The sequence below is a fragment of the Pelophylax lessonae genome, assembly GCF_965119305.1.
Source record: "Pelophylax lessonae genome assembly, chromosome: 4".
NCBI lineage: Eukaryota > Metazoa > Chordata > Amphibia > Anura > Ranidae > Pelophylax > Pelophylax lessonae.
Genome location: NC_138771.1, coordinates 185,235,954 through 185,308,042, shown reverse-complemented (window position 1 = coordinate 185,308,042; position 72,089 = coordinate 185,235,954).

Below are 72,089 nucleotides of genomic sequence, written 5' to 3'. Positions count from 1 at the left end.
TTAGCCATGGCGGTACTTCCTGAGGTGTATTATTTAGTTTGGCCTTACAAGCTGGGTTAGTGTCCCCCCCCCCGATTCTTTTGTGAAGACTGGAGAGAAGAAATTATTTAACACTTCCGCCTTTTCTCTGTCCTCTGTGGCCATATTTCCTTTGTCATCTTTTATGGGGCCAATGTTTTCTGGCCTCACTTTCTTACTGTTTATATACTGAAAGAATTTCTTGGGGTTCTTTTTACTCTCTTCCGCTATATGTCTCTCGTGTTCTATTTTAGCCGCCCTGATTTCGTCTTTACATTTCTTATTATTTCTTCACTCTTTGTAACACTTGAATGCAGCCAATGACCCCTCAGTCTTGTATTTTTTGAAGGCCTTTTCTTTAGCACTAATATGCATTTTTATGTTGGAGTTTAGCCACCCAGGGTTTAGTTTAGCTCTTTTAAATTTATTTCCCTTTGGAATGCACTGTCCAATCCTCTTGTTAAGTATGCTCTTGAAGCACTCCCATTTTTCCTCCGTGTTCTTTGTTCCCAGGTGTAACGCTCCTGCGTTTTATGTATGATGTGGATTTTCAGCTGCAGAAATATTCCACTTCAGTAGTCATGTAGAGAAACGCTGAGACACCAATCCCAACTCCCAATGACTCATCATGTGTGGATGATCTCAATTCAGCAAGTAAATACACACACTCAGTAAGATGTTTCCTAGAGTGACTTATGTATATAGTAACACAGTGATGATAGGCTGAAGAGACAGATTGGGTAGAGATGGTAGATGACAGACACTTGAAAGGAAATGTTCTTGAAAGTAAGGTAGTAGCAGATGGGATGCAGATAGGTTTAGCAATCATGTATGGTAGCAGATGACAGAGTAGCAGGTGGACATACAAGAGAGACCAACCCAGTTAGAACAGGTGGTAGCAGGTTCAAGAGCCGGCAATCTTAGATAATGCAGATGTAGTAATAGTCCTTAGTATGCAGAGCTAGATAGTGTAAGCTTTAGTATGAAGGTTATAGAGGTTTCCCCTGTGGGGTACTTATCACTAATAGCAATGTAGCAGAGGAGAGGTTCGGCAAGAGCGGATGATCCGGTAGCGGGATACAGGGATCAGCGCAGCGTGGTTCTGACAGCGAGGTATGCTTGCAAGCATGAGAGCTTCAAGACAGGTTAGCATCCAAGCACAAAGCAGTGTAGTCGTGAGAAGGGTGAAGGTGAAAACAGCATGCCAGGGTTGATCGGGTGGCGAGACACAGGATCCGAAAACAGAGGTTCAGGTAGTGAGATACAGGAACGTGTAGATTTGACATGCTGAACTCAGAGATCAGGACGCTCCAACCATGACGGTTGAACGAACACATGTGAGTGAGAGCCGGCGATCTAAATAGCCATCCAGTCCGGCGCTCAGTGATGACAGCATCAGTCTTAAAGGTGTATGCGCACCTTACCAAAAGAGAATGGTGGGGCGCATACACTAATGAAAGAGTAATTAGGGTACCCAAAGGTACCAGAACATTACAGTACCCCCCCCCCCTTAAGGCCGGCTCCTGAAGGCCTCTGGAGCTGGTTTGTCTGGGTACTTCGCATGAAAATTGCGGATTAATCTAGAGGCATGTATGTCAGAGGTGTTTAGCCAGGTGTCATCTTGGGGCCCATAGTTCTTCCATCGAACCAAGTACTGAAGTCTTCCTCTGTGGATACGAGAATCCAGAATCTCTTTTATCTCATATTCTTCTCCACCTTCAACTTGTACAGGAGGAGGAGGTGGGATAGTAGGCCTTATTCCTTGGTCAGGAACATGGGGCTTCAGTAGCGACACATGGAAAATGGGATGTATTTTGAGGTCTATTGGCAATGTAAGCTGTACTGCAGCTTTTCCAATAAGTTTCTTGATTGGGAAAGGTCCCAAGAACAGAGGTCCAAGCTTTTTGCTAGGGATTTTCAGTCTTAAATTTTTTGTTGAGAGCCAAACGAGGTCCCCAATAGCGTACTGAGGAGAAGGTCTTCTGCGAAGATCATAGTACTTCTTTTGTTGACTATGAGCGTGTGCAATGGTAGTATTAAGCAAACCCAGAGAATCCTTTATTTGGGTAAGATAGTTTGAAGCTACTGGGTTATTTGAAGGAAGGATGCGTGGTGGAAGAATAGAGGGATGAAACCCATAGTTCAAGTAGAACGGACTCTGCTTGGTCGTACTGTGGGTTGCGTTGTTGTAGGCAAATTCTGCCAGAGGGAGAAGATCCACCCAATCATCCTGTTGGTAAGAAGTGTAACAACGTAAATATTGCTCGATGCATCGGTTGACTCTTTCAGTCTGTCCGTTGGTCTGCGGATGGTAAGGAGAAGTGAGCTTCCGCTCGATCCGTAGTATGTGACATAGTTCTTGCCAGAACTTGGAAATAAATTGTGATCCACGGTCAGACAGAAGAGTTTTTGGGATACCATGTAACTTAAAGACATGTTTCATCAGGAGTTCTGCCGTTTGTTTGGACGAAGGTAGTCTGCGAATAGCAATGAAATGTGCCATTTTTGTCAGATGGTCCACTGACACTAAGATGGTATTAAATCCTTTGGAAGGAGGCAATTCCACTATAAAGTCCAAGGACACAACTTCCCATGGAGTTTGGGGTATTGGTAGACTGCATAGTAGACCGGATGGTCTCGTAGTGTCAATTTTGGACCTGGCACAGACATTGCATGAAGAGACGAATTTTTGTATAGATGTTTTCATGTCAGGCCACCAGAATTGCCTGGTAATCAGATTAAGAGTCTTTGTCATACCCATATGCCCTGCCATAGGCACATCATGCGATAATTCCAAGATCTTGGTGCGTATGGTAGGTGGTATGTAAAGTTTGTCGCTGTAGTAGAGGAAGCCTTCTGCATCAGTATTTAGTTGTGGTGGGGGTGAATCCAAACTTATACCATGCAAAACCTCTTCCTTCAAGGAACGGACAACTCCAATAATGCGTTTGTGAGGTATTATAGGAACGGAAGGGATTTCGAAGTAGTTTTCTTCAGTTAGTCGTGATAGTGCATCCGCCTTTTTGTTCTTATCTGCAGGTGTGTAGGTCACTAGGAAGTTAAACCTTAGAAAGAATAGTGACCATCGTACCTGTCGGTGCGAGAGAGTTTTGTTAGTCTGAAGATATTGGAGATTTTTATGGTCCGTGTATATAAGTATTGGTAATTGGGTGCCTTCGAGTAGATGTCGCCAATTCTCCAGAGCCAATTTTATAGCAAGCAGTTCCTTTTCACCCACGGGGTAATTTATCTCTGGACTGCTTAGGGATTTAGAAAAAAAGGCGACTGGATGAAGTGGTGAAGTGTGAGTTGGTCATTGGGAGAGTATTGCTCCTACTGCCATGTTTGACGCATCTACTTCCAGAATGTATTGGAGGGATGGGTCTGGATGGCGTAGTATGGGAGCAGAAGTAAACCTTGTCTTTAACAGGTGAAAAGCTTTATTTGCTTCATCTGACCATTTGAATGGTTTTTTAATGCTAGTGAGCTGTGTGAGGGGTCTCACAATGGCAGAGAAGTTTCTAATGAACTTCCTGTAGAAATTCGAAAATCCAAGGAATCGCTGTAGCGCCTTGCGTGTGGTTGGTGTAGGCCAATCCTGAATGCAGGATATCTTACTCATGTCCATCTCGATTCCTGTTTTGGATATGATGTAGCCTAGAAACAGTACCTCTTCTTTATGAAACAAGCATTTTTTCAGTTTCACATAAAGGTTGTGTGCAAGCAATCTCGATAATACTAGTCTTACATGTCTTATGTGTTCAGACAGGGATCGTGAATATATAAGTATATCGTCCAGATATACCACAACACAGACATCTAGTAAGTCTCTGAAAATATCGTTTATAAATCGTTGAAAAACTGCAGGGGCGTTGCATAGCCCGAATGGCATTACAAGATATTCGAACAATCCGTATCTGGTTCTGAATGCAGTCTTCCACTCGTGTCCATCACGGATTCGAATGAGATTGTATGCTCCTTTCAGGTCCAATTTTGAAAAATAGGTAGCTCCACGCACCTGCTCAATGAGCTCAGGGATAAGCGGTAGAGGATAGCGATCTTTTATTATAATAGCATTCAATTGCCTATAGTCGACGATAGGCCTGAGACTTTAGTCCTTACTGCGGACAAAAAAGAGTCCTGCTGCTGTGGAAGAAGTGGAAGGTCTAATAAAACCTTTTTCCAATTTCTCATCCAAATAGTCTTTGAGATGGGAAAGTTCATCCTGTGAAAGAGGATAAACATGACCGAACGGCAATTTGCTATTTGGGAGTAGATCAATGCTACAATCATAGTCTCGATGGGGAGGTAGTGCTTGAGCATTTTTCTCAAGAAAAACCTCAGAGAGATCCTGATAACATAGTGGTGCAATCTCATCTGTCACCACAGACAGGATCTTCCCGAAAGACGGGAGGTTACACGTACCCTCGCAATAGCAAGAGAGGAAGGTCAGGGTCCGTTCCTTCCAATCTATGGTTGGTTGATGTGTGTACAACCAGGGAAGTCCCAAAACAATGGGAAAGTGGGGTGAAGGTATTAGATCGAAGGTAGTGGTCTCCATATGAGACCCGTTAGTAGTGACTAGGAGTGCCTGTGTCTGATCAGTGATCGGACCAGAGGATAAAGGAACACCATTAATAAGACTCACTGAGACAGGTTTAAGTTTAGAAATAATAGGAACTTTATTTAAAGCAGCAAAACGTATGTCTATATAATTTCCACAAGATCCTGTGTCAATCATGGCCTTAGTAGTAATCCTGTTCTGGTCCCACTGTAATGTTAAGCAAACAGAAAGGTAAGGGTTAGTGATTGAAGTTGTCAATCCCCCTAGTAGGACATGTGAACACTCACCCTTCTTTTTGTAGACTAGGGGAAAGACGTTTATCTTGTGATCCGGGGATGCACAGTACAAGCAGAGATTACCAGATCGTCTTCTGGCTCTTTCCATAGTTGATAGAGGTGGGCGTATGGTTCCTACCTCCATAGGAACGGGGTCAACGGCCGAAATCCGAGAAGAACTGGATAATGGCATTCCCATTTTCTCAGCTTTTCTTTCTCGTAGTCTTCTATCTATGGTGATACTGAGTTGTATCAATGCATCCAGGGTTTTTGGCAGATCCGCTCGGGCGAGCTCATCTTTAACGGCCTCTGATAGGCCAAGCCTAAATTGGGATTTCAGAGATGCATCATTCCATTCTGAATCAAGGGTCCATCTCTTGAATTCTGCGACAAAGTCTTCTACAGGTCTCCCACCTTGTTTCAAGGATCTTAATTGAAGATCGGCAGTACTCTGCCTATTGGGATCATCATATAGGCTAGTGAGTTCTGCTAGGAACAAGGCATAGGAGTTGAGAAGCTGGTCGCTTTTCTCAAAAAGAGAGTCTGCCCAGGCCTGAGGATCGCCTGTTAGGTAAGAAATAATAGTACAAACCTTAATGTGATCAGTAAGGTAGGTACGGGGTTTTAGCAAGAAAAGTAACTCACATGCGTTTTTAAATTCGCGAAATTTTTTGTGATCGCCTGTAAATACCAAAGGAGGATTTATTTTGGGTTCAGGGGACTGAGCAGTGGTAAGTTGTGTCAGTCTAATTACCTGCTGCGACAGAGCCTGATTGTCTTCTTTTAATTCAGCAAGTGCGTGTATTAACGCAGTTACTTGCTGTTTTAATTGTGTCATCTGAGTGGTTATTTCTGCTGAATCCATTTGTGGTTTGTTCAATCTGTAACGCTCCTGCGTTTTATGTATGATGTGGATTTTCAGCTGCAGAAATATTCCACTTCAGTAGTCATGTAGAGAAACGCTGAGGCACCAATCCCAACTCCCAATGACTCATCATGTGTGGATGATCTCAATTCAGCAAGTAAATACACACACTCAGTAAGATGTTTCCTAGAGTGACGTATGTATATAGTAACACAGTGATGATAGGCTGAAGAGACAGATTGGGTAGAGATGGTAGATGACAGACACTTGAAAGGAAATGTTCTTGAAAGTAAGGTAGTAGCAGATGGGATGCAGATAGGTTTAGCAATCATGTATGGTAGCAGATGACAGAGTAGCAGGTGGACATACAAGAGAGACCAACCCAGTGCAAGAACAGGTGGTAGCAGGTTCAAGAGCCAGCAATCTTAGATAATGCAGATGTAGTAATAGTCCTTAGTATGCAGAGCTAGATAGTGTAAGCTTTAGTATGAAGGTTATAGAGGTTTCCCCTGTGGGGTACTTATCACTAATAGCAATGTAGCAGAGGAGAGGTTCGGCAAGAGCGGATGATCCGGTAGCGGGATACAGGGATCAGCGCAGCGTGGTTCCGACAGCGAGGTATGCTTGCAAGCATGAGAGCTTCAAGACAGGTTAGCATCAAGGCACAAAGCAGTGTAGTCGTGAGAAGGTGAAAACAGCATGCCAGGGTTGATCGGGTGGCGAGACACAGGATCCGAAAACAGAGGTTCAGGTAGCAGGATACAGGAACTTGTAGATTTGACATGCTGAACTCAGAGATCAGGACGCTCCAACCATGACGGTTGAACGAACACATGTGAGTGAGAGCCGGCGATCTAAATAGCCATCCAGTCCGGCGCTCAGTGATGACAGCATCAGTCTTAAAGGTGTATGCGCACCTTACCAAAAGAGAATGGTGGGGCGCATACACTTATGAAAGAGTAATTAGGGTACCCAAAGGTACCAGAACATTACACCAGGGTTCTATCCCATTTGATATTTTCTAGCAGCGAGCGCAGTTTTGGGAAAGTGGCTCTTTTGAAATTCAGTGTTTTTATATTACCCTTATGTTTCCTATTACTATGATTAATGCTGAAACTAATTGACCTATGGTCACTGTTTCCTAAGTTGCCCCGTATTTCTATATCCGTAAGCAGGTCTGTATTGTTGGTAATCAGTAGGTCAAGTCCCGCATTGTTTCTTGTCGGTGCGTTCATCATCTGACTCATGAAATTGTCATGCAAAACATTTAGGTACTGCAGAGCCTTGGCTGAATGCGCGGTTCCTTCTGCCCAGTTTATATCTGGATAATTAAAGTCCCCCTTTATAATAAAATTTCACATCCTTGCTGCCAATCCTATCTGTAAAAGGAGGTCCGCCTCCCCCTCCTCCCTCTGGTTGGGGGGCCTATAGCATACGCCCAAAATTACCTTCCCCACAGTGCCTTTCCTTTGAAGTTCTACCCATAGGGATTCTACCTCGTCCATAGCTCCATTATTAATATCATCCCTCATATTTACCTGTACACTGTTCTTAATATACAGACGTATCTCTCCCCCTTTTTACCTTCTCTATCTCTGCGATAAAGGGAGTACCCCTGAATGGTCGCCATCCAGACATGAGAGCTGTCAAACCAAGTCTCTGTTATACCCACAGAATTGAAGTCCTCCTCAAACATCCACAGCTCCAGCTCTCCCATCTTGTTGGCCAGGCTTCTGGTATTGGTAAATAAACCTCTTAATTTTGACCGGTTGCATATATCCTTATTTGAAGTTTTTAGGCTGCTCTTGAGATTTTTCCCCATACCCACCCTGGGTTTAGGAGCTCTGAACACCCTACCTCTAATGTCCTCATTTGTGCCCTCTGAATCTTGCTTTCCACTGGCTAATTCTACATCTGTACCCTCCCCCCCATCACCTAGTTTAAAAGCCCCTCTAACTCTATGACCATCTTCTCACCCAGTACGGCTGCACCCTCCCCATTTAGGTGCAATCCATCCCTACCAAAGAGCCGGTGGCCGACTGAGAAGTCGGCCCAGTTCTCCAGGAACCCGAAACTCTCCTTACTACACCAGCTCCTCAGCCACTTGTTAACTTCCCTAATCTCCCGCTGCCTCTCTGGTGTGGCTCGAGGTACAGGTAGTATTTCTGAAAATACAACCTTGGAGGTCCTATTCCTCAACTTAGCTCCTAAGTCCCTGAAATCGTTTAGGACTCTCCATCTTCCTCTGCCTATGTCACTGGTACCCACGTGTACCATGACAGCTGGGTCTTCCCCAGCCCCACCCAATAATCTGACCACCCGATCTGTGATGTGCCGATACTCACTTTTGTGTGTACTCACTTTTGTTGCAAGCGGTTTAGACATTAATGGCTGTGTGTTGAGTTATTTTGAGGGGACAGCAAATTTACACTGTTGTACAAGTTGTACACTCACTACTTTACATTGTAGCAAAGTGTCATTTCTTTAGTGTTGTCACATGAAAAGATATATTAAAATATTGATAAAAATATGAAGGGTGTACTTACTTTTGTGAGATACTGTATATATACTTTTAAATCAATGCGTTTATTCACCCCACTTTATAGTATACAAAACATACAAACGCTAAAATTCAAATCTAAAATAACTTCCATACTGCTCAGACAAAATAAACTGTAAATACCCTTAAAAATGCTATATAATATAATATTGTAACGCTCCTGCGTTTTATGTATGATGTGGATTTACAGCTGCAGAAATATTCCACTTCAGTAGTCATGTAGAGAAACGCTGAGACACCAATCCCAACTCCCAAAGACTCATCATGTGTGGATGATCTCAATTCAGCAAGTAAATACACACACTCAATAAGATGTTCCTAGAGTGACTTATGTATATAGTAACACAGTGATGATAGGCTGAAGAGACAGGTTGGGTAGAGATGGTAGATGACAGACACTTGAAAGGAAATGTTCTTGAAAGTAAGATAGTAGCAGATGGAATGCAGATAGGTTAGCAATCATGTATGGTAGCAGATGATAGAGTAGCAGGTGAACATACAGGAGAGACCAACCCAGTACAAGAGCAGATGGTAGTAGGCTCAAGAGCTAGCAATCTTAGATAATGCAGATGTAATAATAGTCCTTAGTATGCAGAGCTAGATAGTGTAAGCTTTAGTATGAAGGTTATAGAGGTTTCCCCTGTGGGGTACTTATCACTAGTAGCAATGTAGCAGAGGAGAGGTTCGGCAAGAGCGGATGATCCGGTAGCGGGATACAGGGATCAGCGCAGCGTGGTTCCAACAGCGAGGTATGCTTGCAAGCATGAGAGCTTCAAGACAGGTTAGCATCAAGGCAGAAAGCAGGTTGAACGAACACATGTGAGTGAGAGCTGGTGATTTAAATAGCTGTTCAGTCCGGCGCTCAGTGATGACAGCATCAGTCTTAAAGGTAAACACACCTATATGTGCTTCATCTATCTAGGTAGATGGAAAGCACCCGGAAATGATGTGATAGGAGGCACTGAGAGTGCCAGAACCTTACAAATATATAATCAAAATGTATTCCTAACAGATCACAAAGCAGCCCACTCCTGTGGGTATGTGTATTCATATGAATCCATTCATTATACGATCTAGCAATAGAATGGTCTCCATAACAGTCATAATGTCCAGTTAAATACTAATGGATGAGATTAATGGAGAAAGATCTGCTATCCTGATCGGTTTTGCCAGTTCTCCCAGCTGCATCAGAGATAAGGCTTATTTTCTGATAAGAGCTTAGAGGGTATTTTATGATTTGTGCATTATTAAAACACTTTTACTAAGCTGCATTTTAAACAGGTTTTAAAGCCTTATGCCTCGTACATACGCATCGATTATTGGCCGGGAATTTTCAGCCAACGTCCGATCGGCCGATTTTCGGCTTGTTAGTATAATGCTTCCGACAACCGACTCCGACTTTTCGGCCGAAAAAAATCTGGTGTGCAGGATATAAAATTCTTGTTGGCCGTCAACACAACGGCCGATTTTCCGTCAGTCAGTACAGATTTCGGCAGGCAAAAATTTGATGAGCAAGACTGGGCATGCTCAGAGAAGAAAAAACACACGGAAAGTAAACCTGCACATGACATCACTTCTGAAGTAGATTTTTGTTGGCCGAGAAAATTCGTGTGCAGTCTAGGCGCATTATAATCAACCAAACACAACTCTGGACAAAAGTCGGACGCTCGGTCGGCCGATAATCGTTGCATGTTTTAGTCAGAAACAAAAAAAAATCATCCCAAGGGACATTACTCCCAGTCAGTAGGATGTGCCTATTGTGCTTCTGTCTCCTCTATTTTCTGAAAGCATCCTTCATAGATCCCCTCTACCCCTGCCATCTTCCTGAGTGACTGGGTTTAATACAGCCAATGGAGCTATGACACTCATCAAAAGTGCTCAACTATGCCCATCCCTTTCCACCAGCTCCTCCATTTCTAGAAACTATACTAAAGTATAAGTACGCAGTGTCTGACAGTAATTGTAGTTCAGTCATTCACAGATCTCTGTGCATGAATAACCTGGCTCTGTGGGTGGAGTTTCGCACAGCAGTGCAAAATTCTAAAGTGACCGTGATAAAGGAGAGGGTGGTTTAGGGTTAGGTGTGAGTCCACTTTCAGTCACTTTCCATGTTACACCATAAATATTGGTGTGATCTATAACATGGTCTGAAAGGCCCAGTATGGGTCTTGCCTTGTGTGTAGCAGGACGGTTCAATGCTGGATTATCTCAAAGGATTGTAACTGAAGTCAATGAAATATGATATATGAATAGAGGAGGCAGACTTTTTGATCATCCACTTGTCCTCCATTCATTGTTCATGTTGCATTCATTGAAGCTATAGTACAGCTTCATAGAAAAATCCCAATGAGTATATATTAATTAGTTTGTGTAAAAGTTATAGAGTCTACAAATGATAGTAAAATTACTAGATTTTTTTTATACTAGTAATGGCAGTGATTAGCTACTTACAGTGGGACTGTGATAGTGCGGCAGGCAATCTGACACTAACTGACGCTTGGGGGAACTGACTGACACAGACATCACCAGTAACACTAATACAGTGATCTGTGCTAATATTATACACTGTCACTGTACTAATGACACTGATTGGAAGGGGTTAACACTCAGGAGTAGTCAAGGGCTTACCTGTGTGCCTAACAATGTTTACTTTGTGCTATTTTCACCAAGCAATGTACTGGTTTTTACTCCCTGTGTTGCTGGGAGAAATGAGACATCACTGCTGTCTGTAGAGAGCCTTGCATTGTTTATCAACACAGGGCTCTCTTCTGTCATTCGCTCAGCCAATCAGCTGGTTCCAGCCATACAAAATCATGTACAGGTACATTATTTACCACAGCAGGGCCGCCCTGCCGCAGTATAAGTGTAATGGGCGGTCCTGAAGTCGTTAAAGTTTCTGCATAAATAAACTCCATTACTCAGCCCTATTGTTAATTTAGGAAGAGAGTAGCATTCATTTATAACCATCTCATGTTGCCATTCCTATCCAACTGATCCCTGAGAATTGTACTGAGAATTGGAGAATTGTACTTTCCTTGTTCTGCTATACTGGACTCTGGAGCTGTGAGAAACTTCATGCAAGCAATGATATTGAAATGAGAAAAAAATCTTGACTATTTAGTAAGGATTCCAAAATGACACTTATCAGCAAGAAACCTTCAGTGATATTCATCACTCAAATTGCCTATTATTCTGGGCATCTCTTGGTTTTCTACTCATTGTCTCTCCATTAACTGGGGGACATGGACAATAATCTTTGCTTCCAATCATTATAAAGAACAGTGTAAAGATTGTTGCCAACTGAGTTCTCATCTACTTAAGAAACCATAATTTAAAGTGTTAAAACCCAGGACCCTGCATGCACTATATCTGGTCTCCCACAGTACACATAACATGGAAATGCAATTATTTTTAGTAAATATAAACTGCTAAATACCTTTTCTCATCAAACAGTATATAGCAGTCTTGTGACTTCTATCAGCGTCCAGCTGAGCACTAGTTTAAGCTTGTAGGAGGAGTTTCTTTCTCCTCTGACTGTTCTTTGAGTCTCCATGACCCTCTGTCTGAACAATGCTGCTTGGCCCTGTGCCAATCTTATGCACCCCCCCCCCCCAAAGAAAATACACACCAAACTGAGCATGTGCAGAGTGCCCCCCAAGGTTCTGTACTATCAGGAGGTAGATTTGGGACTGTGGAAGAAGGGGAGAATCAGAGAAGCCAGAATCAAACAACCTTTTTCACAATGTGCAGGATTACCCCTTAGGTTCCACAGTGAGTATAACAAGCATGCTTTACTGCATATACTGAATAACTGAAATCATGATTTTGCTCTTTCCAGTTTTAATAAATCAACCCCTGTGTTTTTACCTTCTCCATTAGAACATCCCCCACCGTATTACCTTTTGTATCATTTGACCCCCCCTCTTTTTTTGTAAGCTCTAACGAGCAAGGCCCTCTGATTGTACCAAATTGTACTGTAACTAATGTCTGCCTTCATTTTTGTAAAGTGCTGAGCAAACTGTTGGCACTATAAAAACCATGTATAATAATAATAATATACAGACTGATTTTACTGTTGTGGGTTCAGTAAATCTTCAAGAAAGTATCTATTCCACAATATGACAATCTGCCTCAACAATACAGTGAATTTCAAGATGTCTTTGAATATAAATCTGTGGAGAACAATCCTGATGAATTACCTTCTCATCGCCCCTGGGATTGACCCATGAAGTTGCTTCCAGGTTAAAAAATACCTTTTGGCTGCATTTACCTTTTGTCTGAGCCCAAAAAAAAAGGTGACTATAGAGTTTCTGGATGTAGAGTTTTATCAGACACTCAACCATCCCCTACTCGGACAGCCCTGCTCTTTGTAGAAAAAGAAAGACAGCATCTTACAACTATGCATGGAGAAGAAGGAATGAAATAAAATCCCTATTAACTACTTCCCTACCGGCACATTGTAAAATGATGCTGGCAGGGATGCTCCTCCCTCCGTACAGACGTCATATGACGTCCGACCGTTCTCACAGCTCTCCCACGCCCCTGGGGGCACACAGCATGGCGATCGGGGATGAAGCTTGTCTCTCGGGACACAGCCCATCCCCGATCAGTGTAAAGAGCCAATAAAAAATGGCCCTTTACCATGTGACCGGCTGTGTCCAATCACAGGCGGCCACATGCACTGTCCTTGTGCACGCCGTGTGTGCGCCCCCAGGGGCATTCAGAGCTGCAATTGGGGATGGAGTGTGTCGCTCTGACACACTCCACCCCCAATCAGGGTAAAGAGCTAATGAATATGACTCTTTACCACGTGACAGGCTGTGTCCAATCACAGCCAGTCACAGAATGTCAACAAACCATGGTAACTAGCTGTTACTGGGTTCTCCTTCTCACACACCAATCCTGTGTGAGGAGGAGATTGCGGTAACAGCTATTTACAGATTACAGTGCACACCAAACACACTGATTGCCCCCCCCCCAATAAAGAGGACCTGTCACTAGCCCATCAAAGTACCTCTCACTAGTCCATCAACGTACCTGTCACCAGCCAATCAGAGTCCCTGAGTACCTGTCACAATCCCTCAGAGTACCCGAGTACCTGTCACCAGCCCATTCGGGTACTCTGATGGGCTTGTGTACAGGTACTCGGGTACTCTGATAGGCTGGTGACAGGTACTCAGATACTATGATGACAGGTACTCGGGTACTCCGATGGCAGGTACTTGGGTACTCCGATGACAGGTCCTCCACCTGTCATCTGAGTACCCAAGTACCTGTCACCAGAGTGCCCGAGTGCCTGGCATCTGAGTACCCGAGTATCTGTCATTGGAGTACCTAAGTACCTGTCATCAGAGTACCCGTCATTGGAGTACCCGAGTACCTGTCATGGGAGTACCAAGTAACTGTCACCAGCCCCTTAGAGTCCCTGAGTACCTCTCTGTAGTCCATCAGAGTACCAGAGTACCTGTCTCAAACCCAGAGTGTCCGAGTACCTGTCTCCAGCCCAGAGTACCTGAGTACCTGTCTCCAGTCCAGAGTGCCTGAGTACCTATCTACAGCCCATCAGATTACCTGAGTACCTGTCTCTAGCCCATCAGAGTACCCAAGTATCTTTTTGCAGCCCATCAGAGTACCCAAGTACATATCATCAGCGTACCCAAGTATCTCTCACTAGCCCATCAGAGTACCTGAGTGCCTTTTATCAGAGTACCTGAGTACCTGTCACCAGCCCATCAGAGTACCCAAGTACCTGTCATCAGAGTACCTGAGTACTTGTCTCCAGCCCTTCAGAGTACCTGAGTACCTGTCTGCAGCTCATCAGAGTACCTGTCTCCAGCCCACCAGGGTACCCGAGTACCTATCTGCAGCCCATCAAATTACCCAAGTACCTGTCTCTAGCCCATCAGCGTACCCAAGTACCTCTCTGTAGCCCATAAGAGTACCCGAGTACCCATCTGCAGCCCAGAGAACCCGAGCACCTATCTGCAGACCATCAGAGTACCCGAGTACCTGTCTCCAGCCCATATTACCCCAGTTCTTGTCTCCAGCTTAGAGTACCCGAGTACCTGTCTTCAGCCCAGACTACCCAAGTACCTGTCTCTAGCCCATCAGAGTACCCAAGTACCTCTCTGCCGCCCATCAGAGTACCCTAGTACCTTTCTGAAGCCGATCAGTGTACCTAAGTATCTGTCTGCAGCCCATCAGAGTACCTGAGTACCTATCTGCAGCTCATCAGAGTACCTGAGTACCTATCTGCAGCCCATGCCTCATAGATTAGGTGTTTGCTTTCCAAAATGGGGTCATTTTGTGGGTGTTTCCATTGTCCTGGTTCTCCAAGGCCTTCAAAAGTGTGATAGGTTGTAATGAAATTACAACCTGAAGGTACTACTTGGATGTTGTGCCTGCGTATGTGGCCAGGCTGTGGAAAAGTCTCACACATGTGGTATCACCATACTCAGTCAGGACGAGTAGCAGAATGTATTTTGGGGTGTAATTTTTGCTATGTACATGCTATGTGTTAGAAATATTCTATAAGTTGACAACTTTGGGTAAAAAAAATAAAAATAAAAAGTTTTTATTTTCTTTCCACATTTTCCAAAATCTTGTGGAAAAAAATGACATGTTCAAAGGACTCATTATGCCTCATAGAATATACGTCGGGGTGTTTGCTTTCCAAAATTGGGTCATTTTGTGGGTAATTCCATTGTCCTGATGCTCCAGGGCCTTCAAAATTGTGATAGGTCATTAGGAAATTATATCTGCAATTTATGCTCCTAGAACGCCTGACGGTGCTCCTTGCATGTCGGGCCTCTGTGTGTGATGTATAAGGAGAAAAAGCCGCACTCCGAGTTGCAGATGAACGATGAATAAAATCTGTTTATTGGTATAAAAAAAGTAATAAAAACATTTCAAAGTGTATCCATAATAGCCAGAGACATGGGAAAAATGCACCGCTTGCCTGCACCTGTTTTGGATGTCTTTGGGATTGCTCTATCACCGGAGCGGTTCTCTTTTCTCCTGATTTGTGATCGGGCCTCTGTGTGTGGCCAGGCTGTGAAAAGTCTCACACATGGGGTATTGCCATACTCAGTAGCAGAATGTATTTTGGGTTGTAATTGCAAGTATACATATGCTGTGTGTGAGAAATAACTTGTTATTATGACAATTTTGTGTAAAATAAAATGTATTTCTTTATTTTCCCAAGAATTGTGGGAAAAAAATTACAACTTTAAAAAACTTACCATGCCTCTTACTAAATACCCTGGAATGTCTACTTTCCAAAAAGTGGTCATTTGGGGAGTATTTGTACTTTCCTGACATTTCAAGGCCTCAAGAAATTAGATAGCCTGTCGGTACAAAAACAGAATGTTCTATTTGTGTGGAAAAAAATATGATAAAAAATGTGATTGGGTACAGCGTTGCATGACTGAGTAATTATCATTCAAAGTGTGAGAGCGCTGAAAGCTGAAAATTGGTCTGGGCAGGAAGGGGGTGAAAGTGCCCTGTATGGAAGTGGTTAAGAACTGTTTTCCACTACTTTTTATTCCTGAACTGGTAGAAAGACTCCACTAGGATTTTCACCAAATTATCTGCATTTTTCTAGGTGATGAATAGAAGACTGCTTTCTGAGCCGAATTTGGACATTTCGAGTCCTTGGCCTTATGAGCTTGGGCTTATAAAACATATCTCTTCATGTATCAGACACATTTGTTTTACAATTTTATGTAATTGAAACCTATGTTACAAGAAATTTGTTTTTAGACTATGATATCTAAAGTAAGTTTTTTTTTTTTTTTTTCAGAAAGCTTTATTGAAAGATTTACATATACAAAATATATTTAAGTTTTATACTTTCACCTCATATCTTATACATCCTCTTGAGGAAGTGGCAGTTTATTTGCCACAGAAGGTGTTGACGATGTTATATGTACAGTTCATGTTAAAGAAAAAAATCCTCCAGCATTTCTTTTACCAATGGGCATCTCTGCAGATACCGTTCCCTATTTTTTGATGGCCAATAATCTCTCATTCTAAAATATTGTTGTGCACAGTATTTAAACACATTCACTACGGCATTTTGAACAGGCCCCATTTGAAAATCAAGAAATTAACACTAGAGTGCATTTATTTTGCTGTAGAGGTCCCCAAAATTTTGAAAAGTACCTATGAACACAGTATTTAAACACTTTGACTAGCTCTCACTATGTCCAGGACACACACCTACCATTTTAATTAAAAATAAGCTGAAATGATTTGGCTCCCATAGACTTTAACGAGGTTTGGGCACTACATTTGAGTTTTGCAAACAAAACTTTTGCGCAGTTTGCCTATCACTAGTTGTGGTGTTTCATTAACCAGAAAATGTTTATCTGTAATATGGTTTGCATTAACCTTCCAATTCACATTGGAACTGAAACCATGAGTAACAAATCAAAGGTGGCCATATGTGCTATTGTGAAAAATCAGTTTTGTCATGGTAAAGTAAACACATTTTTCTCTAGATCTTGTCTATTCACTTTGAATGTTTGATTGGAGCCTTGATGATAGAGCATTACACTGTTTACATTTCTTTGAATAATTCTCTCAGGCCTCCGAGAATGTAGGAGCCCAAAATAAAAATGTAATGTTTTTACACATGTAAAAACTTTGCAACATGGTTATTTCATTTTTTCCCCAGTCAATTTATTTATTTCTTTATTTTTAATGAAAATATATGGGAATAAATGATAAATCCAAACTTCATCTCTACTCCTTATTCATTAATGCATATCACCAATATATGCTTCAGCAGTGCACCATATAGTTTATACAATTAATTCTGAGATTGGTATACAAATCGAAAGTTTGGGCATTCCAGGTAAAAATTTGTATTAATGAGCATAAAGAAGCCAAGGAAAGATGGAAAAATCTCCAAAAGGCATCAAATTACAAATTAGACATTCTTATAATATGTCAACAAAAGTTAGATTTTATTTCCATCATTCACACTTTCAAAATTACAGAAAACAAAAAAATGGGGTCTGCAAAAGTTTGGGCACCCTGCAGAATTTATAGCATGCACTGCCCCCTTTGCAAGGCTGAGACCTGCCAGTTTCATGGATTGTTCTCAATCATCGTCTGGGGAGACCAGGTGATGTCAATCTCAAAGGTTTTAAATTCCCAGACTCATCTGACCTTGCCTCAACAATCAGCACCATGGGATCTTCTAAGCAGTTGTCTAGAAAACTGAAACTGAAAATAGTTGACGCTCACAAAGCTGGAGAAGGCTATAAGAAGATAGCAAAGCGTTTTCAGATGTCAATATCCTCTGTTCGGAATGTAATTAAGAAATGGCAGTCATCAGGAACAGTGTAAGTTAAAGCAAGATCTGGAAGAAAAATATCAGACAGAACAGCTCGCAGGATTGTGAAAAAAAAAAACAATTCAAAACCCACGTTTGACTGCACAATCCCTCCAGAAAGATCTGGCAGACATTGGAGTTGTGGTACACTATTCCACTATAAAGAGATACTTGTACAAATATGGTCTTCATGGAAGAGTCATCGGATGAAAACCTCTTCTACGTCCTCACCACAAAAATCAGCGTTTGAACTTTGCAAATGAACATATAGACAAGCCTGATGCATTTTGGAAACAAGTTCTGTGGACCGATGAGGTTAAAATTTAATTTTTTGGCCAGAATGAGCAAAGGTACGTTTGGAGAAGAAGGGACACAGAATTTAATGAAAAGAACCTCTGTCCAACTGTTAAGCATGGGGGTGGATCAATCATGCTTTGGGTTTGTATTGCAGCCAGTGGCACAGGGAACATCTCACGAGTAGAAGGAAAAATTGATTCAATACAATTTCAGCAAATGTTGGATGGTAACTTGATGCCATCTGTGAAAAAGCTGAAGTTAAAGAGAGGATGGCTTCTACAAATGGATAATGATCCTAAACACACCTCAATATCCACGGGGGATTACATCGAGAGGCGTAAACTGAAAGTTTTGCCATGGCCTTCACAATCTCCTGACCTCAACATAATTGAAAATCTATGGATAGACCTTAAAAGAGCAGTGCGTGACAGACAGTCCAGAAATCTCAAAGAACTGGAAGACTTTTGTAAGGAAGAATGGGCAAAGATACCTCAAACAAGAATTGAAAGACTCTTGGCTGGCTCCAAAAAACGTTTACAAGCTGTGATACTTGCCAAAGGGGGCAGTACAAGATATTAACTCTGCAGGGTGCTCAAACTTTTGCAGACACCATTTTTTTGTTTTCTGTTATTTTGAAAGTGTAAATGATGGAAAAAAATCTAACTTTTGTTGACATATTATAAGAATGTCTAATCTGTAATTTGATGCCTTTTGGAGATTTTTCCATCTTTCCTTGGCTTCTTTATGCTCATTAATACACATTTTTACCTGGGGGCCCAAACTTTCAATCCCCACTGTATAGACAAGCCTGATGCATTTTGGAAACAAGTTCTGTGGACCGATGAGTTTAAAATTGAACTTTTTGGCTGGAATGAGCAAAGGTACGTTTGGAGAACAAGGGACACAGAATTTAATGAAAAGAACCTCTGTCCAACTGTTAAGCATGGGGGTGGATCAATCATGCTTTGGGGTTGTATTGCAGCCAGTGGTACAGGGAACATCTCGCAAGTAGAAGGAAAAATTGATTCAATAAAATTTCAGCAAATTTTGGATGGTAACTTGATGCCATCTGTGAAAAAGCTGAAGTTGAAGAGAGAATGGCTTCTACAAATGGATAATGATCCTAAACACACCTCGAAATCCACGAGGGATTACATCAAGAGGCGTAAACTGAAGGTTTTGCCATTGCCTTCACAATCTCCTGACCTCAACATAATTGAAAATCTATGGATAGACCTTAAAAGAGCAGTGTGTGACAGACAGCCCAGAAATCTCAAAGAACTGGAAGACTTTTGTAAGGAAGAATGGGCAAAGATACTTTAAACAAGAATTGAAAGACTCTTGGCTGGCTACAAAAAGCGTTTACAAGCTGTGATACTTGCCAAAGATTTGGTGAATCTAACTTTTGTTGACATATTATAAGAATGTCTAATCTGTAATTTGATGCCTTTTGGAAATGTTCCCATATTTCCTTGGCTTCTTTATGCACATTAATACAAATTTTTACCTGGGGTGCCCAAACTTTCGATCCCCACTGTAGTTATAAAGAGAAGAAACCAAGATAACCAGTATACAGAAATGCTCACTAATCATACCAGATACATTGCAGTCATGAGCTCAGATGAAAACAATTAATTTTTATTCGTGTTTATGTGTGGTTTTAATAATTAAACGTCAAGGGTTTAAGGACTACCCAGTTAGGACAAATAACATTTCTCACACATCCCACCTAGCAACATGCCAATGGGTGCAGCTATCCAGACCTTCAAATCAAATTATATTTAATAGCGTTAAATTGTGTTTAATAGTATTACTAGCATTCTCTTTGCAATCTAGTAAATCAAAACCACTGTGTAATGCAAGTCAGCAGCACTAATGTTAATTGCAGTATATCTAAACAAAAAATGTATTATACATTTATTTATAGTTTTTATGGAGTAGGAAATGGCTAGAGCCACTCTTATTATTATTATTACTATATTTATTTTGCTGTCTGTGTCTTGTTGGGACCTTTATCTATACTCCCTGTCCTTGAGACACAACAGAAAGAAAAAGGAATATCTCCAAATTGAGAAGAATTTCCCTCATAGCTGTCACCAGAAGAGAGGTCCTGTTGCCATATGGAGTTTAGGCGTAATCTACCTTAACGTGTTGTGAGAATGAGGAGTTATGCATAAATCTCCTATAATAATTGTAAATAGATGGATGTAAATATTTAGTTTTCAACTGATATTGAGTTTTGGATTTTACATTTAGTTGAGAGATGATTGTCACTTATATGAAGTGGTGTGACTTCCAGTTGGCACTCAGTCTAAGGAACCTGTTTAACCAGTCCATTTAAAATGCAGGCCTGAACTACCAGGGGGGAACTGCTGTTTACATATAAACAACTACGGATAGTATCCTGTGATTACATCTTTGAAAGTGAGACTTTCTGGAGCCAGGACACATCTTGCATATCTTAAGTAGCCATTTCAGAGCTACTCCACAGTGAGGAGTAAACGCACCCCCCCCACACACAGAGAGGAGTGGTTAGAAAGAGGCGTAACTATGGGAGGGGGAAATGGTCCTATCCTGAAGGAGATACGCCCACAGGAAGTGACAAAGCAAGATAGCTGAACCAATGAGTATTGCCCTATACAAGGCTATGGGAGATCAGGCTATATTAGGTTCGGGGAGATAGGGTGACTTCCTGTTTGGCATGGGAGAGCGTGAGCCATCACTAGAGGTAATAATGGAGTAAGGATTAAGGGTACATTGTATATTTTACTTGTGTCGGTCATAGTGTGTGTATATGAGTCTATACTCTAGGCATTGTATTTGTTCAATTAAACTAGGAAAATTATACATTTTGTAGTATGTACAATAGTTATATTGTTGTAAATTATGTAGAATTGGCAAACCGTATACAAATAAATAATTGTTGTGTTAAAGTTTTCACACAGTCATAGAACTCTCATTATTAACCCAAATATTGTCTGAGATTAACTCTCATATATATTTTTGGTAACAGGTCCCCACTGGAAAAACCATACATTTTTGCTTTTTTATTTATTGTTACGATGGCAATAGATTCCAAGACTGTAAATTTCCCCAGAAAGGGTCCAAGCACTTTTTTTTTTTTAAATAACATTTATTAAAAAAGTCTTTCTTGCTCTCTGTAATATATTAAACATCAACCATAGAAGATAACTTGCTGCTCCTTACACTGTTATAAAAAAGGATGGATATTGTCAGTAATTTGTTATTTTATTTTTAAATAAAACTGAACTTTCCTCCTATTATACCTACACAAAACTCTTGCTTAGAACATGCCTCTCTAGAAAAGATCTTTTAGAACATTGAATGACACTGAACTGTTCACACAGATAACCAATGTGGTTAACTTAATGCAGCTAACTGTGAGCAGGAAAAACATTTTTTTTTTTTTGCAAATATGGTTTTTATTAACATCCGGAAAATGGGTACAGCAATAGCCAGAGAAAAAAAAAGAACAGAAAGAATACTGTAAATATTAACAACAAAGGCAAACATTTTTTAAGTAGTAAAAATACATTTAATTTATCTTGTATGTGATTAATAGTAATATTGGAATCTGAGCAGTACTGCAAAGAACACTCAAAGTTGAAGTTTAGTAAAAAATATAAAATTGTGTTTTCTTATATAGCTGCAGTCACCTCACTTATCCATATTGAAGTATGTCCTATGTCGTGCAGCTGGATCCCACAGAAATCTACTATGCACGGATTCCCAGTCCTCTTCCTGGTGCAGAAATGAAGGGCACTAACTGGTGCAGAACCTGGTGCACTAAAGGAGTTTATAGCTTCGGGTCTTTTGTCAGATGCAGTAAAATAGGCCCGATAGGGACCCTCCCCTTCCTCCCCTCTCATTCATTGAGAAAGCATAATGTACAGTGTAACACAACATCTGAATGTGGGAAAGAATCCTGTCATTCATCTAACTCTCCCCCGTTCATAGATATGTCACATGCAGTGTAAACAATATACAGGTTTTTCTTAATGGATGCCAGTGGATGAGGGGTGAGCCCCCATCTGACCTTTTTCATTGCAGCCTGCAAAAGAAGCACCGTAAGCTCCATAAGCTCAGAACCAAGAAGATTTCTATAGGATCCAGCTGTCTACACAAGCTGGGACAAACTGCATTACAGGTAAGTGATTTGACTGAAGCCATAGTAGACAATTACATTTTTGTCTAAACATCATCATTCACATATGCAGAGCACAGTAACACACAGCAATCATATTTCAGTTTACTGAAATGATATCAGTAAAATATGAATTAGGATTATGCTGTGGATTACTACACAGTGCTCATTAATCCCTTATATCATTTAAAGCATAACTGTAACATTTACTTAACTTTTAAGCCTACTCCTAATTAACCCAATAGAGTTAATATGGACCTTAAATGCAGACTGTGCACAGTACCAATGCCCACAGATTGCCTGATACAGTGTCAAATTGCATAACTCCAAATCCCCTGTGGTCCTTACTGCCTGCGTCTCGGTAGCCTTTGACCCGATCTGCTTACTTGTATAGCAGTGTCTCTGCTACCTTTTAGTTTGTCCCCTTACCTGTGTAGCAGTGTTTCTAAAGCCTCTCACCTCATGCCTTACTTGTGTAGCAAGGTTCATGTAGCTTTTCACCCCATGCCTTTACCTGTGTAGCAGTGTCTCTGCATCTTCTCATCCCACCTCTTAACTGCGCAGCAGTGTCTCTGCAGCATCGCACCCTACTCCCTTACCTATATTGTGTCATCTCCGCAGCCTCTCACCTTGTTCCCTTACCTTACCTGTGTAGCAATGTCTCTGCAGCTCTCATTGTGTCTTCTTAACTGTATACCGGTATGTCTGCAGCAGAGGCATAACTATAACCTTCAGGGCCCACGTGCAAAAAAACCATGAAGGACCCTTCCCTCCAATCCCGGTGGCAGAACATCAGGCCCGGTTGCAAGTGCAACCTTTGTGACCCCGGTGTCAGACATTTTTTCATTTTTACAATTTTATTTTTTATTATTCTTTCCAATTTTTTTAGGAGCCTCATTGGGGGAGCTTTGGTGAAATATTAGGTGTCTAAACAGACCTCTGTTGTTTCACCTTTGAGACAAAGAAAGGAGATTTTGGACACATCCCTCAATCTCCATTTCTGCAGCCTCAACTGCACAGAATGAATGGACAGGAATGGCTCTGTCCAGAGATTCCCGTTCATTCACAAACTTAAGCATAGTACACACAGTTTAGTATTCATAACCACTTGCCGACTGCCTAACATAGATCTACGTCGGCAGTCAGCCCCTCACAGGCAAAGTGACGTAGGCCTATGTCGCTAGCCTGTGAGGCTCTTAGGAGCGAGCGCGCACCGCCGGAGGCGCGCTCCCGTTCCCGCTCGCTCACGAACCCCCCCACGCGTGTGCCCGGCGAATCCGATGTCCGCCGGGCACTCGCGATCGTCCATTAGAGCAGGAGAATAGCAGGCGGCTAATGTAAACACAGTCGCCTGTCATTCTCCCCTGTGTAAGAATTGAGATCATACGGTTCTACTATGTAGGACCATTGATCTCTGTTCTTACACAAGTAGCCACATCCAATCACAGTTACAATCACGCCCCTAGGGACACACTTAACCCCTCCCTCTCCAATAAAGTTAACCCCTTCCCTCCCAGTGTCATTTTTACAGTAACAGTGCATATGTATAGCACTGATTACTGTAGTAATGTCACTGGTAACCCCAAAAGTGTCAAAAATGTCAGTCAAGGGTCCGATCTGTCTGCCGCAATGTTGCAGTCCCGCACAAAAAATCGCAGATCGCCGCCATTACTCGTTAAAAAAAAACAACAAAAATGACAAAAATCTTTCCCTTTCCCTTTTGCTTTTTGCGATTTTTGTTTACCAAACATATGTAGCAGAAAACAAATTGGCCTAAAATGTTAAAAAATTAGATTTTTACATTTTTTGGGGGGAATTTCATATAAAAAAATGTGAAAAATATTGTTATTTTTGCAAAATTGACGCTCTTTTTTTGTTTAAATCGCATGATCAAAAAGTCGCACAGGTGATCAAATACCACCAAAAGAAAGCGCTCTGTTTGTGGGGAAAAAAAGGACGTGAAATTTGTTTAGGTACAGCGTCGCACGACCGCGCAATTGTCCGTTAAAGCAACGCAGTGCCAAATCGCAAAATAGGCCCTGGTCAGGAAGGGGGTAAAATCTTCCGGGGCTTAAGTGGTTAAGTTATGAATGGACAGAGTCAGTGATCGGTAACAATACCTGACTTTTTACATTCAGAAAAGGGAGGGGCGGGTAAATTACATATTTACCGGTCCCTTCCCCTCTCTCCATCCTGACACATCTTACGCAACAGCAGGAGAAGGGAGGAGGGAAGCCAGCAGCACTGGGGGGCTAACTACAAGGTGGGGCCAGGAGAGCACACAGGGGCTCAGGGGCAGCAGGACCTGGACAGGAGGGGCAGCAGGGGCTGCATATAGAGTAACCAATCCCCTATATTTTCCTCCTGCAGCTGCTGAATGCCTGCGGGAGGGAGAGGAGGGGAAGCAGGCTTTCAGCAGCTGCAGGAGAAAAATGGAGGGGATCGGTTTCTCTATATGCCACCCCTCCTGTGCAGGTGTAAAACAAGGAGGGGACTCTGGGTTCCCCGAAGGTTGGGTTGCAATTTAGCCACCCTGCAACCCCTGTAGTTACACCCCTGTGACCCCTGCAACCCCTGTAGTTACACCCCTGCTCTGCAGCCTCTTACCTAGCTCCTTAGCTTTGTAATAGTGTCTCTGCAGCCCCTCACCCTGTCCCCTTACCTGTGTATCACTGTCTCTGCTGCAATTTCCCCTTTACCTGTATAGTGGTGTCTCTGCACCTTCCCATCTCACCTTTTAACTGTGTATCATTGTCTATGCAGCCTCTCACCCAATCCCTTTAACTGTGCAGCATTGTCTCTGCAGTGCCTTACTGCTACCCTTTCATAGTGACATAGTTGGTATGGTTAAATAAAAACACCAGTATATCCAGTTCAACGTGTGTGTGTGTGTATTCCTAGTAATATTCCTAGTACTTCTCTCCCTGCTACCCTTGTCTCCTGTCCCTGTCCTGACCTTGTCCTGCTCTTTTGTGCTCCCTCAAGTTGTATATAGTTAGTTAGGTTATTATTTGGGATTTGCACTGACACATGTATTTGCCACTTACTTTGTTTGTGGTTTACTGGGATTGGCAGTGGAAGTGTGTCATTTGCCTTAATGAACTTGTTTTAACCTTATTTAGTCTGGTTCCTGATTCCTTAAGGTACAGCCAACTGATCTGAACTTCCTTGCTGGATGCCTGCATGTAGTATCCCTGACATCTCTTGAGTAAATACCCTTTTTAATGCATGCTAATATTTTGCTGATCTTGCTTGCTGCAGCTTGGCATTAGTCTGTCATTAACTAGGAGCCCCAGATCTATTTCTACTCTTTATTCCACCAGAGATTAGCTGCGTAGCTTGCATTCTTATTTTTAGCCCCGAATGCATTATTTTACTTTACATTGAACCTCATTTGTCGTGTGGTTGCCACCCCTCTATTTTATCGAGGTCTTCCTGTAAAGTTGCCTGTTGTGAAGGTATTGTTCTGCTTAGCTTTGGATCATCAGCAAACACTGAGATTGAACTTTTTATCCCAACCTCTATACCATCTATGAACAAGTTAAACAGTATTGTCGCTAGGACAGAGCTCTGGGGTACCCCACATATAACTTCAGACCTTCCAGAAAATATGCTATTTGTCAACACCCTCTGGATGTGCCCCTATATCCAGTTTTCTTTTTTGTTTACAAAAGATTTCATTAGAAAGTCATAAAACATAACATAATCCATACAGTACAGAAATAATGAAAATAATATGTGTACCATAATGGGGCATAAAACAAATAAGAGTAAACATTATATGCATACATTGCAAAAAACGACAATTGTTGCGACATAACTAGTGGGTCTAGAGCATCTTCAAGAACAGGAATAACAGAAAATAACATGTATACCTTAAGAGCATTTGAACAATGAGTTCTGAAGCGTTTGGCTGAATATGATCAGATAATATTGCCCGAAACACTTCAGAATTCATCCTGCTGCTTTTGTCAGCATTCACATCATCAATAAATACAAGAGAACCGGTTATATTGGCAGCCATACATGCCCACGCCATGACACTACCACCACCATGCTTCACTGATGAGGTGGTATGCTTTGGATCATGAGCAGTTCCTTTCCTTCTCCATACTCTTCTCTTCCCGTCACTCTGGTACATGTTGATCTTGGTCTCATCTGTCCATAGGATGTTGTTCCAGAACTGTGAAGGTTTTTTTAGATGTTGTTTGGCAAACTCTAATCTGGCCTTCCTGTTTTTGAGGCTCATCAATGGTTTACATCTTGTGGTGAACCCTCTGTATTAACTCTGGTGAAGTCTTCTGTTGATTGTTGACTTTGACACACATACACCTACCTCCTGGAGAGTGTTCTTGATCTGGCTAACTGTTGTGAAGGGTGTTTTTTTCTTCACCAGGGAAATAATTCTTTGGTCATCCACCACAGTTGTTTTCTGTGGTCTTCCGGGTTTTTTGGTGTTGCTGAGCTCACCAGTGCGTTCTTTCTTTTTAAGGATGTTCCAAACAGTTGATTTGGCCACACCTAATGTTTTTGCTATCTCTCTGATTGTTTTTTTGTTTTTTTTTTTCAGCCTAATGATAGTTTGCTTCACTGATAGTGACACCTCTTTGGATCTCATATTAGGAGTTGACAACAACAGATTCCAAATGCAAATAGCACACTTGAAATTAACTCTGGACCTTTTATCTGTTCCTTGTAAATGGGATAATGAGGGAATAACACACACCTGGCTGAGCAGCCAATTGTCCCATTACTTTTGGTCCCTTAAAAAGTGGGAGGCACATATACAAACTGTTGTAATTCCTACTCCTTTCACCTGATTTGGATGTAAATACCCTTAAATTAAAGCTGAAAGTCTGCAGTTAAAGCACATATTTTGTTTCATTTCAAATCCATTTCAAATCCATTATAGAGCCAAAAAGATTAGAATTGTGTCAATGTCCCAATATTTATGGACCTGACTGTATGAATCACCCTAAAAATGTCCACATTTGCCTCTGACATTGCTTTTGGTCTGCCTTTCCTAAATGCAAGCTGTTTCATTTTCAACCCAGTGACCTACAGTATAGTCATTTAAAAAATCATTTAATTGTATTAAACCTAAAACCAAAAATGTATTATACTGTAGCTTAAAAGTCATTGGATGTGGTGGCTGCATCATTTTTCTTTTCCTTGTCTTTTTTCTCTCTGTTTTCACCTGGAGGTCTGGCCAGTAACCCACCTCCTGTGGGACACAACTCTGGAGGAATGAGCATGACAGGCACAGCAGAAGGCAACGTTGTCAGTCTGGGAGAAGTGTTAAATGTATTAGCAGATTTGGATACACTAGCAAAAAATATGTAATTTTAGCTGTTTTTAATCTAGATGTCCCTGATTCTTAGGATCACTCATATCCACTTGTTGGTGGTTACTGTGTTTTTATTTGCAAAAAACTCACTAAATACAAATAGCAGTATTTTCGTTTTTTAGAATCATGCTGTGTGCAATAAAAGAGGGACATTAAGCCCCGGTTCACACTTATGCGAGTGCAGGGTTCGCATGTAATGTCGGAGCGCACTGCGATATGCGATCAAACTGGGGGTGTCGTTAAGATTACATTGACACCCCCAGCGTATCGCATATGGCAGTGTGAACTGCTGGGGGTGCGTGTGCGATGCGGGAACAGGCTGCGGATTCGCAGCCTTCCCGCATCGCATAAGTGTGAACCGGACCTAAATCTCTCAGGTTTAATTATTAAACTAGAAAAAAATGTGCCTGCTTGGGCCCAGGGGTGTAATACAAACATAAAATATACCTTGTCCACTGTATAGAAAAAAAAAAAAACAACAACAAACATTTAAAACAAGACAACAAACATTTGCAAAGGGGGGGGGGCACATTTGCTGTGGTGTATTTCTATAAGTGGGAGCACTTCTGTCTCTGCACTCATCATCTGAATGTTGGTATGTTCTTACTGCTGCAATTCCACCCAAAACGGTGATACTGAAAATTGCTCTCCTTATGTTTTTTTATGTTGCTATCTGATTTGTGTCCACTCCTCACATCTGCCTTTGTCCGTATGCATGTTGGTTATGGTCTGGGGATCTCGGGCACAGCAGTAATATATAAGATCTTTATTAAACCTATCTTTGGAATACCTTTCCACACGTTATAATATACCGATTGTACATGAATTGTGTTTTGTATTTGAATATTTATGGTTATGTTTCTATTATAGAGAATTTGTACAAGCAAATAAGCTCCTGAAGAAGCAAAATTTGTGAAATATGTAGAGCTACTAGTCAACTTACTTCATATTCCACTTCGTGACAGGATATGTTTCAGGTTTTATTATCTTACTGGCTCTGACTTTATTGTCAGAACTGGTTCACTCTATATATCTCTATGTTGTTTACATTGTAATCATATAATTTATACATGTGTTTTTATGCAAATTGTTATCAATAAAATGTGATTTTTTTTTATAATTGTGCCTTTAAAGTCCATGTTTCCCAACCTTCTATGTATATACCTGTTACAGGCGGTCCCTGAATTACAGACAAGATAAGGACTGTAGCTTTGTTCTTAAGTCAAATTTGTTTGTAAGTTGGAGCAGGTACGTGTTTTAAGTGAAGCTCCAACCAAAATAATAATTTTTAAGTTTTTTGGATAGCATAGGGAAGGGTTAACACCCCTCTACCATTTGCTTTGCTGTCTCTACCCCTGTTCAGAAGATTTCACCTCACGTTCTGTCCCAATGACAACTGGATTTTGAAAATTTGGGGTTGTTGTGGAAATAAGGATTAGTGATAAAGCTTCAGTGGAATACACCTTTTTCCTATTAGAACTCTTACAGGAGTGAATTTCCCTTCCTAGGGGTAGATTTCCTCTCACTTCCTGTTGTCCCCCTCCGTTTGTAAGTAGGAGTCATTTGTAACCCGTGTGTCGCTGCACCTTTAATCCCTTCCAGCCCAGCCCCTAGCATCCCTTGAATTGGGTTATTATGATGGGAATGTCTACCCTGATCACATGACAACTACTATTGGCTGTCACAATGATCAAAAGAATAGAAGACGGTCCCTAGAGACCAGGAGCTGTATTTCATCACAGCTTGGTTATTGTGCCGAGAGCACACAGCGAGCTTGTAGCTTGTCACCCAAGGATGCATATGTGCAGTACATGGGTTACAGCCCACCCTCTTTACTACAACACATATGCTTTCTGTGGTTACAGGTTAAAGAGGCTCTTCAGCCTGTTTGCAAAAAATGTTATGTCAGCAGATACAAATACAAAAGCTGCTGACTTTTAATAAAAGTACACTTAGCTGTCCAAGGACCCAGCACAATCCTCACCTGGGCTAATTCTTCGCCAATCTCTGGGTCCCCATCACTGGTATGTTTAGTGTGGGAAGCCTTCTGTGACTCCTCGTGGCTTCACAGCCTGTTTCCCACTGCAAATGTTTCAGCCATGCTGCGCTTTATGAATTGAATGATCCTGCAGCCTCATGGAACCTATGACGTATCCTAAGAGGTTAGGGGTGGGGTGAAGTTCCCATGCAATTTACAACAAAAGGTGCAAGCAGGTACCTACCAATCCAGGCACCCACTTCCACCCCCTCCAAAAAAAAGGACTAAAAGTGTTGAGGGGAGGACATAATGTGAAACTTACCCTTTAGGAGGTACTAGTTACCTCTTCCAGGCATACCTGTCCTCAATTTATTCATTGCTGTAAATGTCCCAAGACAGAAGCTCTGTTAAATTAGAGTTAGGAACAACACTTCATAAGGGGGTCTTCACCAGACAGTCTGACTTCCACATCTATTTGGAAATGTATGCAATTAAAACCTCTGTCTCCAATGTAAATTTCTAAAATACTTTAATTTTCTTTTTTTTTTTTTTCTTTTTTTGCTGACTAGCTGATAAGTGCATGAGGAAATGTAAGTATTGTTATTGATCTATGAAATAATCTGTCTATGTACCTTTACTTTTTTAGGGTATTTATGAAATTTTTGGACCAGCTGCTATATTTTTTTCTCCAAAAAGGCCCTACCCCCCAACCCACTGATACTCACAGCTCCAGCAATCCTCCACCTTTTCTGCCTCTACCCCAACCAGTAGGGGAGCATGTGACTGCCTCCCATGTGACAGTGCTTGGGTCTAGCAGCTGAATGCTAGGCCTAAGCACTTTCACATGATGGAGGAGGAGATAACAGCACTGCCTGTAACCTCTGACACTAGGTATTTTGCAGACACTGGGAATTTTTGTGTTGCCTGCGTTTAAGGAAAGAGCAGAGGGAAAGTGCTGTAAGGTTGAAAAGCAGTAAATGGGGAAGGGGCAGTGTGCTGTTATATATACACTGTCATTTTATCCTGAATGTCTGTTAAGGGCTCAATCGTAATGCAGTATCAAAAATGCTGCATTTAATTGTGTACAGCATACCGTTTTGTATGCACCTAAATGCGCTACTATAGATATCAACAGGGCCATATGCACACTTAATAAGGCTATATATACAAATGAAAATGTTCACCATGCTTGGAAGTGTACAAAAAAGTAGGACACAGCTGCATCCGGACCCATACATATCTGCAGATTTTATGTATGTAAATGTATGCGTTTTTGTTGCAGGCGTATATTGGGCATTTTTTGGGCGTCTTTGGAGGCAGGCATGACATCTGAACTTCTGTGTAGGGGTATATATACACACACACATATATGTATATATACACACATATAGGTGTGAAAGTAGCGGAACCCCATCCATGCGCTAATGAAATGATTTGCAAGAATGTGGCTCCGCTCCTATTACACCTATATGTGTGTATGTGTATATATACATATATGTGTGTGTGTATATATACCCCTATACAGAAGTTCAGATGTTATGCCTGCCTCCAAAGATGCCCAAAAAATGCCCAATAAATGCCTGCAACAACACACCTGGGCGTTTTTGTTGCAGACGTTTATTGGGCATTTTTTGGGCGTTTTTGGAGGCAGGCATAACATCTGAACTTCTGTATAGGGGTATGTATACACACACACACACACATATATGTATATATACACATACACACATATAGGTGTGATAGGAGCGGAGCCACATCCCTGCAAATAATTTCATTAGCGCATGGATGGGGTTCCGCTACTTTCACACCTATATGTGTGTATGTGTATATATACATATATGTGTGTGTGTATATATACCCCTACACAGAAGTTCAGATGTCATGCCTGCCTCAAAAGACGCCCAAAAAATGCCCAATAAACGCCTGCAACAAAAACGCCCAGGTGTGTTTTTTCAGGCGTTTATTGGGCATTTTTTGGGCGTCTTTGGAGGCAGGCATGAATCTGAACTTCTGTATAGGGGTATATATACACACACACATTATATATATATATATATATACACATACACACATATAGGTGTGAAAGGAGCGGAACCCTATCCATGCAAATTATTTAATTAGCGCATGGATAGGATTTCGCTCCTTTCACACCTATATGTGTGTATGTGTATATATATATATACATATATGTGTGTGTGTATATATACCCCTACACAGAAGTTCAGATGTCATGCCTGCCTCCAAAGACTTCCACAAAAAAGCCCAATAAACGCCTGAAACAAAAATGCCCAGGTGTGACAGGAGCGGAGCCACTACCCTGCTCTACTGCAATTCTAAGACAAACAATATTTTTCTTATGGCGGTCACCCTGACATGGATGAGTTCTGTCACCCTGGCATAGCAGTCAGAGTCAGTTCACCCTAAACTACGTTACGGTCACCCTGACACTTAACACTTTTCCTACAGAAACTAGATTTTTGAATCTAACTATAGTGGTATATAGTACCCTAACTACACTAGATATCCCTTTCCTCACACCGTAATAATTGCTAAATGACACTTTTGCAGCAGGAGTAACAGAACTGCTTCCACTCTCTTCCACAGCCCCTGCATTACAGTGCTAGCGATTTGGCGGGTCTATGTTATATACTGGGGGGCGTATTCACTACCGATTGGCCTCTGGACCCCCTAGTCACGCCAATCACATTCCTAGCATCCTCCTGCCCCCTCAATTGGCTTTTACTGATGTTTCTGGTCAAATCACGGGCTTTTAAAGCCCAGTTCCTGTCCCATTGCATTTTGGTCGGTTCTGGTTGCCGAATTCCGAACTTTTTCCGCAAAAAGTTCGGAATTCGGCCGAATTTCGAACAGTCAATGTTCGGGTCGAACCGATGGTCGACCTGAACCGTTCGATCATCCCTAGTGCCAAATAGCAAAAAATGGCCTGGTCATTAAGGGGGGAAATCCTTCCGGTCCAGAAGTGGTTAACATACAGTTTGGGTGAACCAACTTGTTCTCTCCAAACTATCGCCATGTAGCAAACCACTATCCAGATTAACCTGAGTGTATAATAAATATATTTATCAATGTTTTTACCAAAGAAACACACAACTTTCACTTAAGATTCACACATTTTTCACATAAGATTTTATTACAAAATGTATGAAGCTTGGGAGAAAGTTGGGTGAATCATGGGTGAAAACATTGATAGATTTTTAACTGTTGACTGTTTGAGCATGGCAAATATATAAGAGTGTAACTCTTTAGAAATGTGATGCTACATTCAAAACAGCTGAGGAATCTATTAGTTTAAAAAAAAAGAATAAAATATATTAAAAAAAAATACGTTTTTATTTTACCCCCCTAACCCTTTTATTCTTTAAGCTAATCAGTACTTAAGCACGTAAAACAGTGTACCACATTTTTTTGCTTCAGCAGCAATTATCTTTTAATGTATTTCAGTTATTTATCACCCAGGTTCTTAGGGACGTAAGTAGAAAAGTCATGTATCTCTATGATATGTTTACAATGGTGTCTTTGCAGAGACATTGTAATAAAGACCAATCAACATACACATTTTTTACTTGATGATTTTTACTTTCAAGTGACAGCTTCAATTAAAGGGAATAAAGAGCTTTTTACAAGCCAACAAAAACAGCCTTATCACTGCTTTTAAGAAATACGCCTTTTCTCTCTGTCTCTGGCTTGTTAAAAGGCTGTGGAGCATATCCCATGGGCACTAAACTGGAAATTGGAGCACAGGATAATGGATTTAGCTGGAGTTAAATTCCACATCAAATTCTTGGAAACAGCGTGCTGACATGTGTGAAAGTGACTGGTCCAAAACATGGCAGGTATTTTAAATGTAGCCAAATGTAAAGATTTTTGCAGAGAACATGAAAACAAGATATCGCCAATATCAATCCAATTAACATATTTAATTTGTAAACCATGATTTTAATTTCCCATATATGGGGGGGGGGGGGGGGGTTTGAAATAATCAATTGTATGTATGAGAGTATAAAAGGTTACCTTTTACATAACAAATGAAATGTACATTTTTTTTTAATACACATAGGCTTGCAAATAAAGAGAAATTATATACTAAAATATCAATTTATATTATGGTAAAGGAAAAAATAAAGGTGATGCTAAAGATAAAAGCACCAGCTTCTTTTTTATTAATTCAAGAATATCTATCTGCAAAATATAGTATAGGCCTAGAACAGAACTCCAATAACCCAAATAATATAGCAGGGGAATAAATGCAACAAAATAACGTATTTATTGGAGAAAAACACTTATTGTAATTTAAGGACCATCAATGAGCTCATGCTTCCTCTTTCTTATCATTGTATTACAGGAGCTTCTCAAAGACTTTGTTGAAAAGTTTATTTTTTCAAATGAATGAAGAAACCCCAGATTTTTCTCACAAAGGTAGTGTTGTCTTAAGCAAACTGTTTGCGGGTTTTTTTGTGCATCATCTTTAGAAGAGGCTTCCTTCTGGGACGAGAGCCATGCAGACCAATTTGATGCAGTGTGCAGCGTATGGTCTGAGCACTGACAGGCTGACCCCCCCCCCACCCCTTCAACCTATTCAGCAATGCTGGCAGCACTCATACAGTCAGGTCCATAAATATTGGGACATCGACACAATTCGAATCTTTTTGGCTCCATACACCACCACAATGGATTTGAAATGAAACAAACAAGATGTGCTTTAACTGCAGACTTTCAGCTTAAATTTGAGGGTATTTACATCCAAATCAGGTGAAAGGTGTAAGAATTACAACAGTTTGTATATGTGCCTCCCACTTTTTAAGGGACCAAAAGTAATGGGACAATTGGCTGCTCAGTTGTTCCATGGCCAGGTGTGTGTTATTCCCTCATTATCCCATTTACAAGGAGCAGATAAAAGGTCCAGAGTTCATTTCAAGTGTGCTATTTGCATTTGGAATCTGTTGATGTCATCTCTCAATATGAGATCCAAAGAGCTGTCACAATTCTTTTTTTCAGATCCTCAGAGAGTTCTTTGCCATGAGGGGACAGCAAATTTACACTGTTATACAAGCTGTACACTCACTACTTTACTTTGCAGCAAAGTGTAATTTCTTCAGTGTTGTCACATTAAAAAATATAATAAAATATTTCCAAAAATGTGAGGGGCGTACTCACTTTTGTGAGATACTGTAGTTCTCTGATGTAGAATAGCTTTTTGATTGGACCTCAATGGCATTGGCTTCTGATAATATGAAGAAGGGTATTGATAACACAATGAAAAGGTGAGCGCTGATGTTTTAAAGGAGTTGGCCGTCACACTCAAGGAACCCAGTGAAGGAAAACAGGAAAACATTTCTAGGAATTTTTTTTTTAAAGCAGATCAATAAAAAGTATGTATCCTTTGGAAAAAAAAAAAGTATTTATCCAGCATTGATCTAAAAATAAATATTGAACAGTAAAACAATAAAAACCCAAATGTGAATCATTTAATGATATACAAGAAAACAAGTAAGGGAATCAAAAGTCAGCTGAGGAAGAAACTGCTACAAAGCAGAAACATAGAAGAAAATACAAGGGAACACCCATAGTCTGTTCCTATTCAGCAAAACAAAAAAAAAAAAAACAATGGCATTGGACTGACAGAGGTGATTGCTGAATACCACCTTGTTGGAGAGTTGAGAGAGGAATGGCTTGTTAGTAAATGCAAGTTGAACACTGCTGAATCACTTTAACAGTAAGGTCTACATAACCTATATACATGTCTGACATATTAGCAGCCAGTGGGTTGTGAGAACATGTTAATTCCTAATATTTTTTAATGAACCACTGCACGATGTTATACTCTCACAAACACTTTACGAAATCATGTCTTAGTACTTGGATGCTTACAATAAAATTGCTATGGATTATAACTGGTGGTGTTCAAGCTCTCTACTTTACTGGGTTTGGGAAGGATTGGCACCCATTATTGGTAGTAATGGACAGCGAGATCCAGCAGCACTTTGAGCAGCTGTGTTGTGGTTTCATGTATTGTGTTGGCTCTGCAGTTAACTAGCAACTTATGTTGGCTTCTGTTTAAAGGAATAAGTAGTGTATGTAACCTTTTGGTGTCATTTGTGAACCTTGGTGGGTTGTTTCACTAAAGTCATAAAATTACCTAAACTTTTCAGAAAAAGAAATTTACAACTGTCATAAAAGAAGAATAGATGTTTTATTTGTTTGGCAGATAATAGAATATATTTTGGAAACTAACCATAGAGTTGTCCCCTAGATGATGATGCACAGATAAGTTTGCAGTACTCCTACAGTCTGCCTTAGTAAGCTCTAATCATAATAGTTTGCTTATTGAACAAAGGGGGTCCAGGCATGGTTGTGTGCCATATTGAGAGTAAAGCTTGAGTTGTACTTTTCCAAATTACACTATTTCACTACTTCTGCATTGTAAAATAAACATACATAAATGAGCAAATAATACAAGAATACTTTGAAAAACATATGCCTTAAATAAACATATTAATTAAACTATATATTGTAGTAAATGTTCAGATTGCTCATATAATATAACATAACAAGTGCAAAAAATGCAATATAAGTCCCAAATATGTCAATTACTGTTTGTGCATTAACCGCTTGCTGACTGTATACTGTAGATTTACGGCCGCAAGGCGGCTCTCCTGCGCAGGATCACGTACCTAGTACATGATCCTGCTCTTCCAGATTTCAAGCGCACGCGAGCCACTGGCAGCCTGCTCCTGCTGTGATCAGACACAGCGGGAGCTGATTGGTGGGTACAGAGGACTCGATGTCCACCAGCACCTGCCGATACTATGGTACACTGACAGAATGGTGGTTTGCCTATGTAAACAAGGCAGCACGCCGTTCTGTAAATACAGAAGACATGGATCCTGTGTCTCTGCTAAGCAGAGGCACCGATACATGCCTTCTAATAGTACAAACACCTCCCCCACAGTAGTAAAGCACATGTCAGGCACACATTTAACCCTTTGATCGCCCCTGTTAACCCCTTCCCTAACCGTGTCATTAGTACAGTGACAGTGTATGTTTTTTAGCACTGATCACTGTATTAGTGTCACTGGTCTCAAAAAGTGTCAAAAGTGTCAGTTAATTTCCAGACTGTCCACCACAATATAGCCGCCATTACAACAAAAAAATAAAATAAAATAAAAATGGCCTGGTCATGAAGGGGGGTAAATCTTCCAGAGCTGAAGTGGTTAAATAGTGCACAAAAAATCAATAGAGAATCAATCCATAATCTTCTCGATTCAGAAGTGCTTTTTATGGTGCGTGATGTATGTTACCAATGTTCAGTGTTGCCACAACCACTCCATACTGGACACACTCTTACTTGATGTGTTGGACCTTAAAATTATAAAGATCTAGAGGCAGAATTTTTCTTTGAGCCAAGACCAGCTTTCACCAATTAATTATTTTATTCAATTACTTAATTTAATTCAATGAATCAATTAATTGATTTAAAAACAGAAAAAAAAAAAAACATTCACGTGATGTATTTTACCCAGAACATGCACAAGATACCATGAGAAGACATTAGCATACATATAAACAAAGCATGCCTGTGATGAAGTCAACCAATGATGTAACACATAGGACATAGCTAGGAGACACAGGTTGATTTGGTTTCACTGTATAGAGGGCAGAGGAGAGCACACACACCAGGATTGACAGTGGAATTGCTGAACTGCTTTGTTCTAAATTTCTACTAATGAAAAGCAGCCAAGAATACAATGTTATAACTTAGGGATTTGCATTTATTTGGCACCATTTCCTAAACATTTTCTAAACAAGAGCAAGATACACAATCACTTTATTATACTAATTCAGACAAGTCAAGACACAGAAATTAATCTTTAGACCTTGTGTTATATGTCATTACCTTGAGGTAATTGGATAATGACAAAATCTTTGCTGGGATTGCCTTCAGGGTACCTATATAAACCCATCCACTCCATGAGGCTCCACTTTTTTTTTTTTTTTTTTTTAGCAAGCATTAAGGAACTCATCAAGAAAGAAGGGGGGGGGGGCACTGTTTTCTGAACTTTACTACATTATATGGAATTTACAGATACATTGAAATCCCATTATCTTACTCATACAACACAGGATTCAATATTTGGTCCTTAGACCATAGGACACTCCCAAGCAAAAATTTGAGGGTTTGGCAACAAAATAGCCAAAATAGCAGCAACAGACCCACAGGAAAAAACAAGTATTGACAGCAAAAAGACCTTGCTTCTGAAGCTTGGATCAGCATAGGCTTTAACAGTCAAAAAACAAACACAAAAGGGCATCTTTATCTACCGGTAGGTGTAATGATTTATTTAAAAAAGTATAAAAATGCACTCACAAGATAAAAGTCAAGGCTAGTCAAAGACCTCCATAGAATCACAGTAAGGCTGCAGGGTTCAGCAGACATGTGGCTAGTGGAAGCAGAATTCTTGATGGAAGTTCAGCTGTCAGGTTTCAGGCTGGAAAATAATCATCAGCATGTTCCAGAAGTGGCAAGATGGCTGTGGCTCCAAACAGCACCTGTTTCGGCTGGGTGATGACAGGAAGTGGAGGAGATGTGGCTACATGTTTCAGAAACCAATAGGTTACTAAAGTTACAAAAATTCTCGTAAGATAGAATACAACTTCGAAAGTGATGTAATGTATTGTCTTGTATTCTTTCATGTCCTAGCACGCGTGGTCTTGGTCACATGATTTTAAAATAAAATACTTTACTAATTATGCAAAAATCATTCATTCTGTTACCGTCTGAGAAAGTTTTCATGCTTGTCCCTTTGGATATGTTCGCATGAGCTGTCATGATTGGCTCTCGAAAGCTATGTACGACGATCGCTCAGAAAGCAGTATTTTTCATCTGAACTTCTCATCGTGTGTACTAGGCATAAGGTATTGGGCTAGAGGTCAGACAGAAAATTATCAGCGTGTGTCATCAGTGAAACATGGTGGCTGGAAGTGTGCAGTTTGGAGCCCTAGAGGCACTACATCACCTGCCAGACCGAAACTTGCAAAAATGAGGTGTAAGAAAAGATCTTTAAATTGAAATTGATAAACAATATCATAATGTTAAGGCCAAAAAAGCAAGACAACAATGGCTAGGTAAAAAAACAAAACACTCAAAGTTTAGATTACCCCATAACCTGTGCCTTTATTACTGGTTGTGTGCTTAACACTGTGGTGTGTCTTGTAGGATGAAAGGATATAATGTAGTATGTACTACAAATCCAAGTAATGATCCAACAAGACATGTATAGCCAGAGACCGGTATGTGGGGTATATGTGTATATATATATATATATATATATATATATATATATAGAGGAAAAAAACCTGTTTCACCCTATTTAAGTCATTCGTTCTATTCAGGGTCCAGGCCCTTCACAGTGGGTATATCCTCAAAGGGGTCTCCAGGATCAGTATGCCATAGGAATGAACCATGTCCCTAGACCTGTATAGCATCCTGTGGCTAACTCACTTATTGAGTACCAAGGGGGGCACTGAACGCAGGTTCCAGTGCCCAAAACTGAAATAACAAGCTTGCCCCACTCTCCAGTCTGAGACCAGTACCTAAGATCATAGAGGGTAATCAATCCAGAAATCCATATTGTGATAAGGCAATAAGTAGTGAAAACTTGATAGAAGAGTCAGTAAAAATAGAGAGATCTTGAGTCAGTAAAAAAAAAAAAAAAAGAAGGGAAGCTGGTGAAAAATAGAAAAAAAAATCTTGTTTAACAGGAGAAGGGGGCCATCACATAAGGGCATTAGTAAAAAAAAAAAAAAAAAAAAACTGGAGTGAGCAGTGTTATATGAAGAAAAGCTTTTGCCAGTGTCCAGTCACCTGATGGCAGCATATAACCCATGATCTAGGAATCAATATATCTGTCCTGTACTCTACAATAAGATAATGAATATTGTTTCAAATTTCTGATCAGGGAAAGGGTATTTCAGTGTGTAATTGCTAGAGGCAGCATTATTATTGCACTTTTCACAATTTTCCATATAACCCTGCCAAAGATACTTTTTAAAGGGGATCATTTCTATTATTATCACACACAGAGAAAAGCTATTAATTACCATATATTTTTAATTTTTGCACATGTGACACAGTTTCCTGCTTAACGTAAAGTACTATAGTGGCTCAGAAGTGACCTACTGTCATAATGCCATTATGACTGTCTAGGACAAACTCCTGGGCACCTTTTACAGCATAATCATAGAAACAAGACTGGCATTATAATGAGTCAGATATAGGCATTAAAGGATGTGAAACATTTCCTGTGAATTGGCAACATTTACACTATACAGCGTCATCCAAGGATTTATAAAATCCACAGGAAGGAGAAATGACGTGTTTGTGGCTTCACACTGCACAATTTACGTCATTAGAAAGCATGCAGACCAGATGTTGGCTTTATTTACTCCAAATCTTTAAATTCATATTTGGTAAGTGGTCAATTCTGTAAATATAAATGAGGGTTTTTCCACAATGACAGATGATTCTTCCTCATATCCCATATACTGTACAGACATTTGCTAGAAGACATGGTTTTTTACCATATAAAGCAGGGGTGGGGAACCTTTTTTCTGCCAAGGGCCATTTGGGTATTTATAAAATCATTCGGGGGCCGTACAAAATTATCAACTTAAAAATGTGCCTGTTATATTTGGTCAAAAATTTAATTAACCAACCCCTAATGTGATGGCTGCAACTGCTTCTCTTTGGTGAGGTGTGTGATGTTAGCTGGTATTGATGTTGCTACTCGCAACTGGTTTTCCAGGTTTGCGTCGGTCAGTCTGGAGTGCAGACGACTTTGTGGTGGTAAGTTTTGAAAAGAACTGCTGGCGGGTAATGCTGGTGGGTATAGCTGGCTGGTACTGCTGGTGGGTACAGCTGGCTGGTACTGCTGTGGGTACTGCTGGCTCAGGCTGGTACTGCTGGCTTGTACTGTGCTGTGGGTACTGCTGGCTGGTACTGCTGGCTCAGGCTGGTACTGCTGTGGGTACTGCTGGCTCAGGCTGGTACTGTGCGGTAGGTACTGCCTTGGTACTGCTGGCTGGTACTGTGCTGTGGGTACTGCTGGCTAGTATTGCTGTGGGTACTGCTGGCTGGTACTGCTGTGGGTACTGCTGGCTGGTACTGTGCTGTAGGTACTGCTGGCTGGTACTGCTCTGGGTACTGCTGGCTCTGGGTTATACTGCTGTGAGTACTGCTGGCTCTGGCTGGTACTGCTGTGTGTGCTGCTGGCGGGAAATGCTGGCTAGCATCGGTGCCGCGCTGGAGGAAGAGGCAATGTTTCCTGTATTGGTCACAGGCGGAGAGCATTTGATATCACTCCGCCTGTGACTCACTCAGACTGTCAGAACGGAGCCAGAACTATACAGGAAGTATTGGCTCCGTTCTGACAGATCAGCTGAGAGACACAGACTCAGCTGCAAGAGGGGCCAGACCAAATGACTTTGAGGGCCGCATATGGCCCTCAGGACGTAGGTTCCCCACCCCTGATATAAAGGCTCACCTAAACCAAAATATTATTAGGGTAACCTAGTGTTTATGATTTGAGGAGCCAGCAATTTATGCTCCTCCTGTACAAAAATTATAGTCAGTCACCTGTAGAATGTCTAGCACTAAAGCTGGTTTAAGGTGTTTTTATTGTGGAAATAATTTAAATAAAGAAGCCTATTTTGCCTTCCCAAAATATAGAATCAGCTACTAGCACCATTTGTCAAGCACAAAGGTGTTGTCGAGAGTGCAGATTTATGTTTTATGTAAAGCACAATTTACTTTCTGTTAACAACAATATTTGAAATGATTAAAATCAAACATTTATGCTGTCCCCCCTCCTTGCTGGCATTAGTACTTTTTTGTAAGGTTGTAGTTCATAGAATGACCACCTCCTTTCCTCCACCTGAATGATGACCAACATCATGCAGCATCTTCTCGTCTGGCCCAGCTGTCATTGTCATGCATTTTTTTTTATATGTAGAGTTAAGCTTTAAATACCATATAAGCAATTATTTCAGCTCTTAGGAGAATTTACTTTTCAAAGAGCATCAAGTCTAAACCTTTATATCAGTTGCTTTATTTGTTTAGAAATTAGACACACTTACACTTACACACACACACACACTATATTGTCAAAAGTATTAGGCCGTCTGCTTTTAATCGCACATCAACTTTAAAGGCATCCCAGTCTTAGTCCGTAGGGTTCAATATTAAGTTGGCCCACCCTTTTCAGCTATAAAAGCTTTAACTTACCTGGGAAGGCTGTCCAAAAGGTTTAGGAGTGTGTCTATGGGAATGTTTGACCATTCTTCCAGAAGCACATTTGTGAGGTCAGGCACTGATGTTGGATGAGAGGGCCTGGCTCGCAGTCTGCACTCTAATTCTGTGTTCTATCGGATGGGGTCAGGACTGTGCAGCCACCCCAAACCAGTAAGTGGTTATTTGAGTTACTGTTACCTTTCTATTATCTCAAACCAGTCTGCCCATTGTACTCTGACATTACAGTAACAAGGCATTTTCATCCACATAGTTGCCACTCATTGGGTATTTTCTCTTTTTCGAACCATTCTCCGTAAACCCTAGAGAAGTTTGTGCGTGAAAATCCCAGTAGATCAGCAGTTTTTGAAATACTCAGACCAGCCTGTCTGGCACATACAACCATGCCATGTTCAAAGTCACCCCATTCTGATGCTCAGGTTGAACTTCAGCAAGTCATCTTCGTCATGTCTAGATGCCTAAATGCATTGAGTTGCTGCCATGTGATTGGCTGATTAGCAATTTGTGTTACCAAGTAGAGATGGGCTGAACTTCCCCCTGTTCGATTCGCAGCAGAACTCCCAAAGATCCCCACTGAAATCTATGAGAGCCAAACATGAGAAATTAAAAGTGCCCATTTTTAAGGTTTGTATGCAAGTGATTGGCCATAAAAGGGAATGGGGGAGGGGGGCGGGTACTGCCCTTGTTTTTAAAAATAAATCCTTTTTTCAGGAGCAGTGATTTTAATGATGCTTAAAGTTTAACAATAAAAATTAAAAATCTATAGTGCCTGGGGGTCTCCTTAGTCTGCCTGTAAAGTGGCAAATCTGTAGCACATATAGAACATGCTGCTGAAATTTCTAAAGAAAAAAAAATAAAAAGTCAAATCACATTTAAATTGACTCACGGTTGCAGTTGCCGGCATCCGGCAAATTGAAGATTTTTAAAATAAAAAACAGCACGGCCCCCCCCCCCAACATTTATACCAGACCCTTATCTGAGCCTGCAGCCTGGCTGGTCAGGAAAAGGGGGGATGATGAGCAAGCACCCCCCTCCTCTAAACCATACCAGGCAACATGCCCTCAACATGAGGGGAGTGCATTGGGGAAGGGGGGACTCTGCGGGCGGGGGGGCTTATCAGAATCTAGAAGCCCCCTTCAACAAGGGGGACCCTAGATCCCACCCCTCCTGCTGTATGTGAATGAGTATGGCCCATTCATCAAAAATGTGTCAAAAAGTAATAAAAACATAGATACAGTTTTTTTTGACAATTTCTTTATTGAAAAATAAAAACAGTGTCCCCTTATGTAAATCCATCCTCAATCATAACGCCCGCCGCACCCAAAAGGGAACAAATATAATCAAACATAATCCTCGCTCATTAACGGCTGACCGCCAAATGCTTCCTCCGCGGTTTTGACAGCCACGCCCTTGTGACATCGCCGACCCAACATGCACTGGTCTGTGACGTCACAAGAGGGGTGATGCCACCAGGTGACGTCACCAGGTGGCCCAGCCCTTACCTATATAAGAACTGTCAATATATATAGTATCCAGGGTGATTATACTGAAATGGTGCATGCAATTTCAAGAAATCGTGCAACTCCAGACTGCATTTTTAAGGGCATGACAGCCCACTTAGAGAAATAGGAAGTTTCACCAGCAATTTCCTTTGCAGGGACTTACACCATTACTGTAAATTGTTACTTCAACCTCCTGACTTACTCACACCTAGGCCTTACGTCTGCTCACCAGACCAACACAAGTACCTTTTGGTCAAGCTCACTTGAATCTTACTTGGGATCAGCTTCATGCTGTGCTGTTGTGGACCAAATCTGCTTCCTGCAGACCTGTACGCTCTGGCTGCCACCTGCAGCCTCTGACTCCTGGAGAAGAAGGGAGCCCTCCAGACTCTCATGCACAGACCTCTTTTTTGTTGGGTGGGGTCCTCCTGACCCGTGAGCTAGACCTCCTGTCTGCCAGGTCATGTCATGGCGGCTGTTACAACCTGTACCTCATCCATCACGGCCCTGACTGCAGAGCTGAAGGGGGTCAAGGCCGAAATCTCCTTTATGCGCCAGGACATGCAGAAACGTAGGGAGCGCACTTCTGTGGTGGAGGGGCGCGTGAGCTCACTGGAGGATGACATGGCGCCCCTGCAGAGAGAGGTAAAACACACTGCTATCCTTGCTGCTCAGCAAGCTGCCAAGCTGGACGAATTGGAGAACAGGATGCGTCGCAATAACATCAGAGCTATTGGCATTCCTGAACGAGCCAAGAGTAGGAACTCTGTATCCTTTATTGAACGATGGTTAACTTTCTACCTTTGGGCAAGTCTCTTTTACCGCCATGTTTTCGGTGGAACGGGCGCACCGAGTTCCCATGCGGCCCCTCCCGCCAGGCGCTCCCCCGCGTACATTTATTTTCAAGCTCTTAAACTACAAGGACAGGGACATTATCCTTTCTAAAGCGAGAGAAATTCAAGGGAACCTGAGGATTGCCAACGCCAGGATTTCGCTGTTCCCCGACTATTCTGCAGAGGTCCAAAAGCAGCGGGCGAAGTTTGTGTATGATAAACGCAGACTCCGGGACCTCAATATTCCCTATGCTATGCTGTTCCCTTCTAAGCTTCAGGTGGTTGCCAGAGATGAGGTCTTATTCTTCGACAAACCTGCTGCAGCTGCTCAATGGCTGGAGGCTAATGGAGGGGCGCTGCGTGCTGCGGCCTCTCCTAGACGTGGGGCCCCATGATGCCATTTGTGCGCCCACTTGTCTCCTGGATCGCTCACTCCTTGGCCTTGGAAGAACCCTGGCTACAAATTGCTTTAATGTCCGGATGCTGTGCTCTGTCTCACTGAACAGGCGGATGCTACCCGACTGCTACACCTGTGCTGGTCCCCACCATGTTTGCAGTGTTTGAGGAGATTGCTGTGGCATCTGCAGTCCCTCCCCGGATTCCCCCTTGTTGTTCTGGTTGGACGTTCCCCACTGACTGTTCCTTTTCCATACACGTGGCAGACGTGTTCCCCTTCCTTTCCCATTTTCTATTATTTCACTGGATTGTGTCTTTGCCCTTGATCCCTATTGCACTACTGCTCTGGCCCATTACATCGCTTATGGCCTGGACTCCATTTGCTATAGCTACAGGTTCAGCCCTGACTCTCCGCTACTGTTTCAGTTTACTGTCCTGCTGCCTGCCGGTGGCTCTCATCCATGCTGAAGTGCCCCCATGGCTCTTCTTCTTCAAATCTGGTCTCCCTGTCGTGCACAACTGGGTGTACACAGTGCCTGTTTTGCTGGCATCTCCTTTTCGGGACAATGGCTGACGCTGTTTGCATTATGTCATGGAATGTTCGGGGCCTCGGGGACCCGGTTAAATGGAAAGCTGTCTTCCGGAATGTTAAACGGCTGCGTTAAACGGCTGCAGGCTGACATTGTTTTTTTGCAAGAAACTCATTTTCCTCCGCATACTGTACCTAATTTGGCGCCTAGAACTTTTAGTCATCAATATCATTCTTTGTTTTCCAGCTACTCCAGGGAGGTGTGTATTCTTATTAGAAAAGAGGTTAGGTTCACCTGTTTGCAAACTGTGATTGACTCAGAGGGACGCTTTGTAATACTATTGTGCCAGTTATCGGGTTTGACCTGTATACTTGTATCGGTGTACATACCTCCGCCATATTCCACTGGGGTTCTCAAACTCATTGTTGACCACGTGGCTAAACTTCCTGTAGTGCCTCTCCTGTTGCTGGGAGACTTTAACACGGTGATGGATGTTAGATGGGACAGGTTTTCCCCTCGCTCCGGTGACTCTCATATGGCGGGTGGGCCTACGCCCTTCTCCCGGCTGGTGGGAGAACTCGGACTGACGGATGTGTGGCGGTTGGGGCATCCGGGGGTGCGGAAGTATTCCTGCTTCTCAGCTGCTCACTCCGGCCTTTCTAGGATTGACCTGGGTTTGGGCAATGGCTCTCTCCTGCCGCTGGTGGCTGTGGCGGATTACGAGCCGAGACTGGTCTCTGATCACTCTCCGCTTTTGGTCTGCCTGACCCTTCCTGTGGGACGGAGCAGGCCTCTATGGAAACTCAATTCATTCTGGTTAACTCTTTTTCCCAGCCCGGACCCTGTGCCGGCCTTGTTGGCTGATTTTCTTGCCCGTAACCTCCATACAGCTGAGTTGGGAGTGGTGTGGGATGCTGCTAAGGCCTTCCTCAGGGGTCAATTTATTCATATTATAAATGGTATTAAGACTGCTACTAAGGCTTGGGAAAATACTGTGCTGGAGGAGGTGTCTAGAGCAGAGGAGGCTTACATTGCAGACCCGTCAGAAGCTGCTCAGAGGTCATGGTTGGCTGCCCAGTCTTTGGCTAAGACGGTGTCGGTTCAACGAGCCGAAAATAAACGTTTCTTTCTGCAACAGAGGTACTTTGAGGATGGGGAAAACACGGGTCACATGCTGGCTATGCTAGTCCGGGCACAACAACCTGCCGCGTATATACCGGCGATTAGGGACTCTCGGGGGGTTCACTGGCAGGCCGCGTCTGATGTTGGGAGAGTGATGCGAGAATTCTTCGCCGACCTCTACTCCTCCAAAATTACGGCTGGGGTCCGGGAGATTGAGGATTTTCTGGACACCTGCGAATTGCCCAGGCTCTCTGCCTCGGATGTGGCTGCGCTTGATGCTCCTCTCACAGAGGATGATATCTTTGCCGCTTTGAAGTCTACACAGAATGCGGACGGTATCCCCTCTGAGGTGTATGGCAGGTATGCTGAACAATTGGTTCCAGTCCTGCTCCGGGTATATAATGAGGCGTTTCGTACTGGGAGCCTACCGGCTTCTATGTCTGAAGTGATTGTGGTCCTGCTGCTAAAACCCGGCAAGGACCCCTTATTGATGTATTCGTATCGCCCCATTTCTCTCCTCACTGCTGATGTCAAAATTTTAGCCAAAATTCTAGCCATGAGACTATCTGAAGTCATACAGCAAATCAAACATAGGGACCAATCTGGATTTATCCCTACTCGCTCGACTGCGCTGAATCTTAGACATCTTTATCTTAACCTTCAAGTTCCTGTGGATAATCCGGGCAATCGGGCTGTCTTTTCGTTGGATGCCTCTAAGGTATTCAACAGTGTCAAGTGGACCTACCTGTGGGCGGTACTGCGGCGGTTTGGCATGGGGGTGAATTTCCTATCCTGGGTCCAAGTACTGTACGCGAACCCGACGGCTAGACTACGCATCAATGGAGAATTGTCTGAGTCCTTTTGTCTACATAGGGGTACCAGGCAGGGATGTCCGCTTTCTCCATTGCTATTTGCTATAGCGTTGGAACCTTTGGCAGTGCGACTCCATGCCTTTCCTGAGATTGTGGGCTTTCACCGGGGTGCACGGGTGGATGTGGTCTCGCTATACGCGGATGACACCTTGCTTTACCTCGGCGAAACCCTGGGGTCCCTTCAAGCAGTTATGTCCCTCATTAATTTCTTTGGGTCTCTGTCAGGATTCTCCATTAACTGGGACAAATCGGTCCTGATGCCTCTGGATCCGCTGCCTGCGCCTCTAACTGAGTGCGCCTCAGTGGTAAGAGTGGTTGATTCGTTTAAATACCTGGGGATCGTTGTTACCCCGGATACCTCTGACTATATAACCCTAAATTTAGTGCCTCTGTTGCATAAATTTTGTTCTAAATGCGCAAGCTGGTGAAAGCTGCCGCTGTCTGTTGCAGGACGTGTAAATTTGATTAAAATGGTCTGGGCTCCTCAACTCCTGTATGTCCTTCACAACTCCCCATTGTGGATACCCAGGAGCTGGTTTCGTAAGATAGACTCCCAGTTTAGGGACCTTATTTGGTGTCAAAAGGTAGCTCGAATTAAACTCTCTATGCTGCAGCTGGGAAAGGACTTTGGTGGTTTGGCGGTTCCGGACCCTAGGGTTTATTTCCTTGCCTCCCAGGTTCAGCACATGGGGGGCTGGGATCTCCTAGACCCTTTGGATCCCATTGGTTCCATTCTTATGCCTCCGGGCTCCTCACACCCGGTACTGGTCCACCTGGAAGCGGGATTTGCGAGTGTACAGTCGGGACTTCCGACGGTCAACCTGCTGCGGATGGTCTGGCGCTGTGTTAAGGGGATGCTTTGGATTGCGGGATTCCTTACTAGGACCCCGATCTGGAACAACCGAAATTATAGGGAAATACTTAAGCTGGAGGGCACGGAGCTCTGGGAGCAATTTGGTGTTAGCATCATGTCACAATTGTTCAGAAATAATGTGTTGAGGTCTTTTCAGGAGCTCCAGACAGAATTTGGTTTACCTAGGCATTTTTTTTTTTCAGATACTTGCAGCTAAGGCATGCTATCTCAGCCCAATCACAGCTCTCCACTTTACAATTTACTATGCACCGCTTGATTGATGAGGTCTTCAGGGCCTCGGACAGAAAGGGCATGATATCTAATGTTTATGCTATATTGCTGAGCTCATTGCAGGATCCGGCCTCCTTGCCTGCTCAGACTGGGAGGGAGGGAGACCTCGGCCCCATTGATGGAGAGACCTGGGACCTATGTCTCTCTTCAATTCTGCTGGTTTCAGTGTCTGCATCTCATAAGATCTCACACCTCTTATTGTTTCATAGAGCCTATAGGACGCCTGTTCAGTTGTTCCACTGGGGCCGCAGGTCCTCTCCCCTTTGTCCGAAATGCGATAGAGACCAGGGAACGCTTATTCATATGATGTGGAGATGCCCCAAATTGTTTAGGTATTGGTCCACTATAATTGATACCATATCTAGGATATATAATTTTCAATTGCTGAGGGATCCATTGGTCTGCCTACTTGGAGCCCTGGAGGTGGAGACCTTGTCTCCTAATGCGCATGTGGCTGTCTTGCGATTGTTGTATATCGCACGCAAACTTATTGCTCGATACTGGATATCCTCCCGGGTCCCGAGTGCGGGACAATGGATTGCTCAAGTCAACTCTTCTCTGGTTAGGGGAAAATTGACATATCAACACCACAGGGCACATAAAAAGTTCTCATCACTATGGCAGCCTTGGCTGGATGATCCAGCCTTGGCCCCGCCTCAATTGGTTATGGACAGGCTCTTAACAGGTTGAGTAATTGTAGTGCTTATAATGCTTGATGGCGATACTGCAGTGGACTGCTCCTTCTTGAGCATTGACGTGTTGACTTCCATTTTTTCCTCTTCCTTGCCCCTTTCTCCCTTTGTTTCCCTCCCCCTTCCCCCCCCCTTTGTCCCCTTCCCTTTTTTTTTTTCCCCCTTTTCACTCTCTTGTTTTCTGCCACTGTTCTTCCCCCTTTATTGACACTGTCCATATTGCTTTGGGTGCTGAGCTGTGTATCTTGGTAACAACTATATTTGTATGATGTACCAATCATTGTTTTTTTTCTTAGCACCTATGGCCCGTGCTTACTGAAATGACTTTCGCATACCCCCCTCCCCCACTCTCCAATTTTGTATTTGTACCTCCTTTACAGATGTTTGGTTTGTCTGATGTTTACTTTGACATGGTATGTTGTTGCAGCTTTCAGTGGTAATGTAAGGTTATATTTTCCTACTGCCGGTTTACTGCACTAAGGCTCATGCTGAATGGTTTATTAACGTGCTGAATTATTTCTACCATGTACTGTTTACCCTTCAATAAAGAATTATATTTTTCTGAAAAAAAAAAAAAAAGCCCTAAAAAGGCCTGCAACAAAAAGCCGGGTGTAAAAGTAGCGAAGCTACTAACCTGTTCTATATTAATTCTAATACAAACAAATTTTTCTTTTCTGGTTCTGGATATGCTACAGAGCTGAAACTTCACAGGTACACTTTTTAGACCCCCCCCCCCAGACACTAAATCCAAAGAAATATCTCTTTTTTTTTCAATAATTTTTTTAATAATTGGCTCTCTATCAAAAATGACTATTTTTAAGAACTTTTTTTGGGTTATTATTAATAGTCCCTGGGGCATGACCCAGAACCCTAGGCACTTTTTAGGGGCATTTATTGTGTTTTAGGGCTTCAAAATGGTGTTTTTTGATTACCGAAGTTCGGGTCCCATTGATTTCAATGGGGTTCTGAAATCCGGGCCGAACTTTCCGGAAGTTCGGGTGTTCTGGTCGAACCGAACTTTTGAAAAGTTCAATCAGCCCTACCGCTAAACAAACATTTTCCTGGATAATGGTGCAGGATAAGACAGCTAATCTTCTACTGGACACTTCTGAAAAATTCTAAGAAGTCTGGGATCCTTGGAAGAACTATATACAGCAACCTCTGTGATTTCAAGTTATTTTGCCTTGTAAGACTCCTAGGTGCCTCTTCCTTTTTCTCTTATATGGATGATTTGTCCTTCTCTTATTCCTCTTGGTATGGCCTCTTTTTATCTTGTACTATTCTTTCCTAACTGGTACAACAAGTAAATGCATATTTATGTTATTAGTCCTATCAGTAGTTTCATTAAGGGTTTGGGCTACCCATGAGGGAGAGAAGGGTTGGCTCCTACTCAATTGGATGGCTGATCATTTTCTTTTTTCCACTCATCAGCATGTCTATACTGTATTGTATCTAAAACCTTTTAGTATATGTTACATCAATATACCTTATGTTTATTTTGGTTTCTGTATTTTTTGGTAACTTATGGCTTATATCCTCACTCCCATTGGGTTGGAGTGTTGTCTGTTCCTCTTGACAGTTTGTTCGCATTTGGGCTGTCTGGGAGTGATGGACTTCATCCCTTTTCCTCATAATTAGATCTCAGTTCAGATCACATTATTCATGTTTGGTTGTTGTATCTATGTTCTGTCAACTTTAAGCATTATGTTGAGTCACTGTATTTGCCCTTTCGTCTGCCAGATTTTGCACACTTCTTTGCTCTTCTTTTAAAAATTCTATAAAAATTATTGAAAGCAAGAATTGTTGAAACAGTGGCAACACCAGAAGATCAAGGGCACCAAAATAAGCAGTGCGTTTATTATAAGAATAAACAAAAAAGCAAAGGGTTTGATTCTCCAAATAGCTAGCAAGCAGAAGTACAGTTTTCCCATTGTCTCCCCTATGACATTTGTCAGCTTTCTTTATACTTTTCTTGCAACAGTTTCCAATTCATTGGCATTAATAGGGTTGATTTACTATAGGCAAACTGGCTGTTCACTGTAAATGAAGTTGCACTTGCATGGAATTTTTTTTCCCCGCAGAGCTTGGTGAACATGATGAAATGAAACTTTGTAAAAAATACCCAATCATGTTCAAGGAAAAAAAAAAACAGCATTTGTGCTTGAACATGATTGGATGATGGAAGTCAACACAGCTGCAATCAAAGCCTGCTGGCCATGCAGTGCATTATCTTTTTTTTTTTATTCTCCTGGGCATATCTACAAAAAAATTTGCTGGGTTTGTGAATCTCATACCTGCAAAATTCACGTAGAATTCATAGTATTCATATAATTCATAGTAGTATTGTGATTCAAAGTAGTATTGTGATTCTATGCATGAGCAATGCAATTTTAAGGCTCATTAATATTTTTCTTATCAAAGCAGTTAATCAAACCAAATAAAGGAGTTGTTTGGCAATAAAATCACCACATGTTACTAATTCCGGCTTATTTTCTCAGGGAAGATTGAACTTTCAAATATGTATTAATGTCAAGAATTGGCAACAAATGTTGTGGGAAGATAGGATGAACAATCAAAAGGAATTATTTCAAGAATTGTCTTTTTTGTAGTTACCAATCTAATTGTATTATCTTGTCAATAATGGTAAATATACAGAGAATAGACCATGAACTTAATTCAGTAATACAATCTACATACCGCCTAGATTAAACAAGTCTCCTACTATATAGGGGAAAATAATTAATTTTTTTTGAGCTGACCAGAGTTCAGCAATAAGTCCATGCTTATTTATAACTCCTTCGCTGTTCCAGGCACATCCAATTAGAAGGAGGTACCAATTTGGACCCTAAGGTAAGGTATGATTTTTTTGTCCATATTGAAATTCATTGTAATTCCTAAAAACATTTTTTATGGAACTAGTGCACATGAAATGCTAATGCTATACAACATACACTGCAATTCTATTAATTCAGAAATCTTAACATGAGTTCTGTGTTGTCCACTGCAGCCAGTCTCCAAAAAGCTCCAGACATGTTGACTGGAGAGGTATGCTTCCTGAGCTTTTTGCGGTGTTTCTCTCATGCATCAGCATTCAAATTCAGACATAAATCTAGTGACTTTGAAAAACTTTTGCACTGGCACCTAACAGTAAAAATGTTTTCAATGCCTTTATTGCATTACAAAAGGTTGAGCAAAACAAATCTCTGTATAGCCAGATTTCAATCAAAAGAGAGTGTATTTGATTGCTCTACAGTTATACTTTAGTGAGACACTGAAACCCTGCCTGGGAAGTAGACTATGTTCCATCTAATAATTTCAATGCATAATATTCAGTAATTACTGGAGCAAACCTTTAAGAGTCTAAATATGCAGCCAAGAAGATCAGTGACTGGGCTTGTTGATCAGACTACTTCCCCATCAATGGTCAAATATGAAAATGATCATTGTGATTGTATATTTAAAGTAAAGCATTCCGTTTGCTTTTAAACCTAAACATTAAACTCTTGGAATAAAGCACATATTATTATGTGCCCCACCATAAGCACCAGAATTTACATAGGGTAATGAATACAAGCAGAAGCCAAAATTAAAAAGAAAAAATTAAAATAGAATTATGTCAAAAAGCAAAATATATGTTTAAAAAGCGACTGATGGATACTGACATCTTTCGATCTGATAATACATACTGTAGTACTTCCAGGGAGAAGGTTCTTTCACACTAAGGTGGCATTGGTTCACCATCAACACTCTTGTGTTGCCATCTCACTAACGTTTAGCAGGAAATTACTAAGATATTTCCATAGCCTTACTTTGCAGTAACTGTGGTATCTTTTTTTTCTAACATATTCATAAATGTTGTACACTTACAAGTAAGGATGGCAGGAGTCAAGATTACAGGTTAAACATTTTTTGATAGGATGTTTACATCAATGTCAGATTATTTTATTTGAAATAGTGTAGAATATCTTGTAAATGTATGGCTTATGGGGCCTAATTTTTGTCTTTGTGTTAAAATGATGTGTTGTAAATATTCTCAGTTTCAAGCAGGCAATGGCATACTTTATAAACTGAGACAATCCCCTATAATAAAACAGTTTACATTCAAACCTTTAACATATACCATTAACTCTTTGACCCAATGTTTATGTAACACATTGTAAAATTAAAGGTACCTAAATATTATTTACAAAAGTGGTGAACTATGGATTTGTTTAATTCATAGTGATGGTGAGAACCCCTGTGTAGGAAGACAAACCTGTATGAATTTTTACTTTCTTTTAAATAAAAGGGGGCAGGAAAGCCCTGAAAACTATATCTGGTGTGGAGTAAACTCACTATTTTGGCGCTACCACTGACCTACAAAACCTTACATGTCACTGGCCCTCTTGTGACAGCCTTACTGCTCCGAGTACCTCTTCAGGGTTCTTTTGACCATCAGAACTTTTTTGGTCCTCCTCCTGACCATGAAATGCATCTCAGTGTTTATTCACAGATGCTGAACTTCAGCTCTGCTAGCTTACAGCTTCCTAGCTACTCTGTCCCTCATGGACTCTCTCTACAGCTTCCTCGCTGCTCTATACCTCATGGACTCTCTCTTAGGGTTGGGCCTTGGCCTTTCCTGACCTGGACACCATGGTGCACACCAGCACCTCTCACGGTTCCCTTCACACACTGACCCCCTTGGGAGGGTTTTATCTTAACCTCCATCTCTGGCTCTTATGTGAAGCCAATATACTCCTGTGCTATTAGTGTGCTTCCTTCTTAGAAAATCTGGCATAAAACACTATTTTAAACAGTGGCATTGGCTCACCCTGCCACTATATATACTATATTACCAAAATTATTGCAACGCTTGCCTTTACACGCACATAAACTTTAATAGCATCCTTGTTTTTCGTCAGTAGGGTTCGATAATGAGTTAGCCCACCCTTTGCAGCTGTAACAGCTTCAACTCCTCTGGGAAGGTTGTCCACAGGGTTTAGGAGCATGTCTATGGGAATGTTTAACCATTCTTCCAGAAGTGCATTTGTGAGGTCAGGAACTGATTTTGGACAAGAAACACACAAATCAGGCCTGAGGCCTGTATCTCCCCTCATCGACTAAATTGACAAATACCATGTGTAAAAAAAGTATATGGTTTATGAACCTTGCTTTTTGCACTGGTCCAAATCTTTTGGTGGAGGGGGTATTATGGTGTGGGGTTGTTTTTCAGGGGATGGGATTGGCCCCTTAGTTCCAGTGAAGGGACCTCTTAAGGAGTCAGCATACTAAGACATTTTGGACAATTTTATGCTCCCAACTTTATGGGAAAACTTTGTGGTTGGCCCTTCCTGTTCCAACATGACTGTGCACCAGTGCAAAAAGCAAGGTCCATAAAGACATGGATGAGCGAGTTTGGGGTGGAGAAACTTGACTGGCCTGTACAGAGTCCTGACTTTAACCCGATAGAACACTTTTGGGATTAATTAGAGCAAAGACTGCAAGCCAGGCCCTCACTCCAAGGTTACAGCCTTCCTAGAAGAGTTGAAGCTGTTATAGCTGCAAAGTGTGAGCCAGCTCAATATTGAACCCTAGGAACTAAGACTGGGATGCCATTACGGTTCATATACATGTAAAGGCAGGTGTCCCAATAATATATAATATATTGTAGAGAGATTGTCTCTTTCTTCCTATATGTCATTCTGGGGCACTGCTAAGTAGCATGGAGCCATTTTGTGATTGGACGCCAGAGAGTACTTTCATAATTTGCTGTGTCTACAATTGAGGTGAGTAGGCACTTTAAGCATATTAAATGTCTCTCTTGCACTGAAATTTTTTGGTTAAGTTTTTTTCACAGCTACTGTTTTTTATATTTTCATGTATATTTGATTTAATTTGAGCAGCGCTGTCACATAATTTTAAGTATAATTGGATTGGGGACCTGTCTTTAGTGGTGACCCATACCAAATAATTAATAGGGTGACCCAGAACCGCATGTCTCTCTATATCTACCTAATCTGGTTTACACCCCTGGGAGTAAATAACTGAAAACTGTGCTAGTTGGGCTGCTTGAAAATACCTCCAGAGATTTGGAACCCCTAGGCCACCTTAAGTACTTCTTCTGTATATGATACTCTTTGGGCACCGATTATTTCTCCAAATAAATCTCGTTATCCAAGATTAGAAATGCTGCAGGTGGAATTTCAGAACCAGAAGGGAAAGAGACTGAAATAAAGATAGGATCCTTGGGAAATTTGGAAATTTAGAATGTAAAAAATGTAGGGATATATTGTTTGGGGAAGTGGGTTTCCTGTAAGAGAAGTACCTCAAGATGCTGAAAATGGGAGTGTTGAAAATAGTTGCGGTGTTTCAGTGGTGAATTGAAAGCATGCACGATATGTGAGGCTACTCTGATAGAAGCTGAATGTTCTTTAGTTGAAGCCATGGATCAAGGAGAATGGAACATGCTTCATTAAGTAGAGACCTACCTGCCTTCATGAAACCTCTACTGAGGACTGCCAGGGTGAGGAAGACTGTGAGATACCAACCTCGAGTGGTACACTTGTGGAGCCTCCTTGGTGCCTAATAAAAAAGAAGAAAAGTGAGAAGAGAAGAAAAAAAAAGGGAGAGAACAAAAAAGAGGAGAGAACAGGGAAGGTCACGGATAAAAACTACTGTAGACCCTAAAGGCAGACCTACATCCCACCCCCAAGTGCTCCCACATTTAGCACCTAGAGGAAGAGGGAGGCGCATAATAGCCACTCCAGCCCCACCAACCCCTGAGATCATTAAAAAGTAGTGAGGGGCCCCATCTGAGGTGAAATGACCTGTAGTTGTGAACTGGGTGAAAATCCCATACCTTCCCACACCCCCCCGGGGGTATCTATAGCCAGTGGTATGTCGAGAGCGATAGCCCAAAATAAGGATACCAAACCCTCCCCACATCCAAGGCCAGAAGACCTCTGAAACAAGGCATTGTCGCCATGCCTAAAGGGTAAACTTAGGACATTGGAAGAGTCGGACCCAAGTAAGTTTAAATAACTGTAAAATCTTAACCAAATCGCCGCCAGGGAGGGACCACGGGGTAAAGACCGAGGATAAGCCTGGCCCCGCGCCCAAATCCCCGGTCCTCCTGGGCAAGCAGAGGACTAGGTCATCTAAAGCCATAAAATCATAAACAAAAATGGAACAGAGACTGACAGTGGACAACTGTTTCATCCCAGCAGTACAAGGACCAAATTATGATCTGATAAAACCCCAGCAAAGAACTAGTCAGACCATAAAAGGATTAGAGCCTCTGAGTACCAAGCTCAGGAGGAAAAACATTCAGTGAAAAGAGGCAAAAGACAGGAAGTATTGGAGGTCATGGCGGGTGCGAGTCCTTGCACCTTTTTGATTGTTGTTTTCACCAGATTGGAGTAATTGGGTTCTGCTGTGAGGGTCGTTTGGTGGGACCAACATTCTTGTGGTTTGAGGTCGAGGACGAATCCAGGGAGATACGGTTGAGCTGGACCAGCAGAAATTCCCCATCATGGAAACTAGAGAAGCCATGCATTTTGTTTCTGTACGAAAAGGAAAGACAGAAAGGAAACTACCACCAATACTTGAAAGAATTTTTGGGCTAACACCTGAAGAAGGGGTTGCAGAGATCATCTCCACTGTATAGTGGAAGGGGATAAGTCCGCAAAGACTTGGACTGGATGACCTTGGATAGATAGTTGATTGTTATTTCTTGAGAAATTTATAACTTCCTCCTTCACCCCATAAAAGTGCGGTTTGACCACTAAGTCCCTGGCTAAGCCATCAAATGGGGGGGAGGGGGGGAGGGGGGGAGTGGAGCACTCTGTGAGCTCTGTCCAGCTCCAAGCGATGATCCAAGCTGTCAGGAATAATATCTTTAATAAAGGCACAGACTGCCCCTTGAACCTCTGTAATTATTTCAGGTAACCCTCTAATCTGAAATTTATAGTGCCTGGTCATCAATTTTCGAAAGGGGCGTGTCTATTTGATTTTGCAAATCTTGTATACAGGCTATATTTTGGTTAGTCCTGGAGATTGTTCTATGGCGTCAATCTTGGTGCCTAAGTTTTGAAGTTCAGCTTGCATGATGGAGGTAATTTGGGCCGCCGTTTAGGCTAGCTCCCTGGAGAGCATTTTAGAAAAGGTTTTCATCATAATGTGAAAGTTCATCAGGTTGGCTGGAGAGTTGGGGGCTAGTAAGTCTAAAATGGCTGCACTGGCTACTGTGTCCCTCACAGGGTATGTTATCAGCTCATCCATCATTCTTTCTAGGAGGGAGACTGTGGATACAGGTGATAATAGCTGAGGAAGAAGAGTACTCACTTTGTTATGTCCGGGAAGTGAAGTAGCTTGGGGGCTCTTCTCTGCGCCTGCCTCCATGTCTTCATCCCTGTCTACCTCCACATGCTGAGCTCCGGGCACCATCTTGGCAGCTTCTGGTGCCGAATCTGGGCTGCAGGTACAGGTCTCTCCTGATCAATCCTGGGTGCATGTGACTGTTCCCTGGCAGGTCTGCTGTCAAATGAGCCCAGGAGGAGAGGTTAGTGACTGGGCTGCTAGCTGTTGCGGGGCTGGAAAGGCCAGGGCTGGACGGAGCTCCAAGCGTAAGCGTCCATCTCGGAAGTAAGTGGCCTCTGTTTAATGTAGTTCTAGTGTCATTGTTCATATATAGAGGCTACATCTATACAAAGTCCTACCTGAGGATGAGGGAGAACAGGCCAGAGAAAAGCAGCTAACTGAGAAGAGGGGGAAGGGGCTGGACAAAGCAAGGGAAGGAGAGCAGGGTAGAGCAAGAGTGCAAAGGGAAGGAAGGAAAAGAGGGTGGGGGGGATGCCCCAGAGGCTCACATTCCCAGACATGAATCCATGGTAGGTGTGCTACAGTTTCAGAAAGCAGACAGCCAGTTGCAATGTCAAGCCAGTACACGCAGATGCGTAAATATTTGTTATGGGTATCAGTATGGATTGTCCTCAATTACTTATTAATAGGGTTGAGCGAACCCGGACTGTATTGTTCGGGTTCGTACCCGACTTTTGGGTATTCGGTACCCGGACCCGAACCAGAAAGTTTCACTGTATGTTTGGGTACTATCCGTTGTTCGGTAACGTTATTTGATGTTTTGGCGCGGTTTTAATGGCGCAATTTCAACAGGTGCAAGGCAGTCAACCAGCAAGCGTTTAACTAGTGTGCCCTAGAAGCCGTCACAGCCATGCCTACTAATGGCATGGCTGTGATTGGCCAATGCAGCATGTGACCCAGACTCTATATAAGCTGGAGTCACACAGCGCCACGCGTCACTCTGCTATAACTATACTAGGGAGAGGTTCCTGACTGCTGCTGCTGAGGGAAAGATAGGAGTTTACTGTAGGGTCAGGCTGGAGATTGCTTTTAGGGAAAGCATAGGAACAATCTGCTTTAATCATACAGCGATCTACATTGATTTGATTGTGTGGGGGTGCAGTGCACAATCTTTTTGCCTGGAGGGAGAGATAGAAGATTACTGTAGGGTCAGGCTGGAGATTGCTTTTAGGGAAAGCATAGATAGGAACAATCAGCAATCTACATTGATTTGATTGTGTGGGGGTGCAGTGCGCAATCTTTTTGCCCGGAGGGAGAGATAGGAGATTACTGTAGGGTCAGGCTGGAGATTTTTTTGAGGGAAAGCATACACAGCGATCTACATTGATTGTATTGTGTGTGGGTGCAGTGCATGATCTTTATGCCCTGACCTGAGCCCAGTGAGGAGGAGAAAGGAGAAAAAAAAAACTTTTATCAGTCTGTTAGTTGTGCGGTGCGTCTGCTTAATATGCATTTAAAAAATAAAAAAAAAAATTTCCTTCATATTAAACTTTGACATACAGTCTTTAGACAGACACTGCTTTTCTAACATGCTCTTCAAAAAGCAACAATGTAAGGGGAAAATAATTATTTTTCAGTATTTAGGGGAAAAAAAAATATTTTTCAGTTTTTCATTCAAATGGGTATTTTTTATTCAATAGCAGAATAGAACAACAACAGTATCCAACCTGTTAGGCGTGCGGTGTGTAGCGGCCATTTACTGCAAGCTGAGTGCATATGTGTCTGCTTAATCTGCATTTAAAAAATCCATATTTTACTGTGAGCGTTTAGACAGTGAATTTCAAATCTACTATTCAACAAGCACCAATTAAGGGGACAATTATTTATCAGCTTTTCATTCATACGTTACAGTGAGATACACCCATTGCATACTGTTGTATTGTGCATTGCAATAAAAAAAACATTTAGGGGTGAAAAAGTTGATTGCGGTCCTGTCCGCATAGTTACAGTGAGATACACCCATTGCATACTGTTGTATTGCGCATTGCAATAAAAAAAAACGATTTAGGGGCAAAAAAAGTTGATTGCGGCCCTGTCCACACATGTTACAGTGAGATACACCCATTGCATACTGTTGTATGCGCTTTGCAATAAAAACCCATTAAGGGGCAAAAAAAGTTGATTACGGCCCTGTCCGCATATGTTACAGTGAGATACACCCATTGCATACTGTTGTGTTGCGCTTTGCAGTAAAAAAAACATTTAGGGCATAAAAAGATGATTGCGTCCCTGTCCACATATGTTACAGTGAGATACACCCATTGCATACTGTTGTATTGCGCTTTGCAATAAAAAACCCATTAAGGGGCAAAAAAAGTTGATTACGGCCCTGTCCGCATATGTTACAGTGAGATACACCCATTGCATACTGTTGTGTTGCGCTTTGCAGTAAAAAAAAACATTTAGGGGCAAAAAAAAATGATTGCGTCCCTGTCCGCATATGTTACAGTGAGATACACCCATTGCATACTGTTGTATTGCGCATTGCAATAAAAAAAAACATTTAGGGGCACAAAAAGTTGATTGCGGCCCTGTCCGCATATGTTACAGTGAGATACACCCATTACATACTGTTGTATTGTGCATTGCAAAAAAAAAAAAAACATTTAGGGGCAAAAAAAGTTGATTGCGGCCCTGTCCGCATATGTTACAGTGAGATACACTCATTGCATACTGTTGTATTGCGCTTTGCAAATAAAAAAACCCATTAAGGGGCAAAAAAAGTTGATTGCGGCCCTGTCCGCATATGTTACAGTGAGATACACCAATTGCATACTGTTGTATTGCGCTTTGCCGTAAAAAAAACCCATTTAGGGGCAAAAAAAGTTGATTGCGGTCCAGCCGCATATGTTACAGTGAGATACACCCATTGCACACTGTTGTATTGCGCATTGCAATAAGAAAAACCCATTTAGGGGCAAAAAAATTGATTGCGGCCCTGTCCGCATATGTTACAGTGAGATACACCCATGGCATACTGTTTTATTGCGCATTGCAATAAAAAAACCCATTTAGGGGCTAAAAAAGTTGTTGGTGGCCCTGTCCGCATATGTTACAGTGAGATACACCCGTAGCATACTGTTGTATTGCGCATTGCAATAAAAAAAAAACATTTAGGGGCAAAAAAAGTTGATTGCGGCCCTGTCCGCATATGTTACAGTGAGATACACCCATTGCATACTGTTGTATTGCGCTTTGCAAAAAAAAAACCCCATTTGAGGGCAAAAAAAGTTGATTGCAGCCCTGTCCGCATATGTTACAGTGAGATACACCCATTGCATACTGTTGTATTGCGCTTTGCAATAAAAAAACCCATTAAGGGGCAAAAAAAGTTGATTGCGGCCCTGTCCGCATATGTTACAGTGAGATACACCCATTGCATACTGTTGTATTGCACTTTGCAGTAAAAAAAGAACAGTTAGGGGTAAAAAAAGTTGATTGCGGCCCTGTCCGCATATGTTACAGTGAGATACACCCATTGCATACTGTTGTATTGCGCTTTGCCGTAAAAAAACCCATTTAGGGGCAAAAAAAGTTGATTGCAGTCCAGCCGCATATGTTACAGTGAGATACACCCATTGCATACTGTTGTGTTGCGCTTTGCAGTAAAAAAAACATTTAGGGCATAAAAAGATGATTGCGTCCCTGTCCACATATGTTACAGTGAGATACACCCATTGCATACTGTTGTATTGCGCTTTGCAATAAAAAACCCATTAAGGGGCAAAAAAAGTTGATTACGGCCCTGTCCGCATATGTTACAGTGAGATACACCCATTGCATACTGTTGTGTTGCGCTTTGCAGTAAAAAAAAACATTTAGGGGCAAAAAAAAATGATTGCGTCCCTGTCCGCATATGTTACAGTGAGATACACCCATTGCATACTGTTGTATTGCGCATTGCAATAAAAAAAAACATTTAGGGGCACAAAAAGTTGATTGCGGCCCTGTCCGCATATGTTACAGTGAGATACACCCATTACATACTGTTGTATTGTGCATTGCAAAAAAAAAAAAAACATTTAGGGGCAAAAAAAGTTGATTGCGGCCCTGTCCGCATATGTTACAGTGAGATACACTCATTGCATACTGTTGTATTGCGCTTTGCAAATAAAAAAACCCATTAAGGGGCAAAAAAAGTTGATTGCGGCCCTGTCCGCATATGTTACAGTGAGATACACCAATTGCATACTGTTGTATTGCGCTTTGCCGTAAAAAAAACCCATTTAGGGGCAAAAAAAGTTGATTGCGGTCCAGCCGCATATGTTACAGTGAGATACACCCATTGCACACTGTTGTATTGCGCATTGCAATAAGAAAAACCCATTTAGGGGCAAAAAAATTGATTGCGGCCCTGTCCGCATATGTTACAGTGAGATACACCCATGGCATACTGTTTTATTGCGCATTGCAATAAAAAAACCCATTTAGGGGCTAAAAAAGTTGTTGGTGGCCCTGTCCGCATATGTTACAGTGAGATACACCCGTAGCATACTGTTGTATTGCGCATTGCAATAAAAAAAAAACATTTAGGGGCAAAAAAAGTTGATTGCGGCCCTGTCCGCATATGTTACAGTGAGATACACCCATTGCATACTGTTGTATTGCGCTTTGCAAAAAAAAAACCCCATTTGAGGGCAAAAAAAGTTGATTGCAGCCCTGTCCGCATATGTTACAGTGAGATACACCCATTGCATACTGTTGTATTGCGCTTTGCAATAAAAAAACCCATTAAGGGGCAAAAAAAGTTGATTGCGGCCCTGTCCGCATATGTTACAGTGAGATACACCCATTGCATACTGTTGTATTGCACTTTGCAGTAAAAAAAGAACAGTTAGGGGTAAAAAAAGTTGATTGCGGCCCTGTCCGCATATGTTACAGTGAGATACACCCATTGCATACTGTTGTATTGCGCTTTGCCGTAAAAAAACCCATTTAGGGGCAAAAAAAGTTGATTGCAGTCCAGCCGCATATGTTACAGTGAGATACACCTATTGCACACGGTTGTATTGCGCATTGCAATAAGAAAAACCCATTTAGGGGCAAAAAAAGTTGATTGCGGCCCTGTCCGCATATGTTACAGTGAGATACACCCATTGCATACTGTTGTATTGCGCTTTGCCGTAAAAAAAAAACATTTAGGGGCAAAAAAAGTTGATTGCGGTCCAGCCGCATATGTTACAGTGAGATACACCCATTGCACACGGTTGTATTGCGCATTGCAATAAGAAAAACCCATTTAGGGGCAAAAAAAGTTGATTGCGGCCCTGTCCGCATATGTTACAGTGAGATACACCCATTGCATACTGTTTTATTGCGCATTGCAATAAAAAAAAAACATTTAGGGGCAAAAAAAGTTGTTGGTGGCCCTTTTTTAACATATGTTACAGTGAGATACACCCGTAGCATACTGTTGTATTGCGCTTTGCAGTAAAAAGCCCATTTAGGGGCAAAAAAAGTTGATTGCGTCCCTGTCCGCATATGTTACAGTGAGATACACCCATTGCATACTGTTGTATTGTGCTTTGCAGTAAAAAAAACATTTAGGGGCAAAAAAAGTTGATTGCGTCCCTGTCCGCATATGTTACAGTGAGATACACCCATTGCATACTGTTGTATTGTGCTTTGCAGTAAAAAAAAACTTTTAGGGGCAAAAAAAGTTGATTGCGTCCCTGTCCGCATATGTTACAGTGAAATACACCCATTGCACACTGTTGTATTGCGCATTGCAATAAAAAAAAAAAAACATTTAGGGGCAAAAAAAGTTGATTGCGACCCTGTCCGCATATGTTACAGTGAGATACACCCATTACATACCGTTGTATTGCGCTTTGCAGTAAAAAAACCCATTTAGGGGCAAAAAAAGTTGATTGTGGCTCTGTCCGCATATGTTACAGTGAGATACACCCATTGCATACTGTTGTATTGCGCATTGCAATAAAAAACCCATTTAGGGGCGAAAAAAGTTGATTGCGGCCCTGTCCGCATATGCTACAGTGAGATACACCCATTGCATACTGTTGTATTGCGCTTTGCAGTAAAAAAAAAACATTTAGGGGCAAAACAAGTTGATTGGGACCCTGTCCGCATATGTTACAGTCAGATACACCCATTGCACACTGTTGTATTGCGCATTGCAATAAAAAAAAAACATTTAGGGGCAAAAAAGTTTATTGCGGCCCTGTCCGCATATGTTACAATGAGATACACCCATTGCATACTGTTGTATTGCGCTTTGCAGTAAAAAAAAAAAACATTTAGGGGCAAAAAAAGTTGATTGCGGCCCTGTCCGCATATATTACAGTGACATACACTCATTGCATACTGTTGTATTGCGCATTGCAATAAAAACCCATTTCGGGGAAGATCCAAAATTCTATAAATATGAGGAGAAGGTCAAATACTGTAAGGGATGTGGCCAGGGTTGTGGTGTTGCTGGTGGAGCTCCTGTTGCAAGGAGAGGACATGGTCGATCTGTGCCAGCTACACGCACAGGTGAAACACCTTTCTCAGCTGCGAGTAGGCGAAAGAACCTGCAGAAGTATTTGGAAGGGCCTAATGTGCCTCTACAAATGTTGAGGCCAGAACAAGTACAGGCAATAGTAGATTGGGTTGCTGACAGTGCCTCCACTTCCTTCACATTCTCTCCCACCCAGTCTTCTGCTGAAAGGTCAGAGTTGGCACCTGCAGCCAATATCCATAAAACTTTCACCTCACCCCCCTGCAAATCAGCCAAGCAGTCTGAGCCCCAAGTCATGCAGCAGTCTCTTCTTCTTTTTCATGACTCTGTGACCATGGTTTCCCAGGCCATCCACCTAGCCCTGCCCCAGAAGTGGAAGAGATTGAGTGCACCGATGCCCAACCACTTATGTCTCCAGATGAGTACATGGAAGGACCATCGCAGCACGTCTCGGATGACGAAACACAGGTGCCAACTGCTGCGGTATTCCGAATTCTGGAGACCGACAAGGAGGGCAGGGGTGAAGACTGGGTGGAATATGATGTGGAGGACGATGAGGTCCTCGACCCCATATGGAATTAACGTCATGCAGGTGACCTGAGTGGTTTGGAGGAAGAGGCGGTGGTCGCACAGAGCCACCCACACAGCAGAAGAGGGAGCAGGGTGCAAAAGTGGAGCAGCCATGCCCTAGACACTACGCCTGCTACTGCCCAACGCAGCAAGGAACCGAGCACACCAAAGCCAGCTCACGGGAGTTCCCTAGTGTGGCTGTTCTTCAGACAATGTGATGATGACAGGACATGAGTGGTTTGCATGCTGTGCAATCAGAGCCTGAAGTGAGGCATAAACATTCTCAACCTGAGCACAACCTGCATGACCAGGCATCTAAGTGCAAAGCACGAGCTACTGTGGAGTGCACACCTCAAAAACCAAGAAAGGTCTCTGGCTCATCCTGCTTCCTCTTCTGCTGCTGCAGTCTCAGCCTCTTCATCCACCTCTGTAGTGCCAGTGGCACCTGCCACCCTGCAAACAGAGGATCCACCAGTAACACCACCACCTTGATCAACAACAACCATCTCCACAATGTCCCATGGAAGCGTTCAGCTTTCTATCTCCCAAACACTGGAGCGGAAGAGGAAGTACCCCCCTACCCACCTGCGATCCCTGGCCCTGAATGCCAGCATTTCAAAATCCCTGGCCTTTAAAATGTTGTCATTCCGGCTGGTGGAGACGCAGAGTTTTAAAAGCCTTATGGTGGTGGCTGTCCCACAGTACGTCGTGCCCAGCTGCCACTACTTTTCCAGGCAAGCCTTTCCTTCTCTGCAAAACCAAGTGGGTGTCAAAATCAAGTTTGCACTGCGCAACGCCACCTGTGGCAAAGTCCACCTAACTACGGATACGTAGACCAGTAAGCACGGTCAGGGACGTTATACCTCCCTAACAGCACACTGGGAAAATGGCGGTGCTGACAGCACACAGTGGCGGCTGGGGCTGAGGCGGATAGCAGTTTGGCGCATGTCCTTCCACCATCGAGGATTGCAGGGCGCTTCAGTTTGCCTCCTGTTCCTAACTCCTCCTACTCCACTTCCTCATCCTCTACCGCCTCCTCTTCCGGTCAGCGGAACACCTTCACCACCAACTTCAGCACAGCCAGGGGTAAACGACGGCAGGCAGTTTTAAAACTTGCCTGTTTGGGTGAAAAAAACACACACCACGCAGGAGTTGTGGAGGGGCATTGAACAGCAGACCGATGAGTGGTTGCTGCCAGTGAGCCTCGAGCCCGGCCTGGTGGTGTGCAATAATGGGCAAAATCTTGTAGCAGCTCTGGGCCTAGCCGGTTTGACACACATCCCTGGCCTGCTGCATGTGCTGAATTTGGTGGTGCAGAGGTTCCTTAGAAATTACCCCGATATGTCAGAGCTGCTGCAGAAAGTGCGGGCCGTCTGTGCACACTTTCGGCGTTCTCACCCTGCTGCTCGCCTGTCAGCGCTGCAGCGTAACTTCGGCCTTCCGCTCCCCGCCTTATATGTGACGTGCTCACAAGGTGGAACTCCACCTTGCACATGCTGGCCAGACTGTGCGAGCAGCAGCAGGCCATAGTGGAGTTTCAGCTGCAGCACGCACGCGTGAGTCGCTCTGCGGAACAGCACCACTTCACCACCAATAACTGGGCCACCATGCGAAACCTGTGTGCCTTGTTGCGCTGTTTAGAGTACTCCACCAACATGGCCAGTGCCGATGACGCCGTTCTCAGCTTAACTATCCCACTTCTATGCCTTCTTGAAAAAACACTTCGTCGATGATGGAAGAGGATGTGGCACAGGATGAGGAGGAGGAGGATGAAGAGGTAACATTTCCAAGGCTTTCAGGGCTGCCATTCGCAAGTGGTTCCGAGGGTGGGTTCCTGCACCCACAAACGCCAGGGACACATTTGTCCAGCAGGGGCACAGTTCTGGAGGATGAGAAGGATGAGGAGGAGGAGGAGATGGAGGAGGATATGGAACCATGTTCACAGCAGGGTGGAACCCAGGCCAGCTCATGGTCATCACTGGTGCATGGCTGGGGGGATACGGAGGACGCAGAGGATACACCTCCCACATAGGATAGCTTTTCGTTGACTCTGGGCAGCCTGGCACACATAAGCGATTACATGCTGCAGTGTCTCCGCAACGACCGCCGAGTTTCCCACATAGTAACTTGTGCTGATTACTGGGTGGCCACCCTGCTGGATCCCTGTTACAAGGACAACGTACCGTCCTTAATTCCCTCACTGGAGCATGATCGGAAGATGCGCGAGTACAAGCATATGCTGGTAGACGCGCTGCTGGTGGCATTCCCACCTGACAGCGGGGGGCACAGTGGAAGCACAAGGCCAGGGCAGGGGAGGAGGAGGAAGAGGTCGTCAACGCTGCCAGGGCACCGCCAGCACCTCAGAAGGCAGGGTTAGCATGGCTGAAATGTGGAAAAGCTTTGTCAGCTCGCCACAACAAGCAGCACCAGCAGCTGATATGGAACGTCTTAGCAGGAGGCAGCATTTCACTAACATGGTGGAGCAGTATGTGTGCACACATCTAGACATACTGAATGACGGGTCTGCCCCCTTCAACTTCTGGGTCTCCAAGTTGGGCACATGGCCTGAGCTTTCCCTTTACACTGCAGCCAGTGTATTATCTGAACGGGTATTTAGCATGGCTGGGGGCGTTATCACAGACAAGCGCAGCCGCCTGTCCAGAGTCAATGTGGACAAGCTCACGTTCATTAAAATGAGCCAGGCTTGGATCGCACAGGACTTGTCGGTACCTTGTGCAGAATAGACATGTATACCGGCCTTACCCAGCCATTGCTGGATTTGATCTTTCTTACTCTTTTGGGGTGTACCCAAATTTAACAATTTTTTTTATTAAAAACCAAAACCAGTGTTGGCTACCTCGTGCTCCTCCTCCACTGCCGCCGCCGCTTCCACCTACACCGCCAGATCCACCGCCAAATCCTCCGCCACCTCAACCTCCTACTCCATATGGGCCTCGTCCTCCTCCTACATCATTCAAGATGATTATTTTTTATTTTTCTGTTTTTTATGTTATTTTAAGTTATTTCCCTATCCACATTTGTTTGAAGAGCACTTGCCATGCACTTAAGATGATTTTGCTGCCATTTGCAGCCCTCTAGCCCTTTCCATGTTTGTTTTAGAGGCATTTTAGTGCTCAAATGTTTGGGTCTCCATTGACTTCAATGGGGTTGGGGATCGGGACAAAGTTCGGGTTAAGTCCGGTTCACGAACCCGGACTTTTTTTTCAAGTTCGGTCGAACCCGCCGAACCCAAACATCCAGGTGTTCGCTCAACTCTACTTATTAATGAGTGTGCCATGTACATTGCATTTAACCTCTTCAAAGCTAAGCATGGGAGACTTCTGTGCCCTAACAATTTTCTGCTTCATAACCATAAAAATGTGGGTGATGAGGACACACTGACATCGGGTTACTTTTTCTATTGGTTTGTGTAAGAGCGTTTCCCAGGGGTTTTTGTGCAGCTTAACATGGAGGGTCGTATTGACCAAACTGTATACCCATATCCATAGTCTTCTAGACTTAAAGCCTGTCCACCAGATATGTTTCATGTCCCCCAGGTCTGGGCAGCCTCAGAAGCAACCTGTAGGATAAGTCAGCAAGCATTTGGCTATCCTAGCTGGGGTGAAATACCATCAGTGGAAGCTCTGTGGGTTCTCCATTCCTGGGGGGGTGGAGGGCATTAAAATCTGAAGTGGAAGGTATGGAGATAGTAGGTGTGCTGAATATTTGATAATTAATTGAGTGCCATACTGTAAGGATATGGGTCATGGTTGGGTTTAGAAGTTTGGGGTGGAATGCAGAGGGAATCAAAGGGATGAGGGAGAGAGGGATGGAATCAGTGTCAAGAATGTCTGTAAAGGTCCATAGCAGTGCTGTTTTGCCTGCATTAGGCTTGGCTATGGGGGAGATTTTAGCTGTTTTATAGTAATAGGAGACATTAGGGACCCCCAGTACACCCTTTAACTTTGGTTTTGTATAACAGATATTTGTTCAGTCTTGGTCTGATAAAGCCCCAGATAAACCTAAGAAAAAGTAATTGCAAGGAATGAAGGGACTGGGGGAAGCCTAAACGGGTATCAGTTTCAGGAGAAAGGACATTTTAATTGCGAGCATATGGCCTATCCATATAATTTGTGACTTGTCCCAGGTGTCTAGCAAATGTTTTAAGGATGTGATGAGAGGGGGGGGGTAGTTAACTTAATATAGGGAGTGATAGGAAGGAGAAAGGTGGATACCCAGATATAAAATAGAGGTGTACAATTTAGTCAGGTACACATGGAGGCCTGAAAGAGATGTGAATGTGGTCATGAGGGAGGATAGGTGTGGTAGAGAGGTGTGCAGAGACATGATGTACACCAACATATCAACCATGAACATTGTTAGCTTGTGTGGTATACCTTCCAACTCTACCCCTGTTATATTTCCACTAGCATGTACAGTATGTGTGCTGCTAATGGTTCTAGGGTGACAATGAACAGAAGGAGTGACAGAGGACACCCCTGTCACATTCTTCTCAAAATAAGGGAGGATTCGTAAAACATCTGAAATATTTGATGGAGTCAGAGGGTGACCTGTATAATGAGCCAACCAGGCTAAAATGGGATTTCTCAGACCTTTATGGTTCAAGGTAGCCAAGAGAGTGTATTAAATGCTTTGTGGATATCCAAAGATAGCAGCATTACATGTGGGTAAGAAGAATTGTGCACCTAATATTGTCCGCTGCCTGTCTAAGTGGGACAAAGCCCATTTGGCCTTTGTTAACTAAAGTGTGAATGATCTTATTAAGATAGCTTGCAAGGATCTTTGCCAGTATTTTTATATCCACGTTTAATAAAGAGATCGGATGAAAGTTGGCCCATGATCAAGTGTCTTTATCAGGCTTTGGTAACATGACTACGAAGGCCTGTAACTATTAGGAGTGAGCCTATCACCATCCTTGAGGTTGTTAAACATAGTAGTAAGATGGGGGTCTGGTGTTAGATAGTCCCCCATCTTAGTAGTAAGATGAGGGACTGTTACATCCAGAAGCTTCTTATAAAAAAAGGGCTGTGAAGCCATAAAGGCCTCTTTGGCATTTGTGCAAATTTAATTTCCTTAATGGCTAGGCAAACTTCCCTGTCTGTGATGTTCTCACATAGGGCTTCATGTTGGGTCATCTTCAAAATAGGGAGATAAAATGAGCCAAGAGAGAGAGGTGACAGGTGAAGTGGATCTCGCTTGTGAAAATCTACTAAAACTCTGCATTGTTTGCTAGGGGCTGAAAGATCTGTTGTTATTGAGTGTCAAAAGTAGGCCGGTATAGTCCCGCTTTCTTGGGTCCTCTCTTGGCCCCTACTACCCCTTGATTTTTGTCCATGTCAAAATTAGGGATGGGCTTCATGTTCGAGTTGAACCTAAGTTCAAATGGAATACAGCCCGTTTGCCCGTTCCCCGAATGGCGAACAAATGGGCTTCTTCTGCCACTTCTACTGGCAGTGCATTATGTGACAAAGCATGGACTCTGCCCTCCATGCTTTGGCCAATCAAATATATGTGCCATGAGTGGCCAAAGGCAGGTGTCTTTAGCCAATCATGGCTCAGGGGTGACTGTTAAACTCACTACACTCTCCCTAAAGGAATTCTACTTATAAATCACCTGCGGGCAAAGGGAACCGAACCCACAACATCTCAATTGCACGTCTGGTATTCTACCACCTACGCCACTGTCAAGCCTGCTTAGGCTGAACACACTCTCCCTGCCTAACTAAATTCTAGAGATAGAAGTTAGTTAGTTAGGCAGGCCAGGCTGTGTGCTCGGATAAGGGTCTGGTATGGATTTTAGGGGGAACCTCAGCTGTTTTTTAAAAAAAATTTGTGTGGGCCTGGTATGGACTGGGGAGGGGGACCCCACATGTTTTTTTTTTCATTTTTTTATCTGTATTGCCGACAATACAGTACAGCCGCAAGCAAGTTTAAATGACATTTTTTCCTTTAGAAATGTCAATATTGCTGCAGCAAGCTACATACATTGCACAAATGCGCCACTTTACAAGCACATTAAGGGCGCCTCCCAGGCATGATATTTAAAGGAATTTTTCATTTTTATTATTTCACCTTAGGCATTATTAAAATCACTGCTACTGTAAAAACGATTGTTTAAAAAAAAAAATTGCATTGATTCATGTCCCCCAGGGCAGTACCCAGGTCCCCATACACTTTTTTGGGCCAATAACTTGCATTTAAGCCGTTAAAAATTAGGACTTTTGATTTTTCATGTTCATGTCCCATAGACTTTAATGGAGTTCGCATGTTTACAAGAACATTACCGCTGTTCGAGATGTTCTGGTGCGAACCGAACAGGGGGGTGTTCGGCTCATCACTAGTCAAAATATTATGGAATGGAGGAGGCAAGATGTGTCTCTTGGAAGTATGCAATATCAATTTCATTATAGCGAAAGTATTGGAAGACCTTATTCTCCTCCTGAGGTGAGTTGAGTCCCTGAACGATGAGGAATAACCAATTAGGAGCCATGGGCACTGAAGGTATAACTATAACTCAACCACCAAATCTGGGCATTCAAGAGCCTCTGGGGCAAAGGGAGCATGGGGGAGAGGGGAGCAGAGAAACAGTCAGAGGACAGAAAGGAGAAGTTCCCACTCGCAGGGCCGGGTGAAATAGAAAACCGAAGAGCCACAATGTAGCCACCGTGTGCTGTTCAGCGTTTTCACCTGTCATCAAAGTTCAAATGTCCTGAATAAAAAAAAAACCTTCTTGTCCAACGAGAATGGAGGGACCATGGATAAACCCGGGTGAGGAAGATCCTCAATAAAAACAATGCAAACAATGGAAAAAACCCTGATTAGTACACAATTGGAGAGCAAAGAGGGGAGGCTTGTAACAATACTTTGAAGAAGACATTATTACACTAAAAACATGAAAATAGGTAAACAGCATCATATGTGGCTAGCCAGTGGTACCTCCAGTGACAACAGTGTGCAAAGCTTTAGCCACCCCATCACAAGGCCAACACCCGGAGAGGTCTAAACAGGGACCGAATGGCTGGGCTTGGGGAGAGGGAGTAAGGAAGGGGATTGGGCAAACCAATATCCTGCAGTGGGATAGTCAAGGCCACTTAAAGATACCTATACATATCAGTGGAGCCATGGGGTTATCAGAGCTCAAACCTTATAGTGAAAAAGCAAGACCCAATTGAATTATTAATACTAGTACAGGACACTGAGAAAAACACAAACAGTCAAAATGGTTAAAAAAGAAAGTTAAGGAACAGTGTAAACATACAGATAGGGATGGCAGCCAGGAGAAGGTCTGCTGTGGCTTTGGGTCCATTGCAGAGTGGGGTTTAGCTTAATCAGGTTGTCTCATGGTACATGACTGTCCATTGCAGGTTCACCCACACCTGAGTGAGTTTCAATGGGTGTAGCATATGGGGAATTGAGAACATCACCCGGGTGAGTGGCCTAGGTAGGCTAGGTCATCTGCATGCATGCACCCCGTTGCACGGTGCGGATCGCTGATTTACCAAAACCATGGCTAATTAAACCCAGGCGAATTCACCCATCCTTACTTATTACTATTGATATGAATATTTACAAAAGCACCATTACTGTTTTACATACCTCTAGAGTTAATCTATACATAATTGAATAAATACAATGTGTAAAATAGAAGTATAGATATAGTATTGTATAGAAATATCAGCACCCCCCTACTTGGAGTCATAAATAGAGATGACGTACTATATATATTAATCTAAAAAAAAAAAGAAAAAAAAAAGATATCACTCCTTTTAGTTACTGCTCTTAAAATTGTTCCCAGCTTTGTAGATGCCAATTCCACCTTGGAATGTCATCCCTATGGTGCTTTGGTTGTTCACTG